General features: G+C 31.1%; 8 protein-coding genes across 8 annotated transcripts; 4 read left to right on the top strand and 4 right to left on the bottom strand.

The window, feature by feature from the left end:
- Nucleotides 1–1,378: 1,378 nt before the first annotated feature.
- Nucleotides 1,379–2,435, bottom strand: HELRODRAFT_171763 (hypothetical protein; the record flags this gene model as incomplete). Its single annotated transcript, XM_009018438.1, has 3 exons — nt 1,379–1,929; nt 2,088–2,153; nt 2,336–2,435. 3 exons carry the CDS (start codon nt 2,433–2,435, stop codon nt 1,379–1,381), a joined length of 717 nt encoding a protein of 238 aa, XP_009016686.1.
- A 2,559-nt stretch (nt 2,436–4,994) lies between these two features.
- Nucleotides 4,995–8,392, top strand: HELRODRAFT_171762 (hypothetical protein; the record flags this gene model as incomplete). The annotated part of the gene is made up of 3 exons (XM_009018437.1): nt 4,995–5,115; nt 7,171–7,821; nt 7,884–8,392. The coding sequence occupies 3 exons, from the start codon at nt 4,995–4,997 to the stop codon at nt 8,390–8,392; spliced, it is 1,281 nt and encodes a 426-aa protein (XP_009016685.1).
- Nucleotides 8,393–8,605: 213 nt separating this feature from the next.
- Nucleotides 8,606–13,802, top strand: HELRODRAFT_171761 (hypothetical protein; the record flags this gene model as incomplete). The annotated part of the gene is made up of 8 exons (XM_009018436.1): nt 8,606–8,711; nt 9,236–9,395; nt 9,465–9,553; nt 9,872–9,972; nt 10,037–10,202; nt 10,261–10,354; nt 13,435–13,603; nt 13,761–13,802. The coding sequence occupies 8 exons, from the start codon at nt 8,606–8,608 to the stop codon at nt 13,800–13,802; spliced, it is 927 nt and encodes a 308-aa protein (XP_009016684.1).
- A 7,031-nt stretch (nt 13,803–20,833) lies between these two features.
- On the top strand, nt 20,834–29,155 carry HELRODRAFT_171760 (hypothetical protein; the record flags this gene model as incomplete). The annotated part of the gene is made up of 10 exons (XM_009018435.1): nt 20,834–20,864; nt 21,152–21,237; nt 22,115–22,319; nt 22,792–22,861; nt 23,725–24,157; nt 25,493–25,627; nt 27,046–27,297; nt 28,233–28,350; nt 28,414–28,661; nt 28,814–29,155. The coding sequence occupies 10 exons, from the start codon at nt 20,834–20,836 to the stop codon at nt 29,153–29,155; spliced, it is 1,920 nt and encodes a 639-aa protein (XP_009016683.1).
- A 1,494-nt stretch (nt 29,156–30,649) lies between these two features.
- Nucleotides 30,650–32,856, top strand: HELRODRAFT_171759 (hypothetical protein; the record flags this gene model as incomplete). Its single annotated transcript, XM_009018434.1, has 2 exons — nt 30,650–31,810; nt 32,716–32,856. 2 exons carry the CDS (start codon nt 30,650–30,652, stop codon nt 32,854–32,856), a joined length of 1,302 nt encoding a protein of 433 aa, XP_009016682.1.
- A 5,246-nt stretch (nt 32,857–38,102) lies between these two features.
- HELRODRAFT_171758 (hypothetical protein) lies at nt 38,103–38,984 on the bottom strand (the record flags this gene model as incomplete). The annotated part of the gene is made up of 2 exons (XM_009018433.1): nt 38,103–38,390; nt 38,463–38,984. 2 exons carry the CDS (start codon nt 38,982–38,984, stop codon nt 38,103–38,105), a joined length of 810 nt encoding a protein of 269 aa, XP_009016681.1.
- A 4,663-nt stretch (nt 38,985–43,647) lies between these two features.
- On the bottom strand, nt 43,648–50,589 carry HELRODRAFT_131704 (hypothetical protein; the record flags this gene model as incomplete). The annotated part of the gene is made up of 7 exons (XM_009018432.1): nt 43,648–43,691; nt 44,048–44,208; nt 44,932–45,038; nt 45,297–45,425; nt 46,949–47,041; nt 47,208–47,258; nt 50,533–50,589. Coding segments are annotated over 7 exons (642 nt in total), but the record flags the coding sequence as incomplete, so codon positions are not given.
- An 8,933-nt stretch (nt 50,590–59,522) lies between these two features.
- Nucleotides 59,523–68,762, bottom strand: HELRODRAFT_111285 (hypothetical protein). The gene is made up of 16 exons (XM_009018431.1): nt 68,575–68,762; nt 66,650–66,784; nt 66,434–66,591; nt 65,807–66,005; nt 64,460–64,599; nt 63,054–63,293; nt 62,901–62,978; nt 62,689–62,768; nt 62,359–62,416; nt 62,074–62,254; nt 61,891–61,955; nt 61,283–61,424; nt 60,923–61,072; nt 59,916–60,071; nt 59,755–59,838; nt 59,523–59,729 (listed from the first exon to the last, which is right to left on the bottom strand). The coding sequence occupies exons 1-15, from the start codon at nt 68,712–68,714 to the stop codon at nt 59,760–59,762; spliced, it is 2,001 nt and encodes a 666-aa protein (XP_009016679.1). The 5' UTR covers nt 68,715–68,762; the 3' UTR covers nt 59,523–59,729; nt 59,755–59,759.
- Between the last annotated feature and the right edge of the window lie 3,327 nt (nt 68,763–72,089).

The raw sequence follows: 72,089 nt of genomic DNA, 5'->3' as shown, positions 1-72,089 counted from the left end.
AAATATTGATTTTTAATATACATGTGTGTATTTGCGTATGAATTTTTGTATGTACGTACGCATGTGTGTGTGTATATGTGTATGTACATTTTTCTTTTATTTCAACAATCATGATCTTAGTTGTGTTTTGTTATGTATATTGCTTTTACAAAGTACATTAATTTGATTTTTTGTATTAATTTAGACATTTTCATACAAAATTGTAGGGTTCTTATTTATTTGAGATAATATCTTTTTTAGGGCCCTTTTTCATATTTCGTTTTTTTATGCGTTACACGAAATATAAAAAAACACCATAGTGCTCTGGCTTTGGCTGAATTTCCAAAACAACTAAATTTGAAATACTCAAACTAAAATTCAATGATACAAAGACTCATAATACAATTTAGTTAAGCAAAAGTGTAAAATTGAAGGACAAATGAAGAAATATGACGAAAATCAGGAATTAATTTTTTGTAAGTTTTTTGTAATTCATTTAAATCATAAGCGGACAAAGTGAAGAATGTAAGAACCTTTATCGCGAATGATGAGTTGTGACGTCACGTTGCTCCACAGGTGTCGATCGCTGAAGATGGAAGCGCTGTGGGAAAGAAACATCCATCCTTTTCACAATGCTGATCATTTAAATAATAATTTCATAACGAAATTGAAATCCCAATTAAATAATTTTATGGGAAAATTCGTAAAATGAAAAAAGATGTCTTTTAAATTATAATAAAAATATAAATTTAAAGTGATAGCTTTTCTGTATCTAAAAAGCAAATATTTTCATTAATCAGTCAATGCTGTCTGAGTCCGAACTAAAATGAAATTTTGTGCCTGAGGTTATTGCGTATAAAGAAAAAACGTTAGCTTCGCAAATTCAAATAATCTTTGGTAGCACTTTTTCCAATTCGTTTATTTGATTTTTTGTTTTTATTAAAAGAATTATTACGTATATTTAAATTAGTTTTGAGTTTTCAAAAAAAGATATTTAATTTAAGTTTTTCTTCATTTTAATACATGAGTGGCCCATTTCTGAATAAAATCCTGCAAAAATGTTTTAAAAGGTAATAGTATAAAATAAAATCTTTTCAAGGCTTCAGTTTGAAATGATTTAATTAATCACGATAGAAGAGCAAGAATAATAATTTGAAGATGACAGCATTTACTTCCTACATCAGTAAAGTGCTAAATTATTAATATTTATCAACCATGCTGCTGCTGCTGAAATTAAAATTTAATTTGAATAAAAAACATTTTTTCATATTAGAAAGTGTTTCAAAAAGTTATTTCAATTTGTTGCGGACTAAAAGACATTTGCAAAAGCATTTTCATAATTGCATAAGTAGAGCAGCCTTAATGTTATTGCAAAATCAAAAAATAATGTAAAGCAGACTCACGTGAAGTAAATGAATTCGTGACCGCTCAGTGTTTCCTCATCTTCGTGCATCAGCCAGATTAGTGAGATACTCGCGTGTTCATGGTCCGATTCCCAAACAAACACCGTGTCGTTTGTGGAATTGTTTTTTACGTCGAAATCCGTATTTTTATTGTCAAAATCGACAGCAATTGATTCATCATCTTTCGAGTGCTCTTCGCCATCGGACCATCTGTTCTGCCTGCTCGGTTGAGAGTCGTTGAAAAACATGAAATGTCGATCGTTCAGAATGTTGGTGCTCTCGTTTGTTTTATGAACTTTAGAGTAATATCCATTTTTCTTATGGTATCTCGAACACGAGTACAATCTTAATATCTGCGGAGGGAAAATTGTTGTGGATTCCTGCTGTTTGTTTGGATGCTGGTCGTCTCTCAGGTCGGACTTTGAAATGGGTTGAGGTCTTTTGAACGTGTCGTCAAACACTTTGAAGCTACCCACTGGTTTCTTTGTTGGCAGCATTAGAGCTTGAATTAAAAGTCCTTTGAAGAATTTTTCGCTTGAAACTGTTACTGTACAAATTATTTTACATGTTTTATAAAAAATAATTTTTATCAAGTTCTTTTTTGCACATTCCATTATTCCACAATTTTGTTAACAATTATTTTAATAGAAAAAACTTTTTTGGTATAACATCAAGTATAACATATACATTTTGCAGTTATCTAACAACATTTTGGAGGGGGTGCAAGCAAACCCTTGCAGTCCCCTGTTCGCGCCACTTGTTGTATACAGTCTAATCAAAAGTTTATAAATTTCATTAATTGCAGATAATCTGGAAAGAAAATGACAGGAAAATATTAAAGATGATTTTGTTTGAAGGATTGATCAGTTGAGGATTTGTGTCAGTGGCGTTCTTATGGTCATGATGAAATTGAATTAACTCTCAAATAATTGTAAATGTTTTTCGTAACAAACCAAGCACTGGGTGTTCTTTTATGAAGCGACTGCTGTTCACAGTTATTGATGGCTTCGTCAACTCCTCCTCCACGTCATCATCTTCGTTCAGATTTGGCATGTTTTCTTTAGTTGAAAAAATATATTTTAATCCAAAAATAATTTGATAAATTAAGTGATACATATTATCTTATTCATTTGACTCTATTTTTAAACAAATGAATTTTCAAATATTTAAAAAAAAATAAAATTTGTTTTAGTGGAAAAATATATTTGTTTTAAAGTTTCAGATAAAAACTTGATTGAAAATATTACAGCACATCAATTCATGAAATTTTTTTTCTAACTAAAATTTTTCATTGGGATAGAAAATAATAATAAAATAGTAACGCTAGCAGTGTAAGCAGTTTTTTTTTGAAAGAGTGGCTTAATTGTAAGAGATTGTTGAGAGAACAATTGTTGACAGAACAGACTTACAGCAGAATGGGAACATTGACTAAAAAATGGTTTCAGTCGACAAGAATGTAATTCGACAGAAACAGATGCTCTTTATTTGTAGATACAAATTTAGTAGAGAAAATTGTTAGTTAGAGCGGAAAACTAGTAATAGTAAGTCTTTAAATCATTATGCCTCCAGCGTTAATATTTTTGGACACATTCTCGTAATTATGTGTTAATATAAGTTTTTTATTAGGACTAGGAATTTTTTTATGCATGACATACTTTTGAAAGATCAGTCAGAATTTATAAAAAATTTGAAAAAGATTACTCTAAGTTTCCACAATGCAGCGCTCTTTGTGCAAACGTTTTCGCTGAGATATATGAAGACGAATGGTATCTGAGATATAAGAAAATGAATGCTATCTGAGTTGTAAGAAAATGAATGCTATCTGAGATATATGAAGATGAATGCTATCTTAGATATATGAAGATGAATGTTATCTGAGATATATGAAGATGAATGTTATATGTGAGATATATGAAGATGAATGCTTTCTGTTAATCGCATTCAGAAAAAGTAAAATGAGCTGCAGGAAGTTAAAAATAATAAAATACCTTCAACTTGTTAAAAAGGTAAAAATAGCTGCTGGATTGTCAAAACGAAAAAACAAAATCAAAAACTGGTGAGACTTACTACGCACCACCACTACAAAGTATCAAACAGACGATGCTATATAACGACCAATCTTTCTACCTACCATAAATCAGTCATCTTGATACAACTAATACTGCAGTCTAGATGTAAACACGAATATAGACCATGGAACCATCTAGAGCCAATAATAGTCCATTTTAGACTAACCCAAACCAACTAGTCGTGCTTGATGGATGCACCAGGCCTTCAGGTCATGTGCATTAAAACTTATTAAATTTAAAAATGATTGAAAGTACATGACTGAAAGAAAAAAAATAATGAAAAAATTAAATAAAGAAAGTATGATTGATGGAATAAATGTATGGTCAATGACACTGCTGAATGACTGCTTGGTTGCTTGACTTGCTATTTAATTATGTAACTAATAGATTGGTTGATTTATTGAATCGGTATTAATCGATCTATTTGTTGATTGTGATATGAGTTGGATATTGATAATTTGGTAGGTTGATTAATTGACTGATTGATTGATTGACTGACTGATTGATTTATTGATATGATTATTAGCAAATAAAATTAATTTATCATTATTTAAATTTGCCAATCAAAAACAAAATTTAAATTATCATTATTTAAAATTGACAAACAAATTGAATACCTCCATAATTGATTGCAGAATTGACTGGCTTCATATCACCCGGACGTCCGCCTTTTTTCGATTTTTTGAACGTAGAAAATAGAGTAGGATCATTGCATATATGTTCCTCACTAACAACACCAAATGAAACATTATGTAAATTTAATCCCTTTCCAGTAGAAAACATTAAAAAAATAAAAAAGGCAATTAGATTCGCACAGTGAACGAACATGTTTGACTGGGAAAATAATTTGTTTCGTCGATATTTTTACTTAAAATTAATCAAAACAATTTCGTTTTGTTTCTTCATGAGATTATTTTTGAATAGAATAGGCATCATAGACCGGTTGGAAAACTTTTTGTATTTATTGTTAGATGAAATAAATTGAAATTCTACGACAAACAGCAAACGAATGTTAACAAACGCAGTTTATCAGCCACACATATGCATGGTTTTGCGTGTATGGCGCATGAATGCATCTGTGAAGGAGCACACCATCACAAGCCTTCGTCATAACAAATTCTCCTCGCTTGCTTCAAGCATCCTTCCACTGCTATACATTCTGATATTACCTAACGCATATATATATATATATATTATATATATATACATACGTGTGTGTGTGTGTGTGTGAGGGAGTGTGCGTGTGCGTGTGTGTGTGTGTGGTGTGTTTGTCAGTTTGTGTTTGTGTTACACAGAGTGAGCATGCGCGTGTCCTATTGTAGCACACCTAATGTACACATTTCTACATATATGCAAATTAAATAAAATTTTATTCAATCAAATCAAAAGAAAAAATGATTTTGATGCCAGGAAAAAAAAGAAATTCTTGTGGTTTTTAATTATTCAAAGTTTTGTAAATTTCATAATGAAAAATATATAACAACATTTAAAATTTTTAAGAAGCAGTCGGTTTTAATAAAAAAATGTTACGCAGATACCAGCGATGTGGTACTCATATTCGAGTACCAATTTTAAGTACTTCTGCTTGACACCAAAGTACTCGTACTTGTTATTTTACAATGTACTTGCACTGGTACTTGAAAATTTACTGGTACAATATGCAAGTACTTTACCAAAAACTACAAAATTAGAGATAAAAATTTTAAGGAAACTAATATTCCATTTGTCAACATTCGTCAACAACCATCCATCATTTTCTTCAAAAAATGGCTCATGCATTTTTTTATATGAACCGGCTTTCAGCGAGGTTACTTTCAGCGGAACATCCAAGAATTCCTGACGCGATGCATTGGACGCTCTAAAACATTAATAAACATAATAATAAAGAGCAATAATGTAAATATATATATTTATTAATATATTTTATTATATATGCCATATTTGGGCGGAACATGAAAAAACAATTATCAAGGTTAGAGTTTAATTAAATCAATCGTTATAGATAACCAGAAAATCAGATAATCGAATTTTGTATTTCAGCTAGCAGCTTAGGTGTCGTTTTTTATTCGAATTGTCAATGTATGTTCATGTTCGGATGTTGTCTCGACAGTGTTGTCAACGGCTGCGCCAGCTTTGAATCATGGATATAATCCATATATAATTATATATATATCCATGGTTAAAGCTGCTATTTTTTTCCAACAAACAATAGAATCCATTGAATTATGAATTATATAATTCAATGATAGAATCAGAATATGAGTATACGTTTTTTTTTAATATTTAAAAAACAATTTTACTTTAAAATTTGATGCATCTTAAAACTTTTATTATTAAATTAAATTTATTAAAATTTCGAGAATTTCATGAGTCAACCAAAAAAATTATCCCCAAATAACTAGCCCATCACTGTTTACCTGTCATTGAACGTAAGTTAACCAACTAAACAGTTTTAGTGAGATTCAAATAAATTTATTATTTTATTATTTATTTGCTTAAATTATTCATTTAATTAATAAATTTTTCAATTATATGATCAGCGTTCAGTTTTTGAGATAAAAAGTTCATTAGAAGATAAATTATTACAATAATTACGTTTCTGTTGGTTTTTTGTTCTTTTTTGTTCTCAATTTTAAATTTAACTTTTTTATCTTTCATATCTTTCATGTATGATGAAATAAAAGGTTTTTAAGTTTTATTAATCAACATTTGTACGTTGTGGTCATCAATCATCTTTTATTAGGAATGATGTATTTTTTTTTATTAAGCTTGATTATATTAGAATAGAATCTATTCTTATAATTATAATAATAATATATCAAAATAATATATTATTAATTATCGTTATTCAATAGATCATGTGATTTAATTTTCATCTTTATATAATTATTTTATATTTATTTTGAATGTTCATATCATTAATCTGGTACTGCAATGGTGTGGCAGTTTTAAAAACCTATGCTGCACTATTTTGTTTTTTTAATTATTAATTAAGTTATGTAATTTATAATTTTATTAATTTATAATATAATAATAAATTTATTACATTACATTACATCACTTGTTTACTCATTTTTACAATGATTTAAAATTGAAATGTGTTTGAATGAAAATTGAATTACACTTTTAAAGCTTAGACTTAAAAAAGAGTAGTGATAGATTAGTTAATGACTAGGAACTAGCTAGTTTTGAGATTATGGAGACTTATGGCATGGTATATTATTTTTATTAGTCTATCTTTCTATTTATATTATTTGCTCGCTGAGGGATTTGCTCGCTGAGGGATTTAGACAACGTTGTCAGGAGCCAAAGTTTAAGAAATTTTGAGACATTTATGGAAATTGACAGAGGGCTAAGAACACTAAAAAACAAGTTGTAGATATCTTATATGAAGTTGACTGTTTCTTAAGCAGTGTTTTACGCTGATTTTAAATTTGAAAACCGTTTTGCTCTATCACGTCAAATTGCTGAGATATTGTCAAATTTATATATTTAGTTTGTGTAAAGAAGAACATTGTGGGCCAATACATGGTCAAGATTGTGGGCCAATACATGGTCAATTTATCAACAGTTTTATTTATTGTTATTAGTGTATTTCTATAACCCCTATATATGTACATATAAATTATATAACAATTTTCTATTAATATATATATATATAAATTATCCTGTGGCTTGCCCAATACCACAAACGCCTGAATCATTTACAATTGATGAAGATGTACATGAAAAAAGTGATAATTCGTTCTCTGCAAGTGATTCAGACTCTGACTACAATGCTGCCCCAGAAGAACGTCATTTGAATAATTATGCTGAACTTTGTGATCTTGTAAGAGATCTAGCACTGGCAAAAGCGCAAGCAGAGCTGCTTGGTTCAAGTTTGAAGGAATTTAACTTACTTGCACCTGGTACAGCAACAGCGAATTTTCGTCACAGGCATAAAATTCTTGTTCAATACTTTAAAATGAGTGATAATAATATTTGCTACTGTACAGATGTGGATGGTCTTATATCGAGTTTTGGGATTAAACATACTGTTGAAGAAAGGCTATTCATTGACTCGTCAAAAACTTGTTTGAAGGCAGTATTGTTGCACAACGGAAATAGGTATGCATCAATACCAATAGATTATTCTACCCATATGAAAGAAACCTACGAAACCATGTCATTACTTCTGCAAAAAATACGTTATCTGGAATACAATTGGACTATATGCTGTGACTTAAAAGTAGCAGCTATTCTGACAGGATTGCAAGCAGGATACACAAAATACTGCTGCTTCCTATGCAAATGGGACAGCAGAGATAGGATGCAGCATTACGTTAAGAAAAATTGGCCAATCAGAAACAAAATGCAGCCAGGAAATAAAAGTGTTTAATATCCACCGTTGGTTGACCATGACAAAATTCTTATGCCACCACTTCATATAAAGTTGGGACTTATGAAAATTTTTGTAAAGAAATTAGACTGCGCAACAAGTTCCCAGGATTGAGTTATGCAAAGGTAAAAGAAGGTGTATTCATGGGCCCACAAATAAGAGAAATGATATCTGATGAACACTTCGAAAACATTCTTAGTTCAACTGAAAAAGAGGCATGGGTGGCATTCAAGTCAGTTGTATCTCATTTCCTTGGAAATAAGAAAAGTTCCAATTTCGTGGAAATTGTACAAAAATGCATTAGTGCCTACAAAGATCTTGGCTGCAATATGTCTCTGAAAATACATTTACTCGACTCCCATCAAGACTTCTTTCCAGAAAATCTAGGTGCAGTCAGTGACGAACACGGCGAGCGCTTCCACCAGGATATTTCAGTGATGGAGTCACGCTATCAGGGTCGATGGAGTGAAGCGATGTTGGCAGACTATTGTTGGACCCTTCAACGTGATTTATCAACTCATCAATGCAAGAGAAAGTCCACAGTCAAGAAATTTTCACCATGAACATGTTTAACAAATTTTTACTTAAATTAAACTTTCAATTGAATCTTTTTTTAAATAAGTATTATTATTTTAGTATTTAAAGCCGTGTTCATGTTTATATTTAAAACTTGTGTAAAAATTTCCTGGAAATAAAAATTTAGTGTGAATAAAAAATCCCTTACGTGTTATAATAATAAATTAAAATACAAAATTTAAAGCGAAGTTATTTCAAAAATGGGACGTGATAGAAAAAATCGGTTTGCATATTTGAAATCAGCATGTTCAAATGGTTACACTTTTAACTTAGATGGATTATTGTATGCCAAGATATCTGCAAAAAGTTTTTTTTTTGTTGTTCAGTGGAATCAACCAAATGTTTGCTAATGTTGGTCAAAGTTATGCTGGCGTTTTTTTTTATGACTTATCACACCAAATTTTGGACCATTTTGTATTTTTCTTGTTAAAAAACTGACTTTTACTTACTATCAATCAGCGCATTGTTTATGCTGTTCATGACGGTAAGGATTACTAGATCCACCACTGTTTGCATGTACAATACTTTTGTAGCTACTTTTTAAGTTTTTAGTTTAAATTTTAGTTGGAAAAGTATTTTTTTCTGCTTGTTACATATTTGTATTAATTAGATGAAGATTAAAAAATGTTTATAAAAAAATACATATACAAAATATATTTACTGTTTGTTATGTTACATTTACTTAATTTTATAAAATAAATTTTATAGCATAGTTTTTTTGTGCTTAAGTAAAATATCTTACAAATATGAAAAAGTTTTTGATGAAATTATTTAATTATTTTTTTCAGTTTCAATTTTTATTATGAACCCATCCACAAACTGCAACACAGAAGACATTTCTAATGATGAAGTGGATAATGAAGATATAAAAGATGAAAGAGAGGTTTGTGAAAACACTACTGGCGTGATTGAAACGGAAACAGAAGAAGAGCCACAAAATTCCATTGAAAACAAATCATCTGATAAAAATATAACAATGAATAATGGCAAGTTTTTAGGAATTTTTTAAAATGTTTTTAATAATAAAAATTTGACAAAATTTAAAGATTTAGACAACAGCACATTCAAGGAAATTGATATAACAGATGAATCTAAAGTGGTAGAAAATTTTAAAAAAGAGGCTATAGACCAAGATAAAATGAATCAAGGTATTTATTTATTTCTTTAGGTGTATTTTTGTTAAATTAAGGTTCAACTTGAAATCTCCGTATGAAAACAAATTAGTTTGTTTTATATGAAAGAAAAAATTTGAGGAAGAATTTAATTTTTTTAAATTTTTAAACACTACTGATTTTGCAATAAATTGGTGTAAATTTATCATATTGTACAATTTTTGGTTCAAAAGAATGTTAATCTAAGGTTCAAATTTTTTGTATTTAAATTTCAAGAAAAAAACTCAGGAAAAGGAATGTCATTTAGTGAGTGGTCACGTTCCACATTCACATTTGCCAAACAACTTGTTTCAGAGAGCTTAGGATATTCAAACAAGACTGTGGACGAAGATGTTGAAAGATTGATATCAAGTTTGATGACAAGCAAGCAGCAATGTGAGAAGTTAATAACAAAGGTGATTGTTTTTTTAACTGTACCTGCTTATAATCATGTCTCTTAAAGTTTCTATATATTGCCAGGCTCAAAATATATCAAGAGCTCTTTTACATTTATCAGAAGCTAGCAAAGATTTTGGAATGTTTTTGAGTGAGACATCACTGAAACAATTAGTTGATTATAAAGAAGAAATGGCTTGTACAGGGGAATGCTTCAGATACATGAATAAAAATACAAGCCTGCTAGAAGGTAATTAATTAACCTCTGCAATAATTTCTGACAAGTGACAAATTGTATTTTTGTTCAGGTGTTTTAAACATGTTCATTAGTAACATGTCAACCTTGAGTTCAAAAGCTCTTGGAGATGCTTTGCTGTCTGTCAGGCAGTATGATTCCTGCAGGTCGTTGGTGATTTATTGCTTATTTTCATGTTATTATTATTAAATATAAAATTAAAAACACATTTTCAACTTTTTACTTTATTGCGTTTTTTGAGTATGTGATAGCGAGTATGTTCCAGTATCTGGGTGTCGTGTTGGGTGGTGACGAAAAAACGGCTGATGCAAAAATTTGACGGGAATAGGCTAGCTTGGGGAACATTTACGAAGCTTTTTCTTTTTGATTACTCTAGTAGTTTGTTCATTGCTCTAGTAGTTTGTATCTCATATCCATCAGCCACGCAAATTGATTTCTTCACTGTCAAGCAACAACACCGAAGGCTATTCAAAAATGTCAAAGTTATACCTGGCGAATCGTGTGTCGCCCAACATAGACTCCTTGTGGCAGACCTGGTTGTCGAACTGTCACAACATAAGTCTAAACAAATGCCTCGGAGAATCAAAACGTGGAAGCTGAAAAGCAATATTCATCGAGAAAAATTTCAACAGATTGTCGCCACACAGTTAGACCACCAATCGCAAGCCAGTACAGATTGGAGTACATACAAAACCGTTTTAATGATCGCTGCAACTACAGTTTGTGGGAAAACTGGTACAAAACGCCAGCATGAACGTGACACTTGGTGGTGGAATGACAGTGTACAAAATGCAATAGCTGAAAAGAAAAGTGCATACAAGCAATGGCAAAAGTCAAAGTCTGTAGATGACCATAAAATTTTCCGTGAGAAGAACAACTATGCAAGACGTCAATTTGCACTGGCTCGGATAGATCAGTGCAGAGAGTGGCTCACTAAAAGCAAAGGTGAACAAATGAAATCTCTGTATCGTATAGCAAAACAAGCAAAGCGTACGAAAAATGACATAGTTGGTGCCTCATGTATCAAAAACGACAAAAATGAGATGGTTCTTGAACAAGATGAGATAAAGCTACAGTGGAGAGAATACTTCAATCGTCTGTTAAACGAAACAAATCCCATCAATGTTAACTTTGACGCTCCACCCGTCGAAGGTCCGATTCCAGACATTACTGTAGAGGAGCTTACAGAAGCTCTGAAAGCTATGAAGGATGGAAAGGCAGCAGGGCCCTCTAGACTCACCAATGACATTATCAAAGCATCTGGTACTGTAGGTATCCAAACGTTACTACAACTTTGCCGTGAAATCTGGAGAAATTGCTCAATGCGGACTGAATGGAACTATAACATGACAGTCCCGCTATACAAAGGCAAAGGTGGTCCATTGAACTGTTCATCATATCGGGGTATACGTCTGTTAGAACACTCCCTGAAAATTATCGAAAAAATCATTGAGAGAAGATTAACGTCGTGCATCACAATCGGAAATTATCAATTTGGTTTTCTAGCGGGGAAATCAACAATTGATGCAATTCACATCCTTCGGCAACTGCAAGAGAAGTACCTCGCAAAGCATCAACAACTATCACACATTTTTGTAGACTTTGAAAAAGCATTTGATCGAGTTCCCCGTGAAGCAATCAGGTGGAGTCTACGTAGACAATTCATTCCAGAATATCTTGTTCGACTTGTGATGGAAATGTATACGAATACTAAGACTCTTGTCAGCACAACGGTTGAAAACACAGATGCATTTGACATCGGCGTTGGAGTTCACCAAGGCTCGATTCTCAGTCCACTGTTATTTATAACTGTGATGGAAGAAATCACAAAACCGATACGCACTGGTGACATTTGGAATCTAATATATGCTGATGATATCGTTTTAACAGCCACGTCTGAGCAGAATGCAACACAGATGTTTGAAGATTGGAACACCAGACTCGCCGATCATGGATTCAAAGTCAACATCAGCAAAACCAAAGCAATGAACACTGGTGAACCCATCCAATCCACAGCTACTGGACGATGGCCCTGTTCAGTTTGTAAAGCTGGTGTAGGTAACAATTCAATCAAGTGTCAGCAGTGTAACCAGTGGTGTCACAAACGTTGTTCAAAAACAATTGGTACTTTATCTAAAGTGTCCAATTTCGTTTGTCCTGCTTGCATCAATCCTCAACAACAAATTCGAAATAGCACTGTTTTTGAAGCCATCAAGTTAGAGAAAGTCACATCGTTTCAATATCTGGGGGTTGTTCTGGATTGTAATGGAACAGCTGAAGCTGCCGTTCGAACACGCATACGTGCAGCCTGGAATAAATGGCATCTCCTTGCCTCTATATTGATGCGGCGTGACATCCTACTACCACTAAGATCAATACTTTATAAATCTGTGATACGTCCAGAAACATGGCCAATGACAACCAAACTGGAACAACAACTTCAACGAACCGACATGAAAATGCTCCGATGGATGCAGCGAATTAGTCTGAAGGACCACATCAAATCTACCAAAATTCTGCGTCGTGCTGGTTTAGATGATATAAAGGACGAATGCCGGCAACACCGTCTGCGGTGGTTTGGTCATGTCAAACGAAGTGGAAACTGTGCCATAACTTCTCTTGTAGATGTTGAAGTACCTGGCACACGTCCCAAAGGCCGTCCAAAGAAGTCCTGGTCGCAAACAATCGAGCGAGACATGAAAGCTCTAAATTTAAATGAAATGGATACAACTGATCGTCTAATTTGGCGCAAAAAGTTGATGGCAAAGAAAACAACGTCCTACCTCGGGAAACCGAGTCTCTGGACGCAAAACGAAGATTGATTGTTTGGAAAGATGCGGTGATGATGCTTATTTTAAATAGATATGTGAATGAATTTAAATCAAAAAGAAGAAAATTTGATTTTTTAGATCATTTTATGGTTAGGAAAACAGTTAAGAATCAACAGACCTGATCTGTATAAAGTTTATTAAGAAAAATTTTAAAAATTGTAGATTTTTACTTGAGTAATGTTTAGATATTAAAACCAAATTATCTGCCAGGGATGATCCAAAAAATGGTGGAAAACATTACATAAACAATCAATCAATCATTTAACCATTTTGATTGATTGATTAATCGATAACATAATTGGTTTATTTTTTGACAACTGCAAATCCATTGATAAATTATTTTAATTGTTTGATGAACCGTGATTTACATTAAATTGATCATTTTATTAACGTAGAATTGAGTATGATGCGTATAGAACGGAATACGAACGAACAACGAAAATGGTGAATGTTAGCGAAGAAAAAGTAAAATTAGCAAAAATGAGGTTTGATGAATGCACACAGAAGTTTAACAGATCGCGAGATGACATCATTGTCAAAATTAAAATGGTTGAAGATAATAAAGTTTGTGTTTTACAACATTTTAATTATTTAACAATTTTTTTCATGACAATTATTGATCTGGTTACATGGAATTTTAGTTTTGCACTCGAGCCATAATATTGTTAAAAGTTGGCGCGTAACATTTCCTTTGTTATATCCTATTTTTTTATTTTTCCAGATCATATCAAATGATCATTGTTCATGTTCATATGCTCTTTAGAAGATGCACGTATTATTATAAATACTGTTTTTGCTTTGAGTAAAACATTTTAATTTTAACAGTAAGTGCCTCAATGTGTTTCATGGACAAAATAAAACTATCATGAAGATAATTTAATTATTTTTCAAGTTATGAATATTTTTCTGATTTCACCCTCCAATTTTTGAGTGATTTTAATCAATGAACTGCAGTTACTATCATACAATCATCTATTTAAAAAATTTTTTCCTCTTTTGACTTGTTCTCATTTTTAAGGAGAAAACCACCATTTTCGTTTTTTGATATTTTGTTTAGCTATAAAAGCGATCTACAAAACTGATTGTAATGCGTTTTATAATTTTAAAGGGCTTTTAAAGTATCCATGAACTTCTCTATTTCTATCTCTTTTTCAATAATATTGGGCTTATTGATTCAGTGGCTAGGTTGAGGAATTTTTTTCGTTTTTATTTGAATCATAGATACTTAAATCAATAAAGCGTTCTTGAGTTTTAGGAGGCCAGTTTTGCTTGGTATCTTTGAGTTTTTTGAACATCCGTGTTGCTTCGACTCATCTTTGGTTGTTTTGGTAAGAAATATTGAGTTGATTCTACTGTATATACAATCATTAAGATCACTGCATTTTCAGCATTATTCAACTTGTAGTTGAGTTTTTCAATTTTGCGACCAAGAACTTTTTCATCATTTTGTAGTTTAAGTTTAAACAAAGTTTTTTAGATATTTTTTTTAACAATTTCTAAGATTAAACATCATTAACAAGATTAATACGGCAGTCAGTACTACAAATTAAGCTTTTTTGGCATCAACTGTCATCTTCAGTTTGGTTATTTGACACATTTTTGTTCGTATAAGACAGTTCCCTGCACATTTCAGCGTTAACGCTGCTCTATCTATCTTATCGGTAAAGTTTATAATGGAAAGGTTAAGATGAAATAGTTGCAGACTTTCAGTCTAAACTTCCGTTGTTATACCTCATAACAAATTTAATTCGTTTTTATTTTCTAGTTAATTTTGAAGTGTTTTTTAAATTACCCTTTTGCTGTTTTTACCATTGTTCTTATTTTTTCTATCGGCAAATCAAATGAAATCATTTATCCAAATATTAATATTAGCAAATATTGAATTAATATTTATTGAAGGTCAAAGTAATAAAAAGAAATTTGACAATTCTTCACGAAGCTTTAATGAAATATTCTAGAGAAACGGTTCAGTCTCTCTCTGAAATTTCTTCAAACTATGAATTCAAACCATTATCATCTGATTCATGGATTGAAGCTTCTGATTGATAAAAAATTAATATGATTTTAATTTTTAACGTATTTAATGATTTAACTATATCTAACTATATTTCACTTTATTCTGGTTGATGTGTTTTGAATAGTAATTGGTCACTAATTGTAATTGGTCACAGTTAATTGATCTGGAATTTCATTTTAAAACTTCCAATAACTAACATGAGCTTGTGTGAACATCCGAAGTATTAGAATGTAACTCTTGCATTTATATGTAAACGAACACAACAGACGAACATAACATACGCATATCTACACATTATAAATATTCATTTATCCAGTCGCTTAACCTAGCTCAAAAAGTGTATAAGTTGATATATGAAGAATAATGCATGTACGGTCCCATGACAAGCAAACTCTCTACCTATTTCTCTGACTACTTCTCCATCACTTACAAAGTTCAGAGTGGATCTCAAGACTCATCTGTTTGCAAAATTCATTGAGGACCGCTGTTGAACATCGCGGAAATTACGCTTTACAAGCTAATTGATCGATTGATTGATTGATCGATTGATTGATTGATTGATCGATTGATTGATTGATTGATTGAAAAAGCTCGATAAATAAAGTTCCCGAGCATGTTTGCTCTCAGAAAAAAAAACAATGAAAAAGCGGATATCGACATAAGCGGCGCACGAATTATAAAGCATATCAAAATAAAAAATACGCATTGACCTGAGCCGTTAAGCGTGCTCGGATATTAATGGATACATTCATACATCGATACATCCCCACACTCACATTAGCCAGCAAATCGTTGAAAAATCGCAAGAAACCGTACGAATGGCAGGTGATGCGTCTATATTATGACTCAAATCTTTCCAGGTCAACGTTAGAAAAATCAATTTCTGTTTAAATTTCATGTTTTACGAAAAGCAAAATAATATTTTAATTTATTTTTAAAATCGTTTTTTAAATGTTAATTATATTTGTGTAGGTATAAATAATTTCCGATTTTTGCTTATATATTTAGAACTAGAATTAGAGTTTTTGACTAGTCTACTTGTTCTAAAACTCAAACGTAGACCATTTTGTGTACCTTGGCAGTCTTATAACCTGTGACAACAACTGCATCAAAAAAATTGACAGAAGGATAACAATAGCTCATGGAATGTTCGCATCATTGAAGGAAATGGAAGTGGAAATATATCTATAAAAACAAAGTTGAGAATGATAGAATTTTGCGTTTTTCCGAGCTTGCTCTATGCATGTGACATGGACAATAAAGAAAAGAGACAAAGACAAATTGGAAGCATATGAAATGAAGCGTTACCGAAATTTGTTGGAAATCAGTTGGAAGCAGAAAGTAAAGAACGAAACCATCAGAAATCAACTTGGAAGACAGAAAAGTGTATATGAAAAAGTCAGAGAAAGAAAACTGGGATTTTTTGGACACATTTATAGAATGAGAGAAGACAGATTGATTTAGATGGTACTAATGAGTAAAAGAAATTTGAAGAAAAAAGTTGGTAGACCTGCAAAGAAATGGATAGATGACATTACTGAATGGACTGGTATCCTGAATTAAATAAAACTGGCCAAAGATAGAAAAGGTTTTTGGAAAAAAAGGAAAAAATATATATATAAAGCATGCTTAGATGTACACCATCGGCTTCGACGATCCTTCGATGGACAAAGAAGGATCATTGATTTATTCATATAATTAGAATAATTGATTGATTGATTTTTGACCCTAAATCGTTCCGGCTTTCCATTGTTATAAATGTTGTGTTGTAAAAACTATAAAAGAAAAGATTCAAATAGAATACTCAGTGTATCGTATACATCTCACACCTTGGTGTAAACGAATCAGTTTGCCGGGACTGGATAAGCTTGTTACGAATTCACGAACGTGTTTTCTGCACGTTTGGTTTACTAACAAGAAGGCTCAGTTGTTCTAAAAGCTTTTAAATTTCATTTTTAACATTATATTACATAACATTACGACTCGTTACATGTGGCATTTGTTAATTTGTCAATTAATTTGATTTGATGCGATCTAGTTTTTGTTACTGAAACGTAAAAGAAACAGGCGAATATTTTGAAAAGATAGATTCACACGACTTAACTGCAACATTAATTTTATTACTACATTTAATTATTTTTTGGGTTCTAGCTAGGCAAGTTTAAATTTTTTTCTTGTTTTTTTCATTTATCTTTAGGGTAGAATGTTAGATTGGTACCACAAAAAGATTAGTTTACAAAAAAGCTTTTAAATTTGGAGAGGAGTCTAATAAGAATAGTTAAGTCATTCTTTAAAAGTGAAATAAAAATGTAAAATAAAAGATTTTGTAAATTTATAATTTAATATTTATATTAACTTAACGCTGTTAACTAAGTTGATTTAAAATTTAATTTTAGTAAGTTTGATTGGGCAATAAAATATTAAAAAAATGTTTTGGATTGTTTTTAAAAATACCAACTAAACGATTACAAATATTTTAACTTTAAAAAACTAAACCCCAACCCAAATCATTTTTTTTATCATATCACATTTTGTTATATTGTAATTAATATTTATAAAACTAACAAATGACAACATTACATTTTTTGACGTGTTATGCTATGCCTCTTGCCTGGTCAACTTGTGTAAAATACTAAAAGTTTAGAATTAGATAGTGAAAGCTGTAAAAGTTAAAGTTACGTTTATATAATGTTTAATCATAAATCATATTTCAAGAGCATAGCATATTCATAGTGTGGTTCCATTGGAATTATATTACAACCATGAAGTTAACAATGACATTAAAATTTTGATACATTGTAAAAACTATAGCTGACAAATCTCATTTCAGATGTCAATGCTTCAAACTTAGTTTGTTTATCCTTTTCAAAATCTCCCAAAATGCTTCACGATTTTAATCAAAATGGAATTGTTAATAAACTTAAACTGTGTGATTTTAAAAATAATTTAGTTAACATTCTTATCTGCCGTGAATAATAAAAAAGTTTATTTAAAGTTATCTGTTCAGGAATTGTGATATGGGTCACGGTAAGATAAAAGTAACTTTATCTCTAAACTGTTGAAAGCTTGTTTTTCTTGTCTTAGTGGAAATAGTAAATGATGATCACTCCAACCAAACCAAAACATGGTGACTGATATTTTCTTGTTTTATGCATCTTAGGACTCAGTCGTTTGCTCTAATCAACCAGTGTCTGTACCAGGAACAAACAATAAAATATTGATAAAATCAAGATTGCCATTCCTTCATTGCTTCAACCTGGTTTGGTGATTGGAATAGAATTCTTAGAGCCAGGATTAAACTAGGCAAAGATTGAAATAAATTTTGAATAAAACCTTTAGCTGTGTTCGTGTTGTAGAATATATAAAGTTTCATCATGTACATTGTGTTTTTATGTTGAAATCTACGACAAAGTTTTAAACTAGTAACTTCATTTGAAGTTTCATGCCCAAATTATTGAATTCCAGTCTTTTATTATTGTCGTCTAAAAACATCACTAATAATATGTGGTTGCAGATTTAATTTGAAAAAAATTAGTTTATGTTTCTGCCTTCTAAGATTACAATTTAATTTTTTTCATTATTTAAAAAAAATTGACAACAATATAATAAAAATTTTGCTTTTATAACATTTTTTTTTTATAGGGATTATAAGGTGTTAATATGTCCTCTATAATATATTATAGCCTGAAAAATGATTCCCACTTTGATTCATTCTCATTCAATGGAGAGGAAGTTAAAGTTACAACCTTTAGAAACGAAATTATTGATTTGGAGTTTTCTGGAAATTTAAATAGCAGTGAACTGGATGTTATTGATTTTAACTCTAGAAAAAGTAACAGTATTAAAATATATTTTGGTATATTTTAGTTTTATTTAATGTTATTTTCAACATACATTATGTTTTTGCTAATTATATATTTATAGAATATACTGACGAAGAAAATCTGAAAAAAAATTCTTATGTTATAATTTCGAGAGTGCCCAAAATCGTTCTGACATCGTCGGTGATCAAGTATCTAAAATTATGTTCACTTCCACAGTTTCATTGTTCTTCATATAAGATTTTGAAAGTGACTTAAAAAAATTTAAATAAATAAATCTTTTGCTTTACTTAGTATTGAATGCTAATATTGTAATATCAAAAGGTTGATTTTATTTGTATATTATTTGGCTAGGGCTGCTCCATCTAGTCCAGCTAAAATTAATCACCAGGTAGCAACTATTCAGCCTTACACAGTTGATTCACAGCTTAACACTGCAGGTAATATGGATAATAATCAACCTGGCAAAAACAAAGATATTTATGGTAAGTTGTTGCAAATTGTGTTATTCAGAAAAGTTGAAAAATGTACTGATAATTTTAGCTATCAGTTTTAGTTCTAATGGTTTCAATAACAATTTTATATGTCTATTTTTTTAATATTAATACCGATTACTAACTTAAATTTTCAATCTGGAAATACTTTTAAAAGTAGTTTTGAGATAATTATTGACATCCCGCCATGCCTGAAAATGCTGTTCCACGAATTGCGTATTTTTAATTGTTAAAATTTACTGGTCATGTTTATGCCCCTTATTCAACTTTTTGTTAAATTTTTATTGTCAATAAATTTTGGTCAGAATATGTATCGTAAATAATTTGTTGGATTAGAAAATGTTAAGAGAATGTTGGTTTCTACTTGAAGCCAAAACCATCTACCTTGCCTATAAATAATTTCAATTACCATAATTTATCATAAATTTAAATTGAAAGAAATGTTGGCAAAAATAAATTGTAATTTTGAAAATCTGTTGGGATAGAAATTATGCTGCTTGTTTTGATGAGCTATGAATTTGATTAAAAATATCTGAAGCAACTGAACTGCATTGCAATAAAACAGATTCAACTGCTGGAGTTAATGATGGAAGTGTCCAGTACTACAGTTATTGCTATGTTGATCAAATGTGAGGTTTTTTTTATCCATAAATCATTATAAATGTTTGCAAGATAAAATTTTAATTTTGGCACTGGTTAATAATAGCAAAAAGCATGGTAGAATCTTCTAAATTAAAAAATATAGTTTTTAAAATGTTTTCCCAACTTAACTTTAATTTTCACTCTAACATATGAAAAATGTTTATTGATGGCGATGTGGACTTGTGTAGTTTAGCTTAACATGTTATCTAAACACTCACTAATGACAACGAAATGAGGATTTATTATACAATTTTTCTATAATCTGCTTCCTACACTAACTCACTTTAACTTTCTCAACAAACTTTTGTTGATTTGTCTTTCATTTGAACAGAATCATAACCTATCTATCTCGTTTGAGCTCATCTACTATTGTCATCTCCAAATAGGAAATTAATTATTTCAATTATAATTGACTTTATTTGAATTGATAACCTGATCAGTTTGGCTTGTTTGAAATATTCTACTCCTCACGTCTTATGGATCAATGCTTTTTTTCAAGATTTCTGTCGAAAAAATTAATTGCACATTGCATTAAAGTGTCATCTAACCTCCCAAACCAGTAATTTTCATTTCTTTCTGCAGCACCTCGTTCTGTTTCCATTTTTACTCAAGAAGTTCCAAAAATTGAACTAAAGTATAAAAGATTAATAATATTTATATGCTTCCAACTATTTGAATTTCAGTAGAATTTTTAAAATTTTTATTAACAATTTCAAGAGGCAAACTATTCACATTTAGCAGTGTTTTAAATGTTTTTTCTAAAGACAAAGATGACTTTTGTTAAAAAATCATTTAGAATATAACTTTGCATTATTTTGAAATGGAGGAAGATAATATGGCTTTGATTGGAAGTTAGGTGATTGGTGCTTTTGTTGTTTATTGGTTATGACAAGCAGCAGTTTCTCAATTAATTGAAATGTTAAACATTGTTATACTTGAATGTTATACTGTTACATTGTTATACTTATACTAATTGATATTTTTAGTTAATCTGGTTAATGATCAACTCATAAGCCGGTTTTTCAATTGTCAAATTGAAAAACTTTAAATAATCTATCAAAACAAATTTTTCATTCGGTTTGTTGTAATTTTTTGAATAATTTTGATAGGGAGACAGATGCTTTTAAAAACAATGCAGCTTATCTGCCTCCTCCGCCGTACAGCCCTCACCCGAAGCCCGCAACCTATGCGTGCCAGACATCTCTTCAACAACCTGCTCTTATAGTTTGTGCTTTCAATTTTCCTCATTTTCTTCGTTGCATCAATTAATTAAGAAAAAATTTAAATTTTGCTGTTAGTTTTGAACTTCACTTTAATAGATATTTATTTAACATAACATTGGAAAAAAAATTTGTTGAGCTTAAACATCAAAACAAGAGAACCAAAATAAATTTGAATTTGACATGCAAGTCAGGTCTTTGTGGTACAAAATTTTAGAAACGGCAGAAAATGAAACAAATGAGGTAGGATAGGTTATTATAAGGTGGTTGGCATGCTAGAATTAGAAACAGCTACAAATGTATGATGGTGGTCATGTTGGTGTCTGATGTTCACATTACAATTTTTACCTACTTCCGATGCACCTAGCCAGCTAAGGATTATGTGGTATGTGGGTGTTTTCTGGGATGAGCTATCCAGCAAACCTATCTTATTCGATGAGCTTAAATTAAATTAAAGTTTATCAATTATTTAACTAAATAAAATTTATATTAATTTCAATTAAATAATTTTAAGTAATTGACTACTTGTTTTCATGTCTGAACACATTCACAATTTATTTTGGTTCTCCTGTTTTGAACTTTAACTAATTAAAGTTTCTTTTTTAATTTTATGTTGAATAAAAGTTCCATCAAAGTGTTTCATTTAAAAATATTGTTTCAACCATTTTATTGCCTAAGTGAAATAATGGTGAAAAATATTTCTTTTCAGTTGCCTTCATATGTTCAACCCCCCAATGGAATTTATCGTTAGGGCGAATTTTATTCCTTTACATTTAACAATTTTTTACGCAATGGCATCGCATTTTTATTTGAATTGATGAGCGTTAACCTGAGAACATCTTGGTGGTGATCTACTTTATGGACAGTTAATTTTTTTTCAGAGAGTTCTCCCAATGTGTTGCCCACTTACCCACCATTTCTTGGACATCCACATTTTGTACCTTCCTTTTATCCGCCACCGATGCCTGCTCCACCCGGTCATCCACTCTTTCTTCAGCCCGTACACACCCCCTTCCCGACAAGCTCACACCTTCCTGAGAATTACTACTGTGCTGAACATAGGATGGCGGGAAGATATCAGAACAGGTACGTATGCGCTTTTACGTCATTATTACGTCTGATAATCCGTTCATTGAAGTGGTGATCGTTAATGTGATTATATCGTATAATGTCATCAGTGTGAGGAGAAGCCGGGCTGAAAGATTCCAGCATTGTGATGAGAGAAGAAGTGACAGGGGGGGTCAGGGAAGATCGTCGTCCAACAATGAGTACCAAGTTTTCTTTTTCAAAAATTTCATTCAAATCAGTCGCTTGAAAACTGTTTGTAAAGTGGATTTAATTTTAATTTATTTAAATTGTGAATGAATGTAATGTATCTTTTGTTTATCCGTTGTTACACAGCTGATTTGATAGTTTTTCATTTTTGTTACACATTCATTAGGTCATTGAAAACATTAAAATCTAAAAATAAGGTTTCTGGATCGTAGAAACGTTGGAGAAAATAAATAACAGTCTCAAAGTTCTATTTGAAATTTTGAAAATAATACACTCAATTCAGCGAGATCTATAGAAGTTGAAGAAGTTAAAGATGTGCTTGAGAACGTTAGGCACTATAAGTCGTATGCTTTGTAGGATCAAAACCTAAACATTAGAGCACTATGAGAGTGTCGAACTTTATAATCAATGATGTGTCATGTACAATAGCGGATCTAGGGGAGGGCCGTTGTGAGCAGTTTTTGTATTAAATGTAAGGAAAACTCATTGTTTTAACCAAAAAAGTGCTTTTTTGTTTTGACGAAAAAATCACCTAATAAGCGTTAAAAAGGTCGTCAGCCACAAATTTTGGCTCTTCCAGTAAACATTGAAACATTTCAAAATTTGGAAAAATTTATTTAGGCCACCACGATAAAGTTGTCTAAATTCGGCGCTGGTCATGTAAAACGTGACGTTTGCTGAGAATCTGTTCGTTTAAAGGCGTGTCAGTTGCAATGATCTTCAATAAATAATTTATTAGGTTTCGCTGTTTTACAATTGTCGTGGAACTGAAATTCTTTTTTAATTATGATTTACACAGTTGTTTAAAATTAAAGGCATTTTATTGAAGGATATTAAATACTGTTGAGTTGTTATATTAATTTATAACGCGTTTACCGCTAAAAAAGAGGCCTGCATTTATCTCGGTTATGGTTAGAAAAAAATTCAAGACATTCATTAATTGGATTCAACTGTAAGATGATAATTATAATAATGATTGTTATAATTTAACTTTACAATAGCATTAATTTTAACTTTGTATATCAACGTCACGCTGAGTTGTTGTTGAAAAGGTAGTTCTAAAATTGAAAAAGGTTCAATATCCTGTTTTTTGTTGATAAACTATATTGGTTGTCTTTTTTAAGATAGATGGATGGAAGTATTGTGATAAGGCACAAATAAATTAGAAATATATTTTTTTTTAAATAAGTAATTTAGCTTACTTTGTTCTTTACAGTTTTCGCAACAGTTTGCGCTCAAAAAGTCCCTTAAGAAAAAGAAGCAGGCATCGCACGGATGAGAAACACTCAGCTAGAGAGAAAAGACGTCATCGGTATGATTATAGCTGCGATGAAGATGATTATCGCAACTCAAAATCTGTACGTCGTAAACACAAAAATGATTTAAGATCTCGCAGAAGATCTAGGTCTAAATGTCTCCCTAGATCTAAAAAAAATTACGAAAGTTCAAGGAGCGAAAGTTATGACAGTGATGACATAATAAAGGTAAACAATGGGGTAGATATAAATACTTTAAGAAAAGAAAAGAGGTCATGTCGCGATGAAGATATTAAAGACACTGCCAAAGAAGATGTGTCGTCTTCCAAGCAACTTAACGATGATGAAAAACAAACCAGGAGCCCACCCAGAAGCAGTAGTTTAAGAAGAAAAGTAACTCATAAAACAAATTTTTTTGAAGATGACAGTAGCGCGTCATCTTCAACAACTTCATCTTCTGAGGATACTTCTCAAGAAGAAAATTTCCAGTCCTCTAAACCGATTAAAAAAATTGTCTCTGTTGTTAATGTTACAACAAATCGTAAAACTGTATCGAATCAATTGTCCCCAAACCTTTTTTAAAATATTTACGTTTGTAAATCAATTTATTTCAATTTTTATTTTTCTCAAATTGATAATTTACAGAAATATACAAAGTTTTGAACTTTTTTCTCAATTTTTCTTTGCCATAATGTGTAGAAATGAATCTATCGATGACACATCTGTGACGTTCAGATCACAGTAGCTGATCAATTTGGAGTTGCTGATTTATAAAGACAATTCGTCCGTTTACCTCGAATACGCAAAACTCTAGTGGTATTCCCAAGAAATTGAGATCGCCACGTTTAACTGTTAGCAAGTGATACAATACAATAGATTTGTATTTAGATAATTTTTAGAGTAAGTTAATATTTCCATTCCTTCATCTTCTACATTAAGAGGTGCAAAATTTAAATTTTCTTTTCAATGCGTTATTAGACAGACAAGTTTTGGAAAAAAAATTTTCGTTTGGGTACTAATTTTCTTATAACTTAGGAGGTGAATTGAGATACTGTGGTGAATAGTGAAAATGTTGATGGAGTATAAACAATTTCGATTTAAACAAGTACAACTTGATGCTATTTCTAGAATCTCTATCTTTGTATTTTATTAATACTTTTAAATCATTCATTGTACTCTTTGACCATCGTCATTAACTCATTCAATCATTCAAGTTAACCATCATACTATTTGACCGTCCGGTTTGATAGCAAATACGTGATAGACAATTTTTTAGCATAAATAGTGAAATCCTTATATTTTATTAAACACTTGCTTATATATTAATAAAATAGAACGCTTGCCTATGGAGATGTGGAAAGGTGTTTTGGTTATACACATTTGAAGAAGAGATTTGAGATTTGCTTTTGGTGTTTTTAGTGGAGTCATATCCGAATGATAAAGCATGCCAAACATAATAAATGTGATGCTTTAGATATATAACATTTTTAAACACGCAAATGTTGCGTGTTTAAAAATGTTCTTTGATTTCGAAATTGTCATATTCGAACCCGTTCACCGTTAAAAAAAACCAGGCGGCAAGCCACTAGGCTTAGGTCGCCTAGCTCATTCTCACGCTATCGTTCAGGAATTCGGAAAAAATAATGTTTCGTGATTTATTGTAGTAAACAAACTTGGTCGAAACGAATAAATTGTTGACACCAAGGCTTAATGTTATCAATTTTTAAGGCACAATCAATGCAAAAAAGGATACCTAAGTGGTCATGGGGACAAGAATCACCCAATAGGAATCTTGTGCCCGAGTGGTTAGCGTGTCCGTCTACTACTCCCAAGACCCTGGTTCAAATCCTGCAGTTTCTGCAGGTTTATCCGGGTAGCCGACCCCTGGCCAACCCAGCCGTCCATCTTTCTTAGGTCGGTAAATGGGCAGACGACGTAAGTTGTCGCATGTTGGCCGGAGAGATGGCTCAGTGGTTTAAATATGTGCTGAGTCAAACATCTCAATGGCTATTATACTCAGCGTATATGATGCGATGCTTGAGCGTGCACATAAAATACATGTGTTTGTCGTGTGAAAAGTATAAACAACCTTTGTGGCGAAAATGGCTGCTTCAAATCAATAGATGAAGATATGAAGAACATAAGAAGATTATAGATAATATATATGTAACATTGTAAGTGGTTCGGCGTATGCTTTATGTAATATTTTTTGAAAGAAGTCACGTCCTACTTAGCCCGCTGGTTCGTTTGATTTACTATTGGACCTGGAACACACAGTAAAAACAGCATGTCGCGAGTAGCAGCTGAGCACAAAGTCTGTAATTAATCAGTATAACTTCTGCCGTGACAATTTACCAGGTAGGCATTAACCGTTCACGCCAAACAAATTCTGACAAGTGAGCGGGCCTGAGGTCTTTCGAGGTACCATACATGTACTTTTTTTTCAATCTAGTCCACATTGATTCCACATTTTGCGTGAGAGCCAATGAATTTCTTTGATTAACACAGTGGCGGATCTAACGCTTAGCAGACTGAGCAGCTGCTAGGGGCCCCGGACGGCCAAGGAGCCCTGTGTACAAATTTATCCCTCAAAAAATACTTCAAATAAATTTTCCAATATAATGAAATTTCAAAATTTGAAAAAAATCATAAAATTTTAAATAATATTTGTTATTAATGGAAAGGGGGCCCCGTAAAAAAAAATTATTTTATAAAAATAACTGAAATTTTGAAATATAATGAAATTATTAAAAAATTCTTTCAATTACTATGCTGAATTCAACGTTAATAAGCGTTTGCAAACATTAGCAGTTTACAGTAATATGTTTGAAAACAATCTGTCATTCGTTTCGTTAGCCACCGTGATATTTCTTCGGACATCCCTACTTTTCTGTCTTTAATATCGTATCGTTGTTTTGTTGTTGAAAGCGCGTGTTGTTATTTTTTTAAAAAGTATTGTGGTCAAATAACTAAAACGTTATTTAGTTGACTGTTTTTTTCTTTTACTTCAAGTACCTAAGTGGTAAACATTTTTATTTACTTTTGATATAAATTCATTAAATGAATTTCATTTTAATTAATTACAAATGGCTTTTATAATTAATTGAACTGTTTCAATATTAAAATTCAAACTTGGCAGATAGATGCTATTAAAACGTAATTATATTTTAATAATTAATTAATTAATTAATATAATAAAAACTACTTCTTTCATAGTACAAAAATGAAAAGACATCAATCAAAGTGGAGCGGAAAAAAGGAAAAAAATCTTAAAAATCCAGGAATTTGTTGAAAGTCAGAAAAATGCATTTCATAAATATTTCTTAGTAAATAGCGATATCGAGTTACCTGTGCCATCAACATCTTCTTTTGAACCTTGTCACAGACCAATAAGTGTTGAAAAAAGGGAAGAAGAAGGAGAAAGTGAACATCAGGTTGATGAAAAAAATAGTGAGATAACAGAAGACAGAGAAAATCCAGATAAATTGTATAATAAGAAAAATGAAGAAATTAATGATATAGCCTTATGGCCAGTCAGTTTGTCTGATTCATTTATTGACTGTATTTTAAAAGATAAACCAGAAAATATAGGAAATATAGAAAACTTAAAATTGGTGTTTAAAGAAAAAGATGATGTTTACTACAGCAGAGGGCTCTCTAATGATCATTTTTATAGAAAAAAAATCAAACGTAGTTTTGGAAAAAAGAACATGGCTGGTATTTTCCGAAATTAGCAAGTGCGTTTATTGTTACCCTTGCAAACTTTTCTCCAAGAAAAAGTCCAAATTAATAACTGGCTTTGAAAATTGGAGATCAATAACAGTTGTTTTATCAGACCATGAAATTTTAAAAGAACACATGTCATCTATGTGCACTCTGTACAAAAGATCAACTGCTTTGAGCAGAATTGATGCTCAGCTTTTGCAGGAAAGAGAAAAAGAAAAGTATTATTGTGATAAGATATGTTTCATTTTCTGGTAAGGTAAAGGAACGATTTTTAGGGTTCGTTCCTATAGATAAGCACAACTCTTCATACTTGGAAAAAGAAGTTTTAGAAACTTTAATGAAATTTGGTCTAGATATTAAAAACTGTCGAGGTCAATCTTTTGACAACGCTTCGAACATGTCAGGAAAGTACTCAGGTTTACAAGCACGTATTAATGAACATAATCCGAGTGCGGTTTTTATTCCTTGTGCTAACCATTCATTGTATTTAGTTGGAAATTTTGCTGCTGAGAGCTGTAACACCGCGGTTCAATATTTCATGTTTGTGCAAAAGCTGTTTACGTTTTTTTCATCATCAACTCATCGCTGGAAAATGCTGAACAGCAAAATAGATGTTGATTAGTCTCTCTCGTTAAAAAGGGTATCAGATACAAGATGGTCAGCAAGAGCTGATGCTGTTTTAGCTTTAAAACTGAAATATACAATAATAAAAGAAACGTTAACTGACCTATGCAATGGACAGGATGAAAAACCTATCACTATAGTTGAAGCAACATCACTACTTAAAAAAATGAATAAATACGAAACCGCTCTTATGACTGTTATTTGGAATTGTATCCTGCAAAGAATAAATTCTACCAGTAAGTCACTGCAATCAATAGAATGTGAATTATTTAAAGGATCAATGCTACTTAAATCATTAGACAGTTTTATTGAGAATTTCAGAAATGATTATGAAAAAGTTATGACAGAAGCAATCGATTTATCAGGATTACAATCTTTTAGTGAGGAAGATGAAGTAACTTTTAACAGAAGAAAAAGAAATGCGTTTTTTGATGAAAATAAAGAAGAGTATAAATTTACAACTAGAGATAATTTTAAAATCAATACATTTCATGTCGTATGCGATAGTATTAAAACACAATTTCTACAAAGAGTTCAAAAATATAAGGTTGTTTTGGAACATTTTCGTATATTTCTTGATTGGAATTTGTCAGAAGAAAAAAAACTAAAATCATTGAAAGAATTGAAAAATATTTACAGAAATGACATTGATGTTTGTAATTTGGAAAATGAACTAAACCATTTTTTATTTTTTTGAAGGAAAATGAGGACGCCATTAAGAATAAGCCAGATAACTCAAGTAATAACAAAGATTTATCATTTGAGAGAATCTATAAAGCCACTAAAGAAATGTCATGCACATTTCCCAATATTGAAATATTATTGAAAATTTTTTTAACTATTCCTTTATCTAATGCATCTGGTGAAAGATCTTTTTCTGTTTTGAAAAGAATTAAAAATTATTTGAGGAGTACCATGGGGGAACAAAAATTAAATAATTTAGCTGTTCTGTATATAGAACAAGAAATAATGAATAGTGTTGACACTGCCAAAATTATTGATGAATTTGCAAGAAGTAAAGCTAGGGAGAAATTTATTTGAAAAAAATGTTGTTTGTCGATTATTATTTTCCAATGATTTCTTTTAATCTTCTTTTCGAATTACATTATTGTCAAACATATTTTTTTGATTATTTAGAAATTTTGTATTTTTTTTTATATATTTGTATTTGACCAAATTTTAATCTATGAAGCACATCACAAATAGCATGAAGTCTGAAATGGCACTCGACAAAAATATTTGCAATGATTGTATTCCAGGAAGGGTGTTCACCATAGGAAAAAGACAAACCCGAAACACTAAGCACTGGAAGGGCCTTAAATGAACGCGGACACGTTCCATACTATATATATATATATATATATATATATGTGTGTGTGTGTGTGTGTGTGTGTGTTGTGTTTGTAAATAAAAGGAATTTGAACATTTAATTTGAATAATTCAGTGTTTAATATTTTAAAAATTTCGCACTTAATATATTAATGTTTGTAACAACTCTGTCGACAAAATATATTCAAATTCGTTAAAAGTTGTTTTTAGTTCAAAGATGTATATCACCTACATAGTTATAAGTTGGAAATAATTGAAAGTTAAAAAGCCTCTCCACGACACACTAAGTTTGGGGGCCCCAAATTTTTTTCTGCTTAGGGCCCCCGCTGACTTAATCCGCCACTGGATTAACAATATTTTGAGAACGATTGACGGTCCATTGGATATAGCCCATATTCCTAAGCAAGCTGTAGGCGCACCATTCATCGAAAACTATGGTTGTTCTTAGTGCAATCTTACTATTAATGGTGATAACGTTTGTGCATCCCGGGCCATAGAACCTCCTCCAGAAAGCAATGTCTGGTACCTCGTTTAATCCCGCCAAAAATCCACCCGTCTCTCAAATTGATGTTTCTCTCTTTTTGATTTTCAGCTTTAAACTTTTTTGTACCAATTAATTACAGACTTTGTGCTCAGCTGCAACTCGCGACATGCTGTTTTTACCGGTGGGCTTCAGGATCTAATCATGAATAAATAAATATTCAAATAAACCAGCAGGCTAAGTTGGACGTGACTTCTTTCAAAGAATATAACATAAGGCAAATTGTGTTTTAAAAGGCTTGCAAAAAATGCATGGATTTTTATTTCAATATCTGCTAGATCATTTACATTTTAAAACACTTTTGAATAACTTCACGGAAATTTATTTTAATGCCTATTACTTCAATGCTACTATATCAACTTTATCTTTAAAAACATTCAAAAATTACGATTTTAACCCTACATAATTGATTAATTAAATAACAGATTAAATTGATAACAGTTGTAAAGATGTTTTAATTTATTATTTTCAAAACTTTTTTTTCAGTATTTCTCTTTGATTCATAAATATTTTTATAATTCTATTAATTAACAGTCTTCATATCAGATCACTTTTAGACATATTTACGCTTTAACTTACTCTCACTTTTACTTATTATCTCGAATTTTCGTTTGCGTTGGGCCACTAATGTAAAGTTTTGTCTAAATTTAGAATAACATTATAAAATGAAGCCAGATCACGAGCGTGTTACGAAACTATTAACAGATACCATCACCTTGCTATGCAAAAATGGGCTGAGTTATGATAAGACGATACAGATTCAAGGGCTTGTGGCCGTTACCATTGATTCTTCTGATATAGTAGTTATCCAAATGAACGATACCTTCACATGCACATCAGAAGATCGACAACAAAGCGTTGCTGTTAGCAGTGATGTTGAATCTCAATCTAGTGTGACTCTAGATCGCCTCATCAGCAACAGTAACAACAGCCAAATTGCAAGAAAAAGACCTGCATCAACGGATATTGTTGATTTGACCAGATTGGTTGAGACTCCTGATGCGTTTAATTTATCACAAAATCAGCAGAGAAGGCAAGATGTTCTAAGGCCAATGAGATCTGAACTGCTTTCTGTGAGACCAGATAACTTTTTGAATAACCGTAGGGCATCAATGTTACCACCAAAAATTCCCTCTAGTACTTCTAGCAGGCTTGTGTCTCGGAATATGCCTTTGTCATTTCATCCATCACCTTTGCCACCAGATTATTGGTCATCCAATTCTAATGGTTCAGTTTGTAGATCTCAATTGAATTGCAGTTCTCAATCACGTTGCATGCAATCTCAAATGCCACTGGTTTCAAATTACTCTTCAACTTCTAGAATGCCAGATGAAATGGGTCATATTAGTACAAGTTCTTTAGATACAAGGTTTAGCATGCAATCATGTTTTAATAATGACACTTATATGGATAGTAATAATAGCTCAAACCACAATTCAAATAACAGAAGAATTAACAATGTTAATGCAAATAGACTTCCTCCAACTTCTTTAGAAAGATCTGGATATTTAGATCCCAATCAAATTTCAAATATAATGGAATATGAACGGTTATGTGGCTTGGGAGCACTTCAGTCTCAACAGCCACATCTCACTACTGACAATATTTGCCCGGACAATAATTTATTTTATCACAGACAAATTCAGCCAATAAGCACTCAGCAGCAACCTGATAGCATCGGTGCTTTACCAGTATTAAATAAACCAAGAAGATCATCAAGAAGCAGACCAACCGAACAGCATGTAAATCTGTGCAATGATGAAGATGATGTTGATGGTAATACCATTCATAACAATGATATACTCAGAGATGCTGTACTGCATGAGGTTAATCAAATAATTTGCATGTTTCTTAGTTGTTTGTTCAAAAATTTCAAAATTTGTTTGCAGTTATGAATTTTGAAATAATTTGATTTATATGGTTACTAATGACAAATGTTCTGTCTATGCAAATAAATTAGCCACTATCAACATGAGACTTATCAATAACACTATCAATATAGCTTGCTCTTTTTGTAGCATCACATTATTACTTTTTCTGACATACATGCATACATACATTCTTTTTTTTATGTTTTACCACTCACAGGACTATCAATAGAAAATTTGTTTGGTAATATTTTCCAAACACTCACTAGCTCATGTTGAAATTGTTTAAAGTTCATCTATTTTTTATTTAAAAAATCGGACTCATGCAAAATGTCTAGCAACTTTTAATAAAATTAAGAAAATGAACAGATTAATATAGCTTTCAAAGACTGATGTAATGGGTGTCAAAATTAGGTCGGTGATGGTGCCAGTATCGTGGTGGTGAAAAGTTTGGGTTTTTGGTTGGACAGTTCACTAAACATACGTCAACATATCAATAATCTCGTCAAGGACAATTCATTTCAGTTTTGGCAAATTGGTTGCATAAGGGGCTTCCTTGATGTTGATACAACAAAATCATTGATGCATGCTTTTCTGTTTGGTTGGGATGATTACCGAACTGCAACAGTTTGCTCAGTGGATGCCCAAAGTCAACAATAAATAAGTTACAATTTATTCAATATCAGGCTGCAAAACTTATAGTTCAGATGGGAAAATATGACTATGTGATGCCAATATTTCGTGAGTTGCATTGCTGCCAATTGAAAACAGAATTACTTTTAAGATTCTATTATTAGATTTATGCAGGACAACATCATCGTGGTAGCAGGGTTTTGAGGTCTGTCCAGAACAATGATTTTCAGATATCGTGGGTGAAATTATTTATGGCTTCCAGAAGTTTTGCAGTGTATGGCCCAATGATGTGGAACAGTTTGCCAAAAGAATTAAGAAGAAATGAAATTGAAGAGGCAGTTTTTAGAAAAAAAACTCAAAGCAATTTGTGAGGAAAAAGCGTTCATGAGGATATGAATTAGTGCTATATAAACTTTACATAATAATATTAATATTAATGATAAGGAAAATTAATTTGTAATTTTAAAAAATATGTAGAATAGAAAAAAATTAAATAAATGACGGATGATTATTGCCCATTAAGATATTTCAGGTATCATGGAATGAAGGTTTCATCATTGTAGGCTGATAGAGTGGGAGTATGATTGTTTGTTCTAGCTTTGATTGTTGGCAGTAGAGAGTAAATGACATGATTTGTATTGGTTTTTACTTTCTCAAATAATCTGGAATAAAGTGTGTTGAATATATGAGTAACAGTAGCAGGGCTGTTAACGCTACTCGTGAAAAGGAGCGCCGCTACTGCTACTACAAGTGAAAAATTGCGCCAAAATTGCTACTGGTATTGTTGTTGTTGTTGTTGCCCCATTCTGGGGTACCCCTAGGGCTCCAATCGAGGCCGGAGCCAAACCGCCACTGCAATTGGGTTTCTCCAGAGGTCTGTTGGTTGCAGTTTTGTGGTGTTTTGTGGACAGCTAAACAGATTCGGTATATCATCTGTATGATTGTTACAGAAAGGACAGATGTTGAGGTGCCCACTGTCGATTCTGTTTTTGTAGCTGTTTAGAAGAATACTATGGCTAGAACGGAGTTGGGCTAGGGTCCGTCTGATTGCCCTGGGAAGTGATTCTTCTGTTGGATCTATTTTTGGTGTAGGTGGAGGCCATCCGTCAAGCAACAACAACGGCGACTGACACGTCTCTGTGGCGACTTTGATGGTGTTATTGTGTAAAATTTTTAGAGCGGACTTCAGAGAATCGGTATTTATGGTTGTTGGTAGAACCGCATGAGTTGTTTAAGCCCATTTGGAGAGGAGGGTGGTCTTTATGTTGCGGCGAGAGTGTTGTTGCATGATGATATGATGGCACGGGTGGCTAGGGTTATGGCATAGGAGTAGGAATTGTGATGCTATTAGCTCCGAATGCTGCCTTACCGTTAACATCTGACATTCTGAATGAAGGTGCCGTTCTGAAGCGATCACATGGCAACCTGTAATCAGACGTAGGGCGGCATTCTGGGAGCGTTGAAGACGTGAGAAACTTGAGTCTGATGTCAGTGATGCCCAGGCAGGACAGGCATACTCGATTGTTGAACGACCGATGGTTTTGTAGGTCTGTAAAAGAGTTTCCTTGTCCTGGCCATAGGTTTTACCACTTAGTGCCTTTAAAATATTATTTCTTATTGAGGCCTTGGATGCTTTTTCTTTATGGTGTTGTGAAAATGACAGCATCGTGTCTAACGTGAGGCCTAATATTTTTTGATTATGTTCGAGTGGTAATAAATTGTTATTTATTTTTATTGCTGGATGATAGTGATACTGTGAAGTGTGAGTGGTGAAGAGGGTGACTGTGGACTTGGAGGTGGAAATCTCCAAGTTTCTGATATTGAAGAAGTCGTAAAGCTTCAGAAGGTAGTAATTGAGCCGAAGTGTCAAATCATCTGTAGTGTAGATTGAAAAATCGTCTGCATAAGAGATAACTTTGACGTCTGGAGGAGGGTTTGGTATTTTGGAGACGTAGTAGTTAAACAGAGTTGGTGACAATACAGAACCTTGAGGCACTCCTGAGCGAATGGTGCGTTGTTTTGAAGATTGTCGACGGAACTCTGTTGATGCAGAGCGTCCATGCAGATAGTTTGACAACCAGCGGACAATTGACCGTGGAAGCGATGATGACATGAGGTCGGAGATTAGGATGCGATGGTTAACGGTATTGAAGGCCTTTGTGAGGTCCAATGCTGTTAAGATTGTTCGGTGAGCTGGCCTCTTCTGATTTAGGCCGTTTACGATGTCGGTGACCATCGAGGTGAGAGCTGTTGTAGAGTGAAGTGGGCGAAAACCATGTTGATGGCTCGCTAAGGTTAGGTGATTCGAGATGATCGGCAGAATGCATTTTTCAAATACTGCCGGACATAGAAGAGATATAGGACGGTATGATTTCGCGTCGTTAACTGGTTTGCCGGGTTTTAGTAGGGTAATGATTTTTGATTTCTTGTAAATTTCAGGAATCCTACAGGTTCGTAGTGATTCGTTAAAAATATTTGTTAGGAAGGAAATTCCATTTGGGCCGAGGTGTTTTAGGTGAAATATTGTCAGGTTGTCTGATCCTGTTGCATTGGACGGTTTGGAAGTTTTAATAGCTTCTGTAACCTGATTGGGGGTTAGTGTAGGATAGTCGTCAAGCGGAAGTTTTTTAACGGCTTTGTTGGTGATTCTATTTAGTTTGTTTGACGAATGTTTCGTAGTCGATGCCGGAAACTACTGGTACTTTTTTTTAATGTTTCTCACACTCTTTTTTTGAAGTCTTCTACTAAACTGTTGATGCACTGAACATTAAAAAGACTTTTACAAAAAATATTATCAAGTCAATTATTTTAGTCTGCTTAAAGTTTTGCGCTAAAGAAAACATTTTTCAACATTAGAGGTCTATGTATTTGTTTGAACTAGTAAATCACCTTGTCAAAACATCTATTGCAAACATAAACAAGCATAAACATAACCACATTTTTACGTTTAATAAAAACACATTCTGAAGTAACTAACTGCAGCCGAAACTTGAACTTTTGGTTGGTTTCTGGACAGAAACATTAAAACTAAAGTTTCCTTAAACATGACAAGTTTTGTCCGATCTTCCTATTTTCATGAACACCCTTGTTGTTTCATGGCAGTTACTGTCTAAAAATGACTTGAAACTAATAGATAGTACATGTTATGCTATGTCATGCTCATGAAACTACACCAACATATTATTATAAATTTACAATTCAAGATTATTCAATTATTCATTTTCTGTCTGTGGCGTAGTCAAAAATTTGTTATGCCGGGACTTAAATTTGTTAAAAAGGTTGGCGATCTTTTATTCTTTTTTTGTTTATCACAACATTTTGTTACAAATTTCACTATTAAAACCAAAGGTTTTTGTCCAAAATTTAATTTTTTGTCGCTGTGGGTAGCTGAAATAGCTTTCAATTGAAGTTCATCCTTTTCAAATGTTGGTCTCTAAGAGATGTACAAATTTTCTCTCTGCTAACAACAGATATAACAAAAAACAAACCACCCAAGTTGCGAACTTACAAAAATGATATAACAAACGGATGTGTATAATAGATATGCTTTTACAACGATGACACATCATCAAGAAATTAATATTTTTAATTAGATATTTCAATTTTATTTTTAACTGTTTCAGCTTCCTCCTTCAAGCATCATAATACAACCAGATAATATTTTGCTTGAAGGAAATGATTCTCAACAATGTACACTACAACATCAACCTCAGCATACTTCTTTGAATACTCAAAATATCGACAAAACTAGTTCAACAAGGATTAATGAATCAGAAATTCAACTGTCCAAAAATACAGGTTATTAAAATACAAAAACCGAAAGTATTAAAAATTAACAAAACTGCATTTTATTGTTTCACATAAAAAACATTGTCTAAAATAATTTGTTTCAAAAGTTATATCCAAATTAGTTTGTTAGTAATGATCCCATATTGTGTATTTTTCAATAGTGAGAAACATTTGAGCATATCTAAAATACCTGAGTAAGTATATAATATATATGAGTATATTCGGAACAAATTGGTTTGATATTGGATAACTTTTGAAACACAAAATAAGTGATTTTGTGCACCAATGACAAATATGTATGCAGAATTAGCATCTCAAGCTATTTTAACGCTATAATTTGCGGGCTTCAGTGACATTCAACATGTCTTGCAAATATAGGAAATTTTTGGAAAGTTGATTTTATTTCAGAATACATGTTCTTGAGGTTCGAATGTTAATGATAATAAAAAATATATATATAATTAAAATATTTAATTAAACATTTTATATTTTTTAACTCCAACTTGATATACCATTCAATTGAGATAAGTACAAAATTGTCTTGCACCTTCCTGCCGTTTTTTGTATTAAATACATTTTCAACAAACCATCGAAAATGACAAGAATGTTCTTAGAGGAATAACAAAAGAACTTCACTTTTTTAAAACTTAACGAAATCTTAACTTCTAAAGAATACAACTAACGCTTTTAAAATTTATTACCACACAGGAAAGGACTGAAACTTAACTTCCCGCAGAGTTTTTGCTTCCAGTGTTAATTTCTTTATGCGGTGAATTATTTAAGCAAATAATTTATAGAAGCATATCATAGCATATCAAGTTTAAAGTAATGAAGTTGTCTTATTTTATAATATAAACTTTTCAAAGAGCAGAGGCAGCTTTAATGTCAAGCATTTGATTCAATACTTACACAGGACCTTGATCGATACAGAAATAACAATTAAGGGCATTAAGGGTGATCAGTAGAAGCTAAAAATCAATCAATCAATCTTCGTTTTGCGTCCAGAGACCCGGTTTCCCGAGGTAGGACGTCAGTAGAAGCTAAAAAGTAAAATGTTGACGCAAGTATGCCCGCCTTATTCACTGTTTGTGTTCAAGTACAATAGTTCTTATCACATTCATAAACTCTATTGGCATACAGATCCATTGTAATAGTCATGAACAATTATTATACTTTTCAGATTTATGTCAAAACACGTTGAAAAGGTAAGTTTCGATCGTGTTGTGCAGCAAAATCAAAAACATCCGGAATTGTGCTTAAAGATTTTTGAAACGTTTTTTTTAATTTCAATTTAATATGTACCAAAACAAATTATAAGTTGTGTACGCTTGTTACATCATTTATACTTTTTTATCTATAGTTATTACCGCAATGTATTTTAGTAATAAAATGAGTAATTCCATTTGTTTATCATTGATATTATTAGTGTTCAATTTGTACATTATGATACAGATTACATAATCATCTGAAATGTCTTCTACAGGATAATTTATATCTGAATTAAATTGAAGTTAAACAAAGCTTCATACTCAGGTAAAACAACTCTAATTCTCCAATTATATAAAAAGAAAACTACAAAATGTAGAGCAAAATGGTGTCTCAGTCATATACGCTGGCCACTAGAACAGAAATGAATCAAAAACTATAAACAATTTCACATTAAACCTGGCTTTAAATTTATGGAGAATTAAAATGAAATGAACAAACCACAACTAAATGGAAAAAAGTATCCACAAATAGATGATTATCAATTTTACTTTGTACAATTACATCCACATAATTCAATTTTGAAACTAGAGAAAAAATATAAAACTTTTGTAAACAAACATTACAATGTTGTACGAGACTTTAATTCATTCATGACTTGGTTATAAGATTTCGATTTTTTAAAGCAGGGTATTCGACCATGGGCTACTGTTTGGTGTCTTAGCATGCTTCTTCTAGTGCTGTAAGGTTTACTACAACTTGGAAACTCGCATATGTACTGTTTCCTGAACAAATTGTCAATATCTTTTTGGCATGATGATTCAAAGAATTGTGAAGAATGATAAATTGCAGGTTGTGTAGTCAAATTTGTGGTCAAATAATCGATGGTGTTTTCAGAACATTGATGTTTCTGGAAAAAATAAAAATAAACTATAAATTCATTTTGATAATCCAGTGAATGATAATAGGTGCAAGAACTTACAAATATCTTTTTGTTTCTTAAACCTGTGAATTTAGAATTGTGAACGTTCAAATTACTCTGCATACTAATGTTTCCAGTTGTCTCAGAACATTGATTATCATTTGAAACAAGTTCCCCAGTTTTTTCTGGCTTGACAATGTGGTGAACTGTATCCTCACTCAAATTAAGCAAATGTATTTCGTTTTTCTTATCTTCATTTATTATGCTGTTGTTAAGAACCTTGAAATCTGAAGTTACCCTCCTTTCACTGAGTATAGAGTCGCTTGAGGTTTCTATAATGCATGGTTCACTATCTTTTGAAGTAAAAACAGACCTTTGTATTACAGAGCTCGTAGGTGTATTATCCACAACAGACTCATGAGTGAAATTTTCGGCAAAATTAATTAGGACAATGTCTTTGCTGTTGATGGTCAACGCTAATAATCCTTCAATCTTCAATTGATGATGTGACAGTCCATTTTTACAAAGCAAAGAAACGGTAGAAACAATAATCGACTTTATGTCTTCGTAATTCTTGTTCATTTTTATTTTTTAGTGTGGTATGTTTTGTCAGGCTCTGTCTTGCAAAAATAAAATTTTTTATTGAAAATTAAATAAATGAGAGGTAAGTAGTATAATGTAAATCAAGCAAACAAATGTTAATAACAACAAACAAAACCACAAAACAGATTAATAAAATTACTGGTTCCGGACGATTTATTATTAATATTAGTGATCAGGCAACTTAGCAATGAAATAAAACAACTTTATTATTTATTGTGTGAATTAACTTTTAAACTTATAATTAGGTGGGATGCAACTATTCTAACTATTACAAAAAAGCAACAATGTGATTTTCGAAATTTTAAAATAAATTTCATTTATATAGCTTATATACATACAATTAACCATGCTGTGGAACCATTAAAAATTACGTAAGTAAAACTATGAGATCAAGTTGACTCCAGGCTAAATTTACCTAAAATTAAATATACGAATGGTCCATAATCAGGTTATGTTCTGTCGTCATTCGTGAATGCATTTATGAACAAAAGCTCAACTTTGACGCAGCCTGTTCATCACAATGAATCAAAACCTAATGCTCATCGTTCCAGCTTTAAGGCAACATCGATATAACTCATTTTTGTAATCATTGTTACTAATTGCACTCAAATATGTTTTTGTTTGATCACCAGTTATATGATTTGACATCGGTTTGACATCTTTTTTCACAAAACATTTACAAAATCTGTAAGAAAATAGGAAAAATTCATTTTTGATAAACCTGATACAAAAGGTGGCTTGGGGTCAGAGGAGTCCAAAGCCAAACTTCAGCTGAAAATGACTTTGAAACAATTTTTTCAATTTGCAAATAAAGTCAATCTGTGCACCAGTACTCACTTGAAAACATATAAATAGGCAAAGCCACAGGTTGGCCTATCTTTGTAAAACTTCTTTAAGTTCAGGCCTGGGACCCATGGTACCTCAGCAGTGTCAAGACAAACGTTACATCAAAAATTATATTTATGTTTTAAAATAGTATCAAATATGTAAATTTTGTTGTATTCTTCCCATTTTTTGGAATGGTTATAAGAATCAAAATACTTAAACGTTGACCTGGAAATAAAAATGCTTGCGTCATGATGATTTTTATATTATATTTTAGCGTGACGCCGATGTTGATCTTGCTTCCAGTAGTTTCTACTGATAAGAATATAATAGAAAAATACCAGTCTGATATGCAATGTCTGATATCAACTTTAACTTTAACATCGGGCACATTGTAATTTGACGCGGCGATTTAAACAAATCATCCTTATCTTTTAAGCACTGTTAATAATAGAGATATCACAATGCACGTCGAGCAGATTAATTAATTAAAAACATCATTAATAATTGTATTTAAATAATAATAACATATTAATTGTAATTATGGTGGCCTGTCACAAGTGATTACTTTTCGGCTTCCATGTGATTTCTTTTCATGCATTTATTTTTTTAAAATTTGATTTGATATGATTTGGCGAAATAGAAATATGAAATATTAAAGCAGGGTTTGAATAAGCCTTTACCGGTTCCCAGACGAAATTCCAAATTCGGCCATCATTTAACAAGAAATTACTTATTGCTGGGAAAAAGTCAAGATCAACTATCAACAACAGTTTAAATGGAGGTTTTTTCAAATAAATAGTTACTTTTGTTTTTTACTTTTTCAAATTATACTTTTTTCCGAGTTTTTCAAACAGAAGCGTCTTTACATAGAAATCGATATTTTACTAATTGACTTGAACGTTCACCTGGAAACATTAAGGTCAATACTATAATCACTACCTATATAACTACTCGCAGCAAAACAGCTGCCAGGAGGGTGGCTCAGTCCACAAAGTTTTTCAAACTTTGTAGGTACCATGTACACTACATAGCAATTATTTAAATAAATAAAACGAAAATTTTACGTTATGCAAAAATTCAGCACAAAATTTTGATTCAGTCTCTAAAAATAACTAGTTCACCGAAAATTTTCACGTTTGATTTAAAACAGCAAACACAACTCGCAATTCGACGGCTTTATTGATATAATTATTAGTTTGTAACTATTTTTTTATTAATACGCTGAAATTCTATTGTTAATTACATCGGAGAGCTGAGACTTTCGAAAAAATCCAAAAAAGTATGTGATATAGTGATTTTTCAAATAACTTTTCTTTTTAAAGAGTATTTTTAAGTCATTTTCTGATTTTAATGAAGGCGGTAGAATGTCATCAAAAATAATCTGGGTTTAGTAAATTCGCTTTTTGCCATTTTTTTGCCTAACTTTACCATATCAAGGATATCCAGATATAAGTGATTTGAAAGTTATGAATTTTTACTTCTTCAATGTTCTTAAAAAATATACCTTTCTATTATCTTCAGATACGTTTTACTTCTTATATCGAACTTATAAAACATAAAATTTTCCATCTTTTTGAATGTTATTATCATGATTACTGAGTTTTTCGTTGCATATCAATTGTTTTCTATTTTGTGTTTACATCTTAATGTATTTTTTATTACTCTGGAAATGTTTGCATCAAGTTATGTTTTCTACTTTCTCAAGTTATTACATTTTTTAATTTTTGGAATTATTTCAAAAACTGTCAATTTAATTGGATGGTTCATGAACACCACCATTATTTTGTGTGATTTGGTTTCTTTCCTTGAGTGGCGTGATGGCTCAATGGTTAAAGACGCCTGGTCTTGCTGCTGCAGTGACTGGGTTCGAATACAAAGAGACCCCGCCTACACACACATGCAATGAGTGTGGTGCGTGGTTTTCACGCGTATTCATATACGTTGTATGTGAAACCTCTGAAGCAGGAGCGAAGGAGAGAGTAATCTTTAACCTTTAGTTATTTTCTTCTGGGAAAGCTACAAGAAACAACTTGTTGTTGCGCAAATGGGGCGCGAAAACGTTTGCAAACCGTTCAATTAAAATGTCAATATTCAAATAAAAAATATAATAATAATTCAAATGCGGTCCATAAAGATCGGTATTATTTGTTTTTTGGTTACCCGGTCCTATATTAATGCCATTATGAAGCACTTTTCTCATTTTAATAACAATAAAATCCGTACACACTTCATATAAATAAAATTTTTTGATTGATTCGTTTATTTACAAAAGGCACATAAGTTTTGAACACCAACTATACCAACAGTAGGTGCTTGCTTACCTACTGTACATCTAGATATATAGGAAGATTATAAAGATAGCTGGCAACGAAAAAAATTACATCCGAACAGAAATTATTTGATTTTCAATTCGTGTTGAAATTAACAATTAACTAAAACCAATTTTTGAAATTGGCATGATGCAGGTAGATTACGTTACAAAAAACTAAAAATACACAAAAAGTTACCCAAAAATAAAGCACAGGTTTATGTATAAAAAATGAAAATTTTATGAAAGAATGCAACTTTATTCGTTAAGTTAATTGGCATGATGCAAATAGTATCCATAACCCGGTCAGATATAATTCCAACCATAAATAAACCCACAAAAATTTGTGTGTGTGGAATGTCTCTGAAACAAAACTGTATAATTATATAAAACGAAGGACAAAAAATTCGAAAACATAACTCCACCAAATAGTAATTAATAATATCACAACAAAATGTCAATGTTCATAAGTGTCGAATATTGTAAATTAAAATATTATCCCAAAATTGAAATACAATGTATTTCAACGATAAGTATTTTAAATGTTTAATAAATCTATTACATATATATATATATATATATATATATATATATATAATTGTGTTTATGATAGTCTAAACCCAATATATATATATATATATATATATATATATATATATATATATATATATATATATTGGTAACAGACTGTTGTTAACGCAACATTTCAAAAATTCAACACTACTTTCAACATTGTTCAACTTTTTTTTATATTTAATTAGACATTTTATTGTTTTTAAAAAATTTTTATAAAATAATTTTGCAAATAGCCATTTCGAGTTATAGATAACTCATCTTCAGTGCATTATATATAAGGTATGTAAGATATTTGATAAGAAGGAACAAGTAATTATTAATTTATATAAATTATTTAATTAAAACAAAAAACCAATAAAATAAATTTAATAACTATAAACAATATAAAACGCGATTTTTAAAATTTTAACGGCAAGATTGTTTATATTATGGTTGTTAAGGTAAATATCAACGCTCAGCCGAGAAGCGCGATATGTTTAATAATAATTATAACGTTTTTAAATATTGTAAAAATAATATTAATAATATGTAGTTAATTAAATAAAATAGTGTTGAATTATATATATATATATATATATATATATATATATATATATATATATATATAGTATTGTATGAATTCTACAGAATTGTTGACATTAATCAATTTAAAGTTTGTCTTTTCAATTTTCCTATAAATATAATAAAATAAATTTAACAAAATCAAAAATGCTTTCAAATAAAAGTTGTGAAAGGCAGGTAAGTTTTCAGTTGAAGCTTCTGGATATTAATTTGGACATGTTTAAAACAGCTCTTAATCTATTTGTCGTTTGTATGTTTGAATTCATCATGCAATCTTTTAATTGCGTTTCTAAGGCGAATTTCTCTGTCTATCGGTGCCGAACTGTTACTTTTATCATTTTTCGAAATAGTTTTATCACTAGTTTCAGCGTCAGAATCTGTTTCAGATTCACTATCACTTCTGCTGTCTTTTTCTACCTTGAAAAAAATGCACGGTAGTTCAATTAAACATTATATACAATATAAATAAAAATTAATTTTTATTATATGCAGTATAAAATTTAAAAAAAACAATAAACAAGATTTATTTAAGCAATTTTACAAACTAAAAAACAATCAGTTAGTTGTATTTTGACAACAAATATTTTATCATTATTATAATTAACATTATAATTAATTTATTTTATTTGAATGTGTGGTCGCCGTAGAAGGGATCCGCGTTTTTGTCGTGCAGCCAAAATCGAAACCAAAATTAAACAATTAAATTAATCATTATTAGAAAAATTATTCAAAATTAAATATTGTTTTATGACAAACAAATAAAACAAACTAACTTTCCCTTTCATTACATATTTCGACAGCATTTTCAGAATTGTGTAGAACCAAATAAAATGCAAGGCGAGAAGAGAAAAGAGCAAGAGATTGAAAGCATAACAAGCTCCGAATTCCCCCAAAATCGAACGACTTTCAAAAAAAGTAGTGTTTAAAATCCTGGATAAAAATAGTAAAAAAGGATTCAGCATACCAAAATTTAAAAACTTAGGTAATAATAAAAACTGTGGTAAACAAATTAATAATTGAAAATTGTTTATACTACATCAATGAATGATTCGTCATCGAATTTAATATACTTAATTGACAATTTTATAACTTATAAAACATTTTGGTTTTTGAGTCTTTAAATGAACTGAATTATGACATATTTAAACTTTAATCATGTTCGACCTGTCCAGCTTTAAATAACAAAATCATATTACAAAACAATGTAAGACTCAAAAAAATGATACATGTCTAATATTAATAATTCAACTCATAATTGAGTGAGGAAAGTTAAACCATTATTGAAGACAGCAGAAAATGAAGTGCGGAAAATAAACTAGCGGAAGACGAATTAAAGTGCAAAAAAATGGTTAAATTCTTTTAAACTCAATGAAGTAGTCGGATCCGTTCAATCAGTAAATTGGTTGGATCCGTTTAAATTTATTGATGTTGTTTGGATCTGCTCAAATCCGGTGATATGATTGGATCCGTACAAATTCGGGTGATTAAATTAAATTGAGGTTTCCAGCGCAAGAGGCAAGAGAAAATAGATGTTCCGGTGATTTTAAAATTTGTGTTCGAATGAAAGACGTTCTATTGTCTAGAAATTTTGCATGTATTGCTGTGCTAGTTTTAGCTTTCAATAAAAAGAAGAAAATTAAGTTACATACTAACCATAATGGAAATATGACGAGTCTCGTAACAAACCATAGTAACGCAAACACGATGAATAATGCATCGCACAGTTTCGTACATCTGATATAATTAGCTAATTTTGCACCCTGAAATGTTGGCGGTCTTAAAACATCAAACATCAAAATAAGTTTACATTTTTAATTTAATGAATAGCAATCACAATACACCAAGGATAACAGATGATTAAAATTTTTTGTAATGAAATTGAGACATGGCTTGGACACAATTTTTTTAGTCTTTGTTATTGCAGCTCTGACATACGCAGTTGTGACTGACATACGCAGTTGTGATGGCAACATACAAACACAAGGGCAAAATTAAATACGGTTGTGGAAATGAAATACCTCCAGCCACCAGTCGACAATATCATGTAAGCATAAAGTGAGGGAACCAACTCTGACCATGTTGTTGCACCAGGACATAAACATTAATGTCATCGTCACAAAGTGGTGCAACATCATCTGGCGAAAGTCCTAGCAATGAATGAATGAATAATGGCTATTTAATATTGGGTAGATGTTTCGTTGGAAAATTATAAAATATTTTTGTTTTAGACAACTTAAATTCTAAAACAAGACATAATTTTTAATATAAAAATGTAATTCGAGAGAATACAGTAAGAGCAAGCAATAAGCATGTAACTGTCTATCAAATGGTTCCTTTCCATCCCTTTCAAACACCAAACTTTTAGGTGTTTTTTTGGTTTTTCTTCTTTCGATCTCGACATCTCAAATATAATACAATCCTGTTACACAACAATTTGCTATCTTTCAGTCAAGTTGAGTTACCATCAATTTTAGCTCGCAGCTTACTTATATCTCGCTTTGATTATAGTAACTTTATCTTATCTGGTGTCTCACGGTATCCCATTTTTTATTCATCGGGTACAAAACAAACTTGAAACTTGCTAAACCTGCTCTTGAAGTACCTTACTTCACATCTAGTACCTCCTTCCTCACTAGCAAAGCTACACTGTTTGCCTATTCGATTCATCAACGCATTATTTTCAAACTCATGGTTATGGGTGGCGGATCTAGAAAACGTTAACAGGGGATCTAAATTTAAAATATGTTGAAACATGTTGCCAAAATTACGCTGGCGACTTTGTTTTTTGCTTATTATGCCAAATTTTGATCCATTTTGTACTTAAAAAAGGTCTTTTTTGTCAAAAAACTGACTTTTAATTATTTTAATCAAAACACTACTCACAAACCCCCAGAAATCAGCCACTTTACCTACAGGTGTTACACAAACAACTACAATATCTTTAAAAACCTCTTGCATCTACGACGATATTCCGGACGCTGTATAAATGACATTATATTATTATTATTATTAAGGTTAGGCAAGGAAAACCTTGAATTTTAAAAAGGCTTTGAAGTTGAGTTAATTGGCTTTGGAATATTAAACAGGTTGAACAAATTTAAACGACACTGTGACAATGTCTAAACACAAATTTTGCTTTTGATTGTATATATTTAAAACGATAATGACAAAAAAAACTATCACTTTTGCCAAATAATAGATATAACTTAAAAATTCAAACACAATAAACACAATAAGTAATCACATTTTTTAAACTTAAAATTTTATATAATTTGTAAATGTTTAAATTACAAAATGTTAATCTCTTTTTGACCAATTTTTCTAACATATCCATGGCTTGACGTTCCGTGAGTTTATCACAATTCTTTTTACTAGTAAATATTGATTGACTGATGATGATGAAGCCAAACTCCGCACATGCTGGGCGGTGGCGAGTCTGCGTCAATTTCGAAAACTACATCGCAACGTCCCTAGACTTTCTAACCTTATTTATTGGTAGGACGCCTATTTAACCATGAAAATCAGATCTGTTTTAAAGCTCCTTGACAACCACATTTCTTTATTTTTAGTTTATCTTACGACTGCCTTGGACAGGATTAAAATAATAAATAAAATAACAAAATCGAAGATTTTTATTAAAGTAATCGGATATGTTAATTTCAAATCAAACCTTTCGTCTAACGTCGGTACATAGGGAAAATATAAGTGAAACGTAAAATCCGAATTCAACCATATAATAAGTCCAAACTTCTGTATCAAGATGCTGGCCAAAATTTGAATTTTAAGATAATATGAATAAAAATAAAATTGTAATAATTAATAAAAATATGTATACTTTATTGCTGAGTCAATGTTACAACTAATAAACTCCTACCTTAGAAACTTTTATAAATATGTAATTAATTCAATTATATTCTCAAAATATGTACTTGTTTGGGAAAGCCATACCAACATTCTTTTGTGTCCTTAAACCACGGTTTCTGAGAAAAAAATATATAAACTCAAAATTTCAATTGTAGAAAAAGTTGAAGTTTATTGATGTACCAGTTAAATATTTATTTTTAAATAAAATCTTGAAAACAAAATTGTTTAATATTCAAAACCCATGTTGTTAACCAAACCACAAGTTTAAATTTAATGAAACTTAACTAAAAAACATTGAAACAGTTTGCCGAAAAAACTCTAAAAACATTAGGGCTATATAAAATAAAAAATGCAGACTAGACCGACAATAAATTTTTGTTATTATTAAGGCTAGTAAACGATTTGTTTTCAAACCATTCTCAAGAACCACTCCTCTATCTTTGTTCGACACGGGCATACAGAAAATTAATTTTAATATTTCAAATTTCTAAAGAGGAAGACGCTCTTGCATCATTTTGACACATTCTCAGTTTTTTTCTTGCCTTAAAACGCTTCCACACAAGCTCTCTAACCTACATATTAAGATCTCCGTTTACTTGATAAATTAAATAAATGTTTTGTTTAAAGTAGAACTCTTATCAGCATCTTTGCAAAAAAATCACTTCTGTCTAAATTATTTGGTTAATTCAAATTTTGTGCAAAAATAATTTTACTTAATTACTATTTTATCAATATTAGTCTCTTATTAAACCGGACACTCAAAAATTTCCCCAAATATGTATTTAGCAAGTCTATTAAAAATCTACTGTTAATTTTTCTGTACTCCACCATTTGGGTTACTGCTTTCGACATGTAATTTTTTAAAAATAACCAATTTGTTTAATGAATTCTAGTCGTTTTATTTTCGATTAATGATATTTATCGACCTATTCGTGTTTTTCATTCAATAAATTTTATAAGTACTCTTCTTAATAATGCTGGTGTTATTCACACAGTCATAATTTTATCCAATCTCTACTAACTATTCAGAGATAAATAAAACTTTCTGCAATCCTGTAAACGCCATTTATTTAAGCTTACAATTGTTTGTTTAGCTTGGCCATTCACAATTTTGATTTTTGTTTTTGATAAGCTTTTTAATCGTACTTTGATTTTATTCATTTTTAGTATCGCATTCATATCCTATAGTTCAGTATTTTCTAAAAAAAAAAAAACTAAATATCGCTAACATATTTTCCCTGTGTCTGTTAAATTTATTGGTTCATACCATAGATATAGAAAACTAATAGATAAGTCGCTATTTTAATATCGTGATTATTATGTCTGTTTGTACTCTGGAGTCCGTATTACAACTGTCGTTGCATTCTCAATTATTTCCAGCTTTTCAATTTCTTAAAGTATTAAATTATTCTATATATTTTTAAATCATTATTGCAACAGTAATCATGCTAACTTTAATTTATATTCAGTCGCGATGCCTAATTAATAATAACTAATGTTCGATTTAGATTTTTAGCAACGTATCCGTAACTAGATAATTAACAGCGTTATTCTTCGCAGTCATTTAGCTTAAACATTATTATATTTCCAAGAAATTTTTTTCTAAAATAATAGCTCCTGCCTAAAAAAATGTTAATATTTGACGGTTTTTTTTGGAAAACTATTGTTTGCGTAGAGACATGAAGTTCACTTTTTTGAATTTTTAATTTTTCGTAGTTAAAGATAAAGATTTCTAGCAGTAGACACACACACACACACGCACGCACGCACACACATATATACTTATCTATATATACTTTATTTTTAATTTGTAATGAACTTTTATGCTATTTGTAGTTCGTTAAGTGTCTTTTTGACGATGTTAATTTATTAATTTGTTGAATATTGCTGCGGAATACTTTCGGTTTTCAGATATGGTTGCTGCCAAAAAAAATTTGCTTCGTGAAGCTGAAACCGTTAAAACTTGTTTGCGGAGCTTCTCGTCTAACGCTGATAAAAAAAAGAGGGATTTAAAGAGTTAGCCTTGAAGTTCATTGATGACAATGGTTTTTGCAGTAAATTAACCGCATTTGTGACCAACGATTTTGACAGACTGGAAAAATGTGAGTGATTGCGAATGAATGCGCCTGTTTCTGAGGATTTGGAAACAGTGGTGGATTTCAAACCAATTATGGATTTGTTGAACAAAAATAGCAGCATACTAAACGAAATAAAAGTGAACGTTAAGAAACTTGTTGACAAATCAGTTCAAGGTGATTTGTCAGGTGTTATACAAAATCCTGCAGGCCGACAGCTAAAATTAATATTAATGAAGTTAAAGTTTTACCGGCCGTGAAAAGAAACGCCGTGTTTATGTTGAAGTGCTTGAACAGAAAACTGAACTTAACAAATATTGAAAACAATGATAAATACAGTTCCGGTGACAATTTTACTTTAGTTAAAAATAAAAAATACTCGAAACATGTTTTATCGTCAGCAATTAAAACATTCGTAAAACCTAAAATCACTGTGGGTTCGAGATCATTAAATGACTCTAAGATGTCGGTTAGTAAATTCTTTGTTCGAAAAAGAATTTTTCATATCAGCAATGTGACTAAATGTGTAGCGGCTGATGTACTTGATCATCTTAAATTAATTCAAGTTGAAGCTATTCCATGTTTTCCTTCCTGCAAGAGAAAAGATGATGATGTCATACCTGATGATTTGCAGCCGTCTACATCCTTTCGACTATGCGTTAATGCTATGTATTCCAGTCTCGTCACTGATGAAAAATCGTGGCCTCAGCCTGTGAGAATTAGGGACTGGTCATTCAACAGCAGCAACAATCGACGCAGAGTAGAGCTAGCAATCGTTTTAAATAAATAACTACATTTAAATAATATTTGAATCTTAAAATATTAATTTATTTTGCTTGGTTTCTATGTACTTTTTATGAGCTTTCATTTTGCGATAGCGCCGGTGAAAAACCTTCAGTTTTATAACGGGTGCTATATAAATGTTAAGAAAATATTAATAATAATATATAAATGTATGAACGTGACTTATCTAGTAGTTTTATATATCGATATGTTCATACCACACCTAAAAAGTTAATGTGTCGAAGATAGCTCATAGGGTATCTCAAATATTCCTAATTTTAAAGAATTAGTTTTTCGTTTTGGTGATTTTCTTTTGCTCGGTTTTTGCCTGTTTATTATTAAGCCCCAAAGTAACAGTTTGCATAATGCAAAATACTTTTAGTATCCATAAATATATTTAACGTCCTTTTTTTTTTAAGACCTTAATCTTTCGTGTTGTACCAAAATTAAAAGTGATAATTATTAATTACTATTATTTGTAAAAAAATTTGCAATAAAAATAAATGTTGAATGAAGATGAAAGAACACTTACATTGTGCAAAATGTAAAGTCCATACCAAAATATCGCAAAATAATAGAAAAATCTCCAGCTGTTTGATTTAATAATTTACAATATTTATAAAAGCAATCGTTAAACAAATTTTCAACAAATTAAGTTCTACCTCATAATAAATGTTTTATTAATGTAAAAATGAAAGCTATTAATATAAATATGATTAATACTTGTAGCAATATATAGTTCAAGGTGTTAATCAATCTAATTATATTTAAATTTGAAGTGCTTTTAAAAAATTTCAACGTATTAAAATTATCACGATTTTATTTATCCAATTTCAAAACAAATTATACTATTGAGCACTTCATCGAACAAACGTTCAAAATAAATTGGCGATTGAAAAAGTTTAAGTCTATGCAAAAAAGCTTCGATCTATAACCATCAATTTTATAATGATCGGAGATAATATAAATAACAATCATGATGGTAATGTGGTAGAAGAACCTGGTTAACCTGAAAATTATCACGATTTTATTTATCCAATTTCAAAACAAATTATACTATTGAGCACTTCATCGAACAAACGTTCAAAATAAATTGGCGATTGAAAAAGTTTAAGTCTATGCAAAAAAGCTTCGATCTATAACCATCAATTTTATAATGATCGGAGATAATATAAATAACAATCATGATGGTAATGTGGTAGAAGAACCTGGTTTCTGTAAATTTTTGCATATCGGTTGGTTTATTGAAATATTTAACTTGACGTGTCATGGGATTTTGTAAAATTTGACCATCTTCAGTAAGAAGCTGTATTCAATTTTTCATAAAAACGTAATTCAGTAGCATCATAACTTAATGCATATGTTAAAATAATGTTAATTTGTAACAAAAAATAAATATTTATAAATGTTTAAAAATAAAAAATGTTTCAAATTTTATCCAAAGAAGATAGAAAATCAAAATAAACTCTGTAACTCTATAATAGACCGGTTATAATAAAATAACTATTTGGTTCACGGTTAGTTCAAACAATCTTTGTGAAAAATCAAAAAAGGAAGAAGACAGAAAAAAACTATTAGATTCGAGTGAACATGCAAATATGATTTGAAAATCCGACGGAAAAAGATTTGGAACAAATTTTTTATTTCGGATGAGAAATAGATTGAAACATTGGTGACAGGAACCGTGAAATTCATTACTATTGTGTGAAAGCAAACAACTGGAGCCTATAAATTATATTTTGTGCGATGAAAACGGTACAAGGTCAAAATTGACATCAAAATACAAAGTTGGCGTGAAAGAGCATCAATGAAGCCCTAAAAGATGAAATATTGGTAACTGAAGATAAAAAAAACTTAATAAATTTATAAATAAGACTAAGTTATGAATACACTGTTTTTTGTCATTTCACTGTTCATTCAATAATTACTACAAAAATAACGCACATTTTTGTCGTTTTGCAGATTTATGCGGTACGTTTTCAGCAGCAGAATTTAGCCAATTCATCGTCGGCACACAAATCTACATTAAATTTTTTAAAATTACATGTATAGGTTCAAAAGATTGATGTATTTTTATAAGCAATTAAGTAAAAGATCTTCAAGTTACGTTGTAGCCTATACTGTAAGGAATGTAACAGAGTGTGACGAAGTTCATGATGAAGAAATATTACTACTAAATAAAACATAGAATTTCTATTTCGATAAAATTCCCCTATCGTCGTGAGCCTAACAAGAGCTTTGGGTTAATATGAAACGGATTACACAGTTGTTAGAGATAGATAACCAACATTAAAATAATTTGGAATGTAGGTAAATTTCACTGGGTTAAAATAATAAGTTTGGAACGTAATTAATGATAATGTTTTGCCATCTACCTACTATGAAAATCAAATAATTCATATTTTGAGATTAAGAAAAATTTTGAAAAACGAAAGTTGTTTCCTAACACGTTTCAGCTGCCTTAGAAAAAGTCAACTAGATGTAAGAGTTATTAAAACATCAACCGTGAAGGTACTGAACATTGTTTAACAAGAGCGATGTGGGAAGAGGAACGTAGAACATTTTTATAAACTTAATTATTACAAGACCAACAACAAAATCGTTTATCAAAGAACATAAAGAGTTCAATAAACTAGATGTTAATGATACCAGAATTTCATATAATTAGGTTTCTTAGTCTGTCACATCCTGATTTTTAAAGAATAATAATAAAAAAAGAATTCACCTGCAATTGATTTTTTGTGAGTCTGTAATTTGGATTGCCATGCAACTTCATCTCTGTATTTTTTATAGTTAGATGTTTCCACACCTGTTTTTTATGATGCTCTCTAATCATGAAAAATCTTCCAATATTCAATCCAACGAATCTATAATAATCAACAAAAAACAATGAAAAACACTATAGAAAAAATTACAAATTATGAGAAAATTCCGAAAATTTTCGAGATGATTAATGAAACGACTTTAAATGAAACAAAACAAACATCATTAAAAAGTTTGAAAACATAATTTTATTTAAAAAAAATTGATTTTGAATGACTCAAATTTAAATAAAAGCTGGGAAACTGCATCCACAATAGCAAGATGTACAATTTTCGGAAGGTTCTTATTCTCTGTTCACTTTATAATGCGGTTGTGATAAACGCAGAGTCGCCTATATATCGTTTCTCACTTAGTTACAATGCAACCAAAATGCAGCACACACCCACAAGCGCCACGTAAACAACTCTTACATCTTATACAAGTCTTGTTGAATGTTGATTTTTTTGAATTGTATTCATATTGCCATTTGTCAAAGTTTGCTGGTTTTTACACATGTTTAAATACTTTATTTCACATTCTCGGACTGATTGATTGCTACTTATGGTACACACATTACTTAAGAGCTGCATTCTTTTGTGTATCTTTTGATGTTGATTCATTACCAATTCACGTGAATAAACAAATAAATACATAAAGCGTAAGGTAGTCTTCAAGTTTCAATCGTTTGATCTCGTTTATCGCGTTACTAAAACGACACGAAACAGCGTTTTTATCATCTAAACTAATTCTCCAACTAGTTGAACAGTTTATCAAAATGTTCGGCCCATCAAGTAAAAGTACCTTCCACATTTTCCAACTTAACTAGAAAAATTTTTGGATGTTATTATATTACGCTGCCTAACTGTGAAAAAGTCCCCCTTGTCACGATTCAATAGTGATGACGACGAGAATGAACAATTTCTTCTGTCAAGACTGGATAGCAACAGCGATAACAACAAAAATAAGAATGACAACAACGGTGCTGTAAAAGACGACGATAGCAGTAAACGATACTGATTGTTCTCGATTCAGATAGATCATACAAATGATTTTTAGTGTTGTTAACAGTAAAGATAAACATTTTCAATTGTTCTCTGAACGGGTTAAGAGAAAAGCAACTGCTACGCATCGTGCTTGGGTGGTTACCTGGGAGGTAATTTTGGCCCCAAAACTTTGTGATCCCATCTTGAGATTTGATTTGTTTTGGGCACATGAAAAAATATCTGTGCATACATACATATATAGCATAACATAATAAAAATATTTATTAGCGCAAATGATAAAATCCATCAGCTCATATCAGAAAGTTCCATTCAATAAATATATTCATACAAATATATATATATATATATTTCTTTCTTTCTCGACATATCCTTTCAGGACATTGGCGACTTTGTAGAAGTTGAAATGTGGTGATATTCAACAATTAACACAAGGACTTCACTAATGTAATTCGTTGTTGATCGAGATTTTTTCTCCTGCACTCTTTTCAGAAATTGTTAGATTTTCGATGATGTGACCTAAAAACATAACTGCCCTCGTCGGATTGTTTGTAATAATTTCTTCTTTTCATAACCGGTCTGTTTTAATGCATCCTATCCTCATTGGTGGTACGAAAGATTGAACTAATTTTCATAATTTTTCTCAAAAACCACATCTCAGCAGCATTAATCCTCTTTTCCATTTCTTTAAAAATTGTCCATGAACCATGACTTAGAGCCGTAGAGGAGCAAAGGAATAATATAACACTCTAACAGTTTTAATTTTGTTGGTAATGTGATTTTACTGTTGGTGTGGATGTTTTTCATTTCAGAATATGCATCTTTCGCCATAACTATCCTTTGCTTGATACCCACATCACATTTGCAACGTGAAGTAATCACACTTCCGAAATAATTGAAGCTGTTGACTTATTTCACCTGTTTACCATTAATGATTATGGAGCAGATCGGAGCGGCTTTGCTTCTACTGATAACCGTGCACTCTGTTTTGTTGATGTTAATTTGCAAGCCTTTTCTTTCAATTTCAAAAACCAGTTTAGAAACAATTGTTTGCTGTTTTTTCATTGATTCCGCTATAAGAGCAGTGTCATCAGCATATCCTACATTGTTTATATTCACGCCTCCAATGGATATTTCAGGTAGGTCTACTATCTTTCTCACTAAAGAGATTGTACATGTCTGAAGAGAATACACAGAATTGCCTAACATCTTTCTTTATTTCGACAAAACTAGTCATCTTGTTACCAACTTTCATCGCTGCTCTTTGATTCCAATAGAGGTTTTTGGTAACTCTCTTGTCTTTTCCATCAATGTCCAAATTTTCTAATATTTTTATAAGCTCAATGTGTTTCACGCTATTAAAAGCTTTGGAGTAATCGACAAAACATATAAACAAATCTTTCTTCATTTCAATCGCTCGTTCACTGATCATTCGTAGCATATAGATAGCGTTTCTTGTGCCACAATCCTCGACCAAATCACATTGGACATTTGAAATTTCATCTCTGATTTTGCTTCGTACTCTTATCATTAGAGTTCTTAAGAGAAGTTTTGTAAGCTCTCAAGCTGATTGTTCGATGTAATTCACGTTATGTTTTTTAGGCAATGCAAAAAATATTGACTTGGATAGATCTTCAGAAATTTTGCCGCTGTTATATATTTCATTCAAAATTTCTGTCACTTTTTCAATACCGAATTCATCAAGGCATTTGATTTTTTCAACAACTATCTTATCTGGGCCTGGTGTTTTATTTAATTTCATTTTGGATAGAACGGCACGAACTTCAGATCTTTGGTCCCTCTACGTCTTTTTTAATAAGAGGCGTTTCATCACAGATATCATCGAAAACTCAATAGAAAAAATATAACGCAGGTTTTAATAACAAAGACTTAGTCTGGTTGTACAACATACAGCGCAGTAAAGGAGATGTCCGGCAAAACTCCCACGGAATTGGAAAGGTCACTAACAGGATAAGTGACGTGATCTACAGGATCCAAAACAATGACAAACAGCGGGCAAAGATGAAGGTTGTCCATTTGGATAGGTTTGCTTCCTATTCATCAGAGTAAAGAAATAACGCCTATGTTAGAGACTAACAGGCTAAAGTGGGGGCAATGTTATAACCGTTGGAATGGTGGAATTACGCTATATAATTAATTACTGTTATTTTGTTATATTTGTTAACTTCGCTATTTATCCTGGATTATAAACCATAGAATCTTTTCATACCATAGAGGATTGTAAAAATCTACTGCATAGGCTATTTAAGGGGCAGGAATAGCAAAATCAGCAGCGAGGTTTGAAGCTATGTTCGAAGCGAAGTCGAAATGTGATGTATGATTAGGGTTTCTATTACTGTTAGCATTCGAATAAACGTTCAACAAAGTTTGCGTTTGAAGCAGTTATGTCCATCAATCGGAAATCTTGAACCTACAGAATAACGATAACTTGAAGATCGTTGGAAGTTACAACACTGGTATTGGAAATAGATATTGTTTAAAGTTTATAACATTGGTGTTGTAGTAACTAGCGTTTAAAGGTTTCAACAATATACTTGAGCTTTGGGCCACATATACAACGTATCGATTCGAACTGAAGAATGTATAGGAATACCGAAAAAAGCTTTTTTGTTCTATCATGCTTTAAAATAAGTAAAAACTTTGGTGTTGAACTGTTGAACCCATGAAACATGACAATGATTTATGAAAATCGAACGGAGCATGCTGTGATAATAATAATATTTGATGATGTCCAAATATTAGCTAGTTGTTCTTATTCTGGTTTTGCTAAGTTGTTAGAAAACCTTGTTCTTTGCTTGTCAGATGTTAGTAAATGGATGTCATCTAATCGCTTGAAATTAAATAATAGTAAAACACAAATTTTGCCCATTGGCACATGGCGGCAGTTGTCTAGAATTGATATTAAGGGTTTATTTTTTGAAGGGATACATATTGATTTTTGTACAAGTGCTAGTAATCTGGGTATTATATTTGACACAAATATGTCTATGGAGCCACATATTAAGCGTCTTGCTAGAGACTGTTCAAATCAACTAAGGTTGTTGAAATCAGTTAAACATTCACTTGATGTTCATACACTAAGTTGTCTGGTCCATGCTTTTATACATTCTAAAGTGGATTATTGCAATGGCCTATTCTATGGACTGTCACAAAGAGTTATTCAGATGATCATGTCAGCCACTTTTTGAGAAAATTACACCGGCTGTCTGTTAAAAAACGTATCACTTTTAAAATTGCAATGCTTATGTTAAAATGCTTGAATGGTATTGCAACTGGCTATCTAATTGATAGATGCACTGCATGTCTTGTTCCATGGTCTAATGATCGTGACTTACTTTTTGTGGCTCCAACAAATCTTGTTACATGTTCAAAAAATTTTTCAGTTGTTGGGCCATCTGTATGAAATAGCCTGCCTTTGGAACTGCGTACTTCGGGGCATTCAATTTTATCCTTCAGGAGGGAACTAAAAACGTTTCTGTTTGCGCAATGAGTGCTTTGATTGTTGTTTCCTTGTGATCTGTTTCAGCGCCTTTGAGATTTGATGAAAGGTCGCTATGTAAATCTACCTAATAATATATATATATATATATAAATATATATATATGTATATATATATATAATATATATATTTATTTATTTATATATAATAGTAGCAAAATAATAATAGTTGTGTCTTATATGTATGTGGGTGTATCTGTACCCTAATCCTGATTCTATGTATATATATATATATATATATAGAGAGAGAGAGAGAGAGAGAGAGAGAGGAGAGAGAGAGAGAGACAGAAAGGAAAGCATTCAAAAAAAAAAAAATAAAGAAAAAAAATTTTTTTTTGTTGCTATGTGTTGTGTCATGCCATGTGTCATGTTTAAAATTTTTGGAATCATAATTTTAGTTTAGAGTCATAAATTGTCGATTTTCGAAAATTATTTTCCTTCATATTGTCCATTACGTCTTTTATTCCTTAAGTTTTTAATATTTAATTATCCAAAAATATTAACCTTTCCTATGTCAAAGTTAGGGGAAACATTTTTAATTACAAAAAATGGAAAATGAAAAACCTTCAAAACGGGTATCTACGATTGAAATTGCCAAAAAAAAACAGAAGAACATAGAACAATCGTTAACGGGAGGGGTACAACTTCCATTTTCAGAATTTATTAAATCTTTCCCACTAGCGTTTTCCAGGAACCAAAAATGATTACTCCAACACTAATTAACCCAAACTTTTAAAATGTTTCTCCTTTTTTAAAGGTCACAAAATATTTCCAACGAAAATTTTTTGTACGACTTATCCAAAAAACTTGGTACTTATAAAACAAAAAACTTGGTACTTATAAAACAAAAAACTTGGCACCCATATTTGTCATCTTCAGATCTTTAGCTAACATAGATAAATCGAACTTCGACACAATCTCGTTATAGGTAGACAGGTAGATTGTTTACAAAGAAAGTTAATAAAATGTTTAAATTTGACACTTAATATTTATTATACATATATATATAATATATATATATATATATATATCATATAAATAGAGAGTAAGATATATATATATTTGTGTGTGTGTGTGTGTGTGTGCACAACCAACATGTTTAAAAATTTTGCTCATTTGAACGCATGCATTGACGTTAGAACAGAAACAATCTTTGACACACATTTGTCTTTCAAGTAAATAGGTGCAGTATTACGTTCACACTTTTAAACGAAAGTTGCTATTTTAAATATTAATCGTTTCCGAAACTTTAGCAAATGCAAGTCGTTTAAAATGGTGGTTACGTGATCAAATTTTTTACTCCCTGCCACAATCATGGCGGCTTGATTTTGAATTGACTGCAATTTGCAAACCTATTCTTTTGCATTAATCAATCCTAAAATGGATAAAAACAGAAACAGACGTCAGTTTGAAAGACAATAGTATAAACAACTAAAACTTATTTTTGATAGTACCTAATGATGCACACCAGCTTCGCAATTAATGCTTTTATATCATATAAATCTTTATCAAACTGGTCACATCAACTCCTGCATCTTCTCGTAGCTAAGGGTAAACATTTCACAAAAATATTTATTCAAAATAAACCGGATAAAAAAACCACTGCTTATTTTCTGCTTTCCTTATAAAATATCTTAAATTAGGTTGGTCCTAGAAGCACATCGTCATCCCGTGACAAGCAATGGATCACAGCTGCTCAAGTTTTAGTGACTCAACTTTCTTAATTCAATCATAAAATGTTTTTTGCAACCTGTTTGTAGATCACTTCCGCTTAGTAAGCCGCATTTTTATGCAGAACTGCATTAGCGCGAAGTTCCACATGCGTTCCTATGCTAATGTTGGATCAAATTCTAGATATTTTATCATTAACCAATTAGCACGTTAGGCGGGTTGTACTCAATCCAAATCGATCAACCGCAATGCAGAATATACCAACTCAATCACTGAAAAATTAATTTAGAATTATCAAATCAAATGTTAAACTAGCGCATAATTACATACCGAAAACGAGCCACGGTTTATTTTCGAGCCTAATTTTGTTGTAAATATCTTCATTCGCACGTTTGTTGGTGAATCGATCCTATCAACTTAACTGAGCTACAAATATAAACTCTGAGAATTATAAACAAACATACAAAAATAATTTTAAAAATTGAAACATTTTCAATATAAAAAAATTGTTCAATTATCTTCAAAAAATAATAGCAAAATTAGCGTAAAATATAACAGCAGTTCACATTGAAGAAACATGATTACAAGAGAAATTCATAATCTAGGGTAGAAAAAGTTGAACAAAAATAAAATGCGCAAATCATCAGGTGACATATCAAAATTAAAAAGGATCTAACATGATATTGAATTGGATATAAAAAAAATTTTAAATGATATTTAATTGGTTATAAAAAAAAATTGTTACACCATTATGATATAAATTACGTTAGAGAAAATATTTCGGAGTGTTCATGTGATACTTGTGCACTTCCAGCCAATTATGTCCAACGCTATGAGAACCAAATCTACGATTAGGACAAAAAAAAACAAAAATATAATCCTTATAGATACACATTAAAAATAATTAAAAATTGAATCTAACTTTGAACTGAATCTAACACTTTGGTCAACTTTATTCGGATTAGTTGTTATGATATTATCATCGTGCCAATCAGCGCCATGCGTCGGAATGGAGAAGCGAGCCATTTGTATCTCCGTGTCACTCAATCCTCCGTGAGACAATCTCGCATAACCCAGTCTGCACGAAATTTGAAATTTTAGTGCCATTAACAAATGCGTAAAACTATTTTCTTGTAAGATCATTAATGTAAGACTTTTTTAAATCTTGTGTAGTATTTTTGAAATGGAAAAAAAAAATTTCAAATTCTTAAATCTGGAATGAAAAATATCTGACCCCGACTTGTTAAAAATCTTTGACCCCAACACTGTGTTCAACTTAAAAATATCAAGAAATCATTCAAATTATTTTTAAAGCGCCGTTTGCGCGATGTTCAACAGCGTTCTTCAATGAATTTTGCAAACAGGTAAATTATGAGATCCGCTCTGAACTTCGTAATGATGTAGTTAGAAAAAAGAATCAGAAAAAGCAAAACGTAGATTTAACACAGCACAAGTGTTTAACTAGAATAACAGACAGTGAGAGCGAGAAGACGATGAATACTTATAAAACAAGTTGGATTGAGATATATACATTGTGCAAATTTAAGAACTATTCCCTGATTTATACGTAGAAAGTGCAAGAAAAAAGACACGGAGATATAAGAAGATAGAAACACGAGCAACTAAACGAGTAGCAGAATTAAAGGCTTTAGTTGAAGGATATAGAGTAGAATCAAGAGTAAAATCGAAGAGTAAGTTACAGCGATCAATTCTCGATAAACATGGTGAACAAGTAAAACACAAGTTTTGTCATTTTACCTATTAATAATAAAATTATTTTGCAATAATTTTAGCTAAAAAAATTTTCAAACAGAAATGTGGAAGGAAAAACATAAGTGACAATACATTGAATTAAAATGCCCTGAGATGATGTATCAAGATTATTTTTTGCAGCTCATTATAATTTGAATGCTTTAATGTGGTGCAAACCTTCTGAGACCTCTGTACATTATATATTCACACCATCTGTCAACATCTGTTGAATCTATGTCCTCAACGTTGCCTCTTGCTACAAATTCTTCATAATCTCGACCAAATGGAGCTGATGTGACATATCCAAGAAAAACAACTGGATTTGTACTGAAACGTAAATTTATAACAAAGCATACAAAAATTGCCATATTCATATCTCCTTTCGTGAATTTTTATAAATCTTCAACAATTAAGTAATTTATTTTTACTATTTTCCTTACATAAAAAACATTAGATTACAGCAAATCAAAATACAATAAAAATTAATTTAATCTGAATTCGTTTAAAATTGTTTAGTTTATTATTATTAATACAAACGCTGCTTTCAGTTCTTTAGCAAGAAATTGGGCTTGCAATTTCCTGTCTAAAACATCCCGATCATTTCCCATGTGGGTGACCACAAAGTCCACCAAACTGCCTGAAATATTCACAGTGGCGGTAATAGCCGGAGCCAACTCACCTAATTATATGGTATGTTTATAATTAGTACCACCATTAATTGGAATTATTTATTTTTTAATTCACAACCAATTTTTCTTTTCGAATAATTCTCAGTTATCATCAACAGAGCGTAGATTAATACGCGTGAAATAACGCATCATACACATTGCGTATGAGAGGCGGCATATCTTTGCATTTAAAAGCAGTTTCGGCAGCGCGAATCCAAAAACTCAGGAATGACTACGGCATTGACAAGAAGAAAGCTGAAACCCGTGCAGCCAAGTGCAACAAAAAACCTAAAACCATACATAATAAATAGTTTAATCACAAAAGAAATTCAAAATAATAATGCCAGCATATTATTCCACAACAATTTATCAAGACTAACTGACAATAACAAAATCTTTATTTATTGTTAATTAAGTTGTTCAGCATAAAAGTCGATTTTTATATAATTAAAAACGATGAAATAAAACATTTCACACCTTCGGGAGAAGGCAGAAGATGGTGAACCGATTTTAGAATAGGATACTTTGAGAGCAGCAAGTTTCTATAATCAAGTTTACATTACCAACATTTTATATAATATTTCCTAAAAATTTTGGGGTAAATAATTTAATAAAAACTACTGATGAATGTCCGTTTGCAACAACAACAATATTATTAACCCCCATGTATGATCTCTGGTGGACGGACCGAAATCTACATACATGTTCAGTCTTTCCCCCAACCACATGCCTAAATCATTATTTCCCAGGAATGGCTTAGAAGCATCACTTTCCAACAAAGTTATGACATCGGCACCCGTCTCCTCGAGCAGAGAGGCAGCCCGAACTAAGCTGGGCCAGCCTTGATTTTCATGGAGATGATAATTTAGCCACACAACACACAATAAAAATAAATTTTAAAATTTAAAATTTTAATTTATTACATGCAAATAAGGAAAGTAAAACCTTTATTATCGTACCCAAAATGAAACGTCCAGATGGCTGCCGTGAATGACGCGTTATGCTAGGAAAACGAGACGAACGGAATTTTTAATTTTGCTTACATAAAAAAATTATTATAGCAATATTTTGAACACAAAAAATGTTGAAAATTAGTTCCAATAATAATGTCCCGTATAAAATGGGCCTTTGGTGATAACTCCCTATATGCACTCACAATATTATTCAAATTCACAATTTTATACAATACAACATAAAGGAGATGGAAATGGAGCTAGAGAGACAAAGAAAAAAGAGAACAAAATAAATGAAACACGACAATTATAAAAAAATAACCTTCATAACATTGTCAGCTTTCTGATAGGGATATCTAACTGCAAATCCTGACAATCCAACGATGGAAAGGATTAGAAGCACTAGCAAGTTGTTGAAACATCCCATTGTATAAGTTGGACAGATTTTTTAACAGATACAAATTAGGACCATTGTAAAAAAAACTTGCAAATAAATACCAAACGTATATACATTAGAAATAAACAAATACGCACGAATATTAGCCTTATTGTTGATGATTTGATGGTGAGGCTTAGCAAGGTACTTCTTGATGGTGGTTGTGTCACGAGAAACTTTAAAAAGAATCATACATGTGCGTCAAAAAATTTATTAAAAATAAATAATGTGTAAAATACAAAAATGATAACTTTCAAAAAATGATACAATCCAACAGAAAGATAATATGCATATCATAGTTCCGGTTCTTTCTCTTGTATAAATTCCTCCTGGCACAAAATTGTATGCTACTGTCCAAACCGAAAATAACATTTCAAGTAACCAAACAAATACGGATAAAGAGATAACTCTGTGAGACTTTCCAGTCTGAATTGCATTTAAAATCATTGTGGGCCACAAAGACGAAATGAAACTAGTCAACAGCAGACCAGCTGGTTGTGGAAACAAAAATAGGAAAATGTTAGACAAACTGTTATATATCACAAAATAAAACACAATTTTTTTTCAATTATTAACATTACCCAAAATATTTAAAAACAATTTATTTGATATGTTTGTGAGTCCATTTGTAGCATTTTTGGCATAGTTTCTAATTTTCCTAAAAACACCTTTACAACAATCATTCCTGAAGATTTATTGTTACATATTTATTATGCCACCTAGCTTCCATATTCTGTGTAAGCTGCCCGATTCTCCTCTCCCTCCCCCAGTAGTTACCCCCTAGTACCCTTCTTTTTTGTCTTCACTGGTTTTCAGTCCCGTCAATCTATCATCAAGAATCTGCACGTTCAGTTGATCCCTTTTGCTCTTTATCTCTAGCATCAACTACGATATAATTCATCAATAATCTATAATGCTTGGTACAATCTTCCGTAAAAAACCCGTTACTTTCTTCCTCTACATGAGACAATTAATCCTTACTGGTCAAAACAAAACCAACGACAGACCTGCACAGCTGCCCCAGTTAATAAGTCATCACATTAATGACGTGTAATCATTGCGCTTAAACCTCACACCAACTTTAAGGTCAGTAATTTAACTTTCCATCATTCCTGTCTCTAAAAACCCTTTTCTCCAATGCAATGAGTCGTTTTAGTTCATATTATAACAAACAACGGTTTTGAAAACTTTTCTTTGATTCTATTGTTTCTACCTCTCTAAACTGCGTATACTCAGAACATCCTGAATAAAGTGAAGCAGGGAGTTTTAGAAGTTAATAAAGCCGAGCAAGGAATATGTTATTGGTGTTTAACACGTAAGAAAGACTGTATGTTTTAATGAGATATTCAAAAATAGTGAATTATAAAAACTACAGCTTATACGTTTGATTATTAAAAAGTTGGACAGTTTAACATGATGGGAAACGGTTTAACATAACAACAATAAGTAAAACCATCTAACCTAGATAGAGACTAGATAAATTGTTATATATATAGTTTAAATAAATGGTATAAATTATAACCAACAATTCTGAAAACATATTGTATTTGGTTAGATCCAAAGAAAGTTGGTCTTGTACTAAACAATTATTTAAACAATTGGCTAATGTAGATTTTATTACAAATAAAAAATTTGACCGAACAGTGAAATTTTTAACCCAAAAAAGCAAGCCACGTATTCAGGTAATAAAGCCCAAAAAATGATGAACATCCGACAAATAGCCACGTCCTACTGCAAACCACATTGGAGAATTTTGATATGTATGTCCCCAGGACAAGGAATGTTAAAACTAGAAAACTTAGAATGGAAGCATATAACACTCATTAATAAATTAAAACATTATTGCAAAACAAAATAAATTGATATCATAAGTTTTTATTGTTATAGTCATGAAGACAGAATAAGAAACCAATTTTTCTGCGCAGTATTATCGGGTCTGGGATGCATTCCGTGTTTTCTTCTTCCAGTACAGATCCAAAGTATTTAATAAGTATTTCTGCAGTTTCTATGTCATCTGTGACGATATCGCCTTGGTCGTTCTTTAGCGGTCCCGCCACCGTGTTCCTTTTTCGCTTGCTCTTCATGTAGCTCTGAAAGCTTTTGCTATCACTTTTTATGTTCTGACTAAGTTTAACTTTGTATTCTTTAATAGCCTTCTCGTTTGTTTTGTTTGCCACGTTTTTATTCCACATAATTTTTCTTAGCTTCGTTTATTAGACTTTCAGCGTTTTTCCCAGTAAAGTAAGGTCTCTTTTACGTTTATTTTGTAGTCTTTTCCAGACTTTGTTTTTAGCCCTTCTGGCTTTTTTTATTTTTTTATTTAGCCAAGAATACTTCTTGTTTTTCTTCTGTGGATAGGTATTCCTTTTTCCATAGCCTCTTTCATACATGTCAAAAACTGCATCAATTTTTCCTAAACACTAAGGCCTGCCAGTCCATCTTTTAAGTTTATATCTTTGATTTGTCTTCTGATTTTGTCATAGTCCGCTTTGCAATAGTTGTATCGTTTTTTTTGTGATACTGTTTTGGTTTCGTGTTCAACAACTGCTTCAAACCTTATTATCTGATGATTATAGCAATATCAGTTTAACATACAATAGAAGTTGAAGACAGTTTCCTCTATAAAAATTTCAACTAGGCTCCTATTTATCTCCAATTTAATAAATGAAATATACCCAAGATTTCAATTGTATGATTCTGATGTTAAGCTGTAGACAGACACATGCGCGAGTATGAGCATGTCTGAGTGTTTATAAATCACTGGATGTGCAATTGTCAGTGGGCATGTACATTTTACATGTGCATATAATAAGTGCTAATTAATAAATAGAAATACAAATGTATGTATATGAAAGTGGTGTGTAGGCTTTTTGAAATCAGTAAATTTATCTTCAACATTTAAAAAAACAATTCCATAAATCAGTTACTTCGAAAACTAATATTTATTTTTTATGTCCAACGAAAGACAAAGCTAACTGAACAGTCCGTAAACCAAATTACCAACCCCCAAGGGTAAGGCATAGGACCAGTGTTGGGGTATCCTTTGACGGTCCACCTTGTTATCACAGACACCTCCCCGCATATTAATTGTGTTGCATATAGCAAACTACCCAACCCAACACCAATTTTCCACCAACATTTTGATGTGGCAGCTAGATGTTTATTGTCATCATCCTTTTTTATATTAGGAAAGACAAGTAAATCTGAAAAATAATTTATTGACAAATAAAGAGAACATTTTTTTATTATCTTTATTTTTTTATATTTTCGTCAACAACATGTGCTTTGCAAAGGGGCCAAGCAATTAACAGCCGTGCTTTGAGTTAATCCTTTAACAAATAATGGCAACAAACGCAAATTCTTACGCCGTTTGTTCTTATAGGCTTTGAGTTGAATGTATGATGTGTACATTTTCATTTTGCATGCAAAATCAATCAAAGGCAGGGTGCTAACACGGAGAAGTAAATTTTTTAAAACAAATCAGCATATGTTAGAAATGAATTATAAAAAATATAAATAATAAAAAATCATTAGCTTATATAAACATTTTAATAACAAAAATGTATAGTAATTAATGATGAATACATCCAAAATAGTTAAATTGCAAGAAGTTTCATTAAACACAACCTACCTGGCTGAAAAGCAACGCAGACATCAGCTATAATACAAACAGTAAAAACAACAGTGTTTGATAAGCTATCCCACCAGGCAGGAACGAAAGATGCAAACCAAATGCGACTCACCACAAATGATATCATGCCCAACAATAAACTCCATTCATATCTTTTTCTAAAAATTGTTTATTAAATTAAATAAAACTGCGGAAGTTAGATATCATTATGCAAACCTTTGCACTTCATTGGAATTACTGAGCGGAATAGTAAAAGTGAGCATTTGGAAAAAACAACCAAAACATAGCAGAAATAATCTGTTCAAAGTTGTACTTGCTTGAAATGACAAAATTCCCAGGGTTGCACAAAATCTAAAAATAAAGCATATATAATGAAATGAAATTTCAATGTAAAAATAAAGTAATATCGTAAAGTGAAAATCCATAGTAAAAATTCGATTAATTTCTTTTTAAAATCTTGAAAACTTATGAAACCAAGTTGATTTATTTCGTTGCCTTCTGAAATTCTTTTCCACCATTGAAAATATTTACAGAATTCAACTTTCGCAATAGTTTCCCCAGTTAGGTGTCTCATAATTTACACTTTTCAGCTTCATGGACTATTGAAACAAATAAAAAAAAGAGCCAATCGGTTCTATAAACTTCCTACAAACTTCATTATTCTTCCTAATCCATTATTATCTGTACTAGTTGCATTTCTAAACATATAAAATAAGAGAAAAAGAATAAAAGTCAAAAATGAATTTAAATAAAAACTCCATGAGCAGGCAGATCGAAAGTAGTTAAAATTAACAAAAACAGTTATTATTGAAGAAGAAATTATGATTTACAGAATTATTCATGTGCCCAAGTCAAAATCACAACGTTAATTTGTGAAGCAAAGGTAAAATAAATTCATGCAAATGCTAAATGTTAATTAAGTGCTGCTGATCTGAAGTTGTATTAGTAGAAAGTTATTTATGAGGTAATAGAAGAAAAGATTTAAATTACGTTTGAAGATAGCGAAAATCTAGTCAGATGTAGAGAACGAAGACGAAACCAACGTAAATTAAGGAGTAAAATTATAACAACAAGATAAAAGATGAAATTATTATTTAAATGGCAAGCAGCCAAAAAACCATCGAAATGAATTCAGCTAAAATGACTGAAAAGCTTAATCAAAAGTTTTTACTTCTGCATTAAAGACAGGATGCTCTATACAACTGAAAGCAAGTGATTTAGCAATAATGAGAAACAACAAGAGTAAATACACAAATAATGGCTTTAGTTGTCATAAAAGACGATACAAGATAAGTAAACATAAACATAAATTAAAAACTTTTTATCACAAATTAAGTGTAAAGAATAGTTGAATATTTGAAAACAAAAATTTATGAAGTTGTCAAAGTGGAAGTAAAAGAAACTAAAAACCAGGGAAGGGTTTGATGATTAAAAAATATACATAGTGTGCAAATTCTACCAACAACTTTACAGTAGGAATTAGTGAAATAATTAATTACCACAACAGCAAAATGTAATTATAATTGTCTAAACTAACAAACTCTTGACCTCACTGGGACCAGCCAGTTTTTACTGCATTCGTATTTGCTAATCATTTGTTTTGCTTTTTAAAAATCTTTTCCATTTCGTTACCTCGAGTTAAAATTTTTGTTGTTACCCACCACTGTCCAGTGCTTACTTCACACAACTTCATTTCTTCCACTTCTTAAGATTTCTATTTTTGTTTCACATCACTCCCCCAGCTGAGCTGAAGTAGTTGTAGGATTGTTACAAACTCAATTTCATAAACAAAACATTAAATCCAGGTCATCTTTTTGAATGCTCGGTTTAAATGGTTAAGTGGTGCAACACCATTCAATTATATATTATTCGACCATTTATCACCATTTAATATAAAACCTTTCAATATATAACACCACTCAATATAACACCACGCATTTAAATGATAAAACCTAAACTTGATAACAAACAAATAATTAACGAAATTATCAAACTAAAAGCTAATTTGCTGACAATAATTGAGTTTATTATATAAATCCTAGTGATCTGACATCTGACATTATAATTTAAAAGTCAATTATCATATTTTGTTAACAAAATAATGTTAAAAATATTTTTCAAATAAACAAAAAACTAAATACCTTAAAAAAACAAAAATGTATTTTTTCTGCAGAAAGTTTTGCATGTATGGCAATGTCAACAGTATAGGACTGAACAAAACAGTAGCAAACGCTTCGTATCCTGATATTTCAAGTTCATTTAAAGGATAAAACCATATCATTGGAGCTAAGGCTTGAAACAATATCCAAAATTGGTAAGCTTGATATAAAAAAAATTTTTTTAAAATTTAATTTATCATCATCATTATTGTTAATTTATGATACCCAATGGCAGATCTAGGAGGGGGTCGGGAAGCCAGTGCCGGTCATCAACATTTTTTGAAAATTCCCACCCTCTCCGGTTGTCAACTAATTTTTTAAAATTTGAAATCTCCCTCCTCCCAGTTGTAAATATTTTTAAAAATCTTGCCCCCCACGTCAAAGTTGTCTAGATTCACCACTGATGACACCTACAATTTACATACTAACAAAGCCAAACTAGCAACCAAGCATGTCTCATATTTGCCTATTTAATGGTCAGATGCTTTCTGACATCATTGAGATACGAGTGATTGAATTTAAAAAATCCCTACAGCTGTTCAATCATATCACCTCATCGAAACAAAAATTAAAATACTTCAGAAGTTGATATAAAGTCTCATGAAAACATATGATGAGGTAGGAAAAAAATTGTACAAAAAAAAACAGTTTAAAGTTGTCTATAAATTGCAACAATGAAAATGGAGGAAGCTAAACAGTGGTTCGCATATCTTGCCATGTTCACACATTGTTTCACAGATGGTTGCCAGCATCAGAAACATACAAATGGTATATACATGCAGTGCATATAGTCATAATAAACTAACAAAATTTTCTAGATCCTAAGGATTTATAATAGGCTTACACACAGAACATAGAGAATGTTTGAAGGAAAAAAAGAAAAAACTGCTTGTCAATATGGAACATAAAAAAAAATTGTTTCTGTCTGATATGCATGAATTCATTTTCAGAAACAAATTAAAAAACAATGGTAAGCAGGTAGTTTTTTTGGCCACTGTAAATAAAAATTATCTGCTGATGCTTCAACAGCACATAATGAAACAAAAAAAATGACATTTTACAAATTTTTCTATTGATTATTATTGTTGTTAACTATAATATAAATAATTTATAACAAAATAGTTATTATTATATATGAATCTTTACCATTACCATTTATTCAATTTTAGTTTTTAGAGTAATGCATTTATTTTATTAAAATATAATAAAAAAAGTTCTAATTAATTTGGGACCAGGCTAAAAACAGCACTACAACTACAAGATTATTTTATTTTATTACAAGCTCTTTAAGCTCTTTCACTCTCTTGCCAATGCTTTATTGGCTTCCCATCTCAGCTGAAATCATTTTCAAAATTCCAGTCTTAACCTTCAAAATATTATCATCAAAATCCCCAGCTTATCTTTAAGATTACATATCTCACCACGATTATAACAGATCACTCTGGGTATCCTCTAAGGTTAAAACTACATATCATATCATTGCCATATCACACCTTGCTAGCCAAGACTCTCATCACACTGCTTTAAATGTCTGGAATGGATTACCTCTTGAGTTGAGACAATGTTCCTCGTTGAGTGTTTTAAAAAAATCTAAAACTAAAGACTCATTTTCTCGATAGGCTCCAGGCATCTCTGAAGCAGCAGTGCGAATTGTTGCTATATAAATGTTTATATATCATTATTATTATTTCATTTCTAAACCAATTTTCCAAAGTTGTTAAAATGTTATTACTATTTAAGCAAAAAATTATAATTTCTAAGATTATTTGAATTTTATTATAACAAACTTATAAAAAAAAATAAAATACAATACATACCATGCAATACAATGTACATACAGACAGAATACACACATTTATACTGTATATAATATTCAACTTAATAATTAATTAAATATAATAATTTATAAACAAGCCATACACTATTAAATAATTAAATTAAATAAAAAAAATAACATAACATAATTTTTGTTTTCCTTTCTTAAAATTTGAAAAGAAAAAAAAAACAGCCGGCATACCCAAAACTGTTTCCAAGATCAACTTCTTCATTTCGTTGATTACAACTTTTTTTCATTAACTATAAGTATATAAAATGTACAAATCAAAAACAAATTAAAATTAAGTAAACACATCGGACTGTCATGTAAAATTTCATCTTAAAAACAATGCTTGACCTATTTATTATGCAAAAAAAAGAAAGTGAAAAAAGAGAGTGCTAAATCATAAACACAGGTGTATAAGTATATCCAGCTGAGGTCAATCCATATACGTACTTATAGTACTCTATTACCTGTCAATCCTCGTTATATATAAATATATATACATATAAATATTGAAAATTTGAAAAACTCAGTTACAAACACGGTGATATTTCTTGATATATATATGCATATTATTTAAAAATTTGTATAGCGCTAATTACAAACAAAATGTTTCTCAAAAGCACTGTCTAAAAAAAACAGTTAAATTGCTACGATAAATCAAATCTTATAATGAAAACAAAAATAATTTCAACAATTTCTTGAATGATTTTTCAGTCAGTTCGGGCTGTCTTAGATAACTTAGTAGACTATTCCAACGGCTGGTCCACTTACTGAGAAACTTCTCTCCGCTATTTTCAAGTTGCTATAATCAGACATTAAGCAGACAGTTTTAAAAGACAGTTGTTTCGGTGCATGCATTTTTTTCAAATAAACTGGCGCCATTCCGTTCATACATTTGAACATGGTTGTTGATATTTTGATCAAAAAAATTTTTTTGACCATCAACCAGTGCATTTCTTTGAATATCCGGGTAACATGGTCAAACTTTTTTGCACCAACCACAATCTTAGCTGCCCGATTCTGAATTGACCGTAGCACAGATAACGATTTTTCAGGCAAACCATAAAATAGGCTGTTGCAGTAATTCAGTCTAGAATGAATAAACGAATGCACTTAACCTTGCATAACATCTTTGGATAAGCTTTTGCGGATTATTTTTAATTTTCGAAGTTGTAGGATTGCAGTTTTAGATAAAAACTTGATATGTTCACCACTCATTGCCAGCCTACAATCAAAAATGACACCCAAGTTTGTAGCTTTGGGAAGGAAGTTTAAATAATGTATATATATATATATTTTTACAATATTCTATAAATTCTACCGAATGTTTGGCGTTAATATGTTTGTAGTTCGTTTTTTCGACTTTTTCGAAGTTCTGCGACCAACCGACGTAATCTAACAATTGAACAAGATCGCGAGCAGCGACTGCTCCATCTCTCTCAAGAATTAGAAGTTAAAAAGAAGGTAGTTCAAGACTTGTCGAATCAATGTCAAGAATGAACTAAACTTATGCCGGAAAGAATTTATAAATGCATATATGCAATCATCAAAACTAAAACTTCATAAAAAACTGACCAACCTGATAACTAAAGGAAATAACAATATTATAAAAGATAGATTCATCAATCTTAGCCACCACATCCTTACAGACAAAAAATCGAAAAAACGAACTACA

The sequence above is a fragment of the Helobdella robusta genome (genome assembly GCF_000326865.2).
Source record: "Helobdella robusta unplaced genomic scaffold HELROscaffold_21, whole genome shotgun sequence".
NCBI lineage: Eukaryota > Metazoa > Annelida > Clitellata > Rhynchobdellida > Glossiphoniidae > Helobdella > Helobdella robusta.
Note: the sequence above shows the minus strand (reverse complement) of the source record. Positions and strands in the feature narration are given on the sequence as shown.

Bases quoted from the DNA above. Each gene is read 5' to 3' on its own strand.
- HELRODRAFT_111285 (XM_009018431.1), bottom strand. From the start codon at position 68,714: ATGATATGGTTTTATCCTTTAAATGAACTTGAAATATCAGGATACGAA. The intron at 63,294-64,459 runs GTTAAAAATTTC...TTCCACAACCAG, and splicing joins TACGTGGCTTGCTTTTTTGG to CTGGTCTGCTGTTGACTAGT. The intron at 62,979-63,053 runs GTTATCATTTTT...TTCTTTTTAAAG, and splicing joins GATTGTATCATTTTTTGAAA to TTTCTCGTGACACAACCACC.